This window comes from Scleropages formosus, unplaced genomic scaffold, assembly GCF_900964775.1.
Source record: "Scleropages formosus unplaced genomic scaffold, fSclFor1.1, whole genome shotgun sequence".
Classification (NCBI taxonomy): domain Eukaryota; kingdom Metazoa; phylum Chordata; class Actinopteri; order Osteoglossiformes; family Osteoglossidae; genus Scleropages; species Scleropages formosus.
Window position 1 is genome coordinate 120,180 of NW_021641049.1, and position 72,089 is coordinate 192,268.

Genomic DNA, 72,089 nt, shown 5'->3' on the forward strand with positions numbered 1-72,089 from the left:
TCACATTTTTCTGCAGACTTGTGCCACGATGCCCAATCCGTGTATGAGCATTTACCTTTAAATAGCAGTGAGCAAGCAGCTGATGGCTGTGGCTGGCAAATGCACCACCGACAGACTGCTACTTGTAAGACAATTGTTCTTACATACCTCACACACACTTTCTGAACCGCTTGTCCCATACGGGGTCGCGGGGAGCCAGAGCCTAACCCGACAACAGAGGGCGCAAGGCAATTTATATCCAGTGTATGTCCTCTAAGGAGGTACAGTAGTGCAGCAGGTTTGGCTGGGGCCTGCTCTCTGGTGGATCTGGGGTTTGAGTCCTGCTTGGGGTGCCTTGTGATGGACTGGTGTCCTGTCTGGGGTGTGCCCCCTCCCCCTCCAGCCTTGCATACTCAGTTGCTGGGATTGGCTCCCGCTCATCACGACCCTGCTGGCGACAAGTGGTTTCACACAGTGTGTGTGTATATATTGTCTACAGTTATCTGATGCTTTTCAGTGTTAGGTACAGTTATTTACCCATTCACACAGCAAGGTAGTTTGTACTGTATCAGTTCAGGAAGTACTTTGATCAAAGGTCTTTCAGAAGGAGGTGGGATGTTAACCTGCAACTATAGTGCGTCATTACTGACTTGCAGCACCTAATGGTAATATGGACTTTGTGGGCATTGTTACAGACTTTGTTCAGTACAGAAGCCAAAGAAAAAATTCCTTAGAAAATTGCTAAAAATTCTGGAATTATGTTGTTGCAATGCAATTTAGAAGTTTTATTTGCATTCACTTTCAGTTAAATTATTTTTATTTTTATAGATCCTTCTTATCACCAGAGTGGTGTAGGTAACTGTCACAACTTCTGGAGAAAAATACTTCGGGTGACCACAGGGGATGCCACACGAGACTAGCTGCAGTTATATTCCACAGACCTGTACCTCATCAAACACAACACTCTTTTAAAAGAGCAGCATTCCACTAAAATAGTCGCTGGAACTCATTTTAGACAAAATGCCTTTCCTTGTGATCTTTCTAGTCACGCTTTCAGTGTTCTTTACCTCTTGAATTACAACCTCCCGCTATTTGAACCTTAACTACGTCATTTTGAATCTCAGCTCTTGCCAAGATCCTTTTTGATGGCGACCTTCCTCACTTTGAATCTCTCCCCTGAACTTCAACTCCTGATCTTGACCAGCACTTTGGATCAAGAACTCTGTTCCTTGAACCTCAGACCCACTCCCGCAACGACCACTCCTACATCTTGTGCTCCATTCACCATGCTGGACTCCCAAAACCCCTGTCCTGTGTGTTTCCTTCTCTGTGCTCTCCTGTATGGCTTCAGCATTTGTGTGTACAGTATATATAGTCAAGCCCTTCTATATGTATATAACCTATATACAACCTTCTATGTGCAGACAACCTATGTTTATATAATATACACATTGTATATATGAAGGTCAGTGTAGGACAGGTGTCACATCCTCTCCTTATAGGCAAAGCAGGACTTTGGTGAAGGAACAGAAACCCAACTTCTGAAAAGGGAACATGTTCATTTTGAATGCGTATGGAGGGTAAGGTGGAAATCTGAGTGTGTCTTGAATGAATGCACATGTGAACACAACAGCTGCGTACTTATGCATGTTAATTTAACGGAAAATCCCAACATTTTCATTCAGATACCAGTTTAGGCACATGAACAGATCACACGAATACACGGACGTTGAGACATATGAAACGCAATGTAAGATTTTAATGTTACACATACAGTGACATCTTGAGTTCAGTAATCATGGAAGGACGTGCCTTTTTATAGATAGGTATTGCTCATAACAGCTGGGGGTGTGGTGGCACAGTGGGTTGGACCACAGTCCTGCTCTCGGGTGGGTCTGGGGTTCGAGTCCTGCTTGGGGTACCTTGCGACGGACTGGTGTCCCGTCCTGGGTGTGTCCCTTCTCCCCTCTGGCCTTATGCCCTGTGTTACCGGGTAAGCTCCGGTTCCCCTCGACCCCATCTGGGACAAGCGGTTCTGAAAATGTGTGTGTGTTTGTGTTCATAGCAGCATGAACAGATTATATGGCACAGCAACATGTGGAACTGGTCAAATTCCAAAAGAAGGCAGACATGATAGCAGTATGATGACAGGAACTTTGGAACACGGTTCATATGCGTATTGCTCAGTGTATTGTTTAGTGAGTGTTTGGACAGTGCCTATGTTCATACAAAATTCAGAAAACAGTGCAGAAGAACCCCCACAAAATACATATTTCTGCCACAGGCACAGTTCTGCATCTTAAATAATTCACATTTCTTCTTCATATTAAAACTTTGATTCTTCCATTTTTACATATTTAAGATGCTGTGCACCATTAGTTTAGCCTACTCTTTAGAAGCACACATTACCTCTAAGGTAAAATGTCTTGACCAGATACTTTATTAAGATAATAAAATGCATAATTTAATCTATAAAATTTTAAATACTAACTTTGAACAATGAACTTACATAGTAAAGATTTAAGATTAAAATTAAGATGTGGTTAGGGTACCAACTGTGCGTTTGTGTGTGGAGGTGTAGTGGAGGGGAGGGAGTTAATACATCTACTGACTTCCCAACCTTTACTTTAGCAAAAAACAAAGTAGCTTTATATCAATTTCATAAATTTAATCTGGTTACACAGTCAACAAACTAATGCTGAACGGTAAATTCACTTCATTTATGATTCATGCCATGGAACACTTTTCATGTTTCTTTTTGCAGTTGCAACCATTTGGTCTTTTTTGCATCATCAACTTTGGTTTTGTTAGTGATTGTAAAGCAATCATTTTATATGTTTTATTTTTGATAATAAAAACAATTTCTTCATATTTGTTCTGTAAATATGTTTGTTTCCTGTCTGTCATGCATGTTAGAATAGACTCTAGAATGTATTTTTCCTTAAAGTTAAGGATAAATATGTATCACATTTACTAAACGTGTGCAACATTTGATAATTTTTCTAAACAATATCAGTTTGTCTTAGGAAATACAATGACCTCTATGTGTAACAGGGGGTGTGGTGCTGCAGTGGCATAGCGGGTTCGATCGGGTCCTGCTCTCCGGTGGGTCTGGGGTTTGAGTCCCACTTGGGGTGCCTTGTGATGGACTGGCGTCCTGTCCTGGGTGCGTCCCCTTCCCTTCCAGCCTTATGCCCTGTGTTGCTGGGTTAGGCTCCAGTTTGCCGTGACCCCGCTTGAGACAAGCAGTTGCAGACTGTGCATATATGTGTAACTATATGTGCTGTAAATCATAAAATACTCTCCCTTTATGAAGTAAGTTCTGGATCTGAGAAATGAGGAAAAGAAGAAAAAAAATGCATGTTATATTCAGCATAAGGAATGCTATGTTGAGCACTGGCAGCCTGTGGGAGCTCTGCAACATTCACATCAACGTACCATATTCGCCAATACCACATATAAGTGCACACCTTTTCATTCAGTTTCCTCATCCTTGTCATAAAGAAGGAAAGGAATCTAACTCCAATCTCAGTTGCCAACTAGTGTCGTTAACGTTTTTAGAATGACAAGTAGCTATAAATGTCTACAAACACATATGGCTGCAGCTTAGCAGTTCTTGTTTCTTTACATATTCATCAACTCTTAAAACCAGAACATACTATCAAAATGAATAATCTTATAAGCGCACACACACACACACACACACTTTCAGAACCGCTTGTCCCATACGGGGTCGCGGGGAGCCGGAGCCTACCTGGGAACACAGGGGGAGGGAACACACCCAGGACGGGACGCCAGTCCGTCGCAAGGCACCCCACGCGGGACTCGAACCCCAGACCCACTGGACAGCAGGACTGTGGTCCAACCCACTGCGCCACCGCACCCCCATCTTATAAGCATCTCATGTCTATACCTTTCCCACGGTAAGAGTTTGCATTTAGGATTGGAGTGTAATATTGCAGAAAATATGTCCCTTCGGTCTCCACCTGATATGCAACCATGTCAGCAATGGTAACCAGAAAAATTGTACACCTATAAAAATAAAAGAAATTGCATTAGATTTCATTATATTATCACACACACAATGTCCATGACTGCTTGTCCGAAGGGAGTTTGGGCAATCCGGAGCCTAGCCTGGCAACGGAGGGCGCAGGACTTGGGGGGGGGGGGGGGACACTCCCCGGATGGAATGTCAGTCCGCCCCAGGGTACTCCAAGCAGGACTCAAACCCCAGACCCACCATAGAGCAGGCCCCGGCCAAACCCGCTACGCCACTGCCCCCTCTCCACCCTTTACATTACCATGAGCTACTATTTTACTTAATTATATGTGGCATTTGATTGTTGTGGTTGTAGTAAAAATGAAAAGAGGCAATATCAACATCAACACATTTTTTTCATCAAGATTATCACTTCTACTCTTTTACATAATCTATGTATTTATTAAACAATAAATATGTATGTAATGTGGAAATGCTTTGAAATGGATCTTTACAGCCTGAAAATATTTTTTATTTAACTTTGGCATCTTTTGTGCTCATACAATTAATTCAGGGCCCTCAAAGACGTGGATATCTGACTAAATCCCTATTTCTCTAAGAGACACAATAAAGAACTGTTCTTCTCTTCTCATGCATGAGTACATTAGTGACATAGATTTTTGTGAGAAATAATAGCTTTTTTCTGTATCCTAGCAACCAAACAAAGGTAAAAATGACTCTTCTGAAAGGTTATCTGTGTAATACAGTGTGGGCCTGAGTGCAGTCAGTGAATCAGTCACTACTGATATTGCCATCATAAACCAGAGGATGAAAAGAAGCAAGCAGCAGTTTTTAGTGGTCCCGTCACTTTTCAGTGATGCACTTTGAAGAGAGTCTCTCAAAATGGGAAATTAATGCCATAACAACGTCATAAAATTCATTTGATGTATTGAATGTTGGAATATACAGTAGTGTCAGTCTTAGCATCTTGTGAGGGTTCAGTAATTTATTTGTAAATCAAACCATATTTGTTGACTCATTCATTTTGTAGAGGCAGTATTTCATGGTTTCCAATCAAACGTGAGATGTTTTTCATTAGTATTATTTTTATTAAATAGGTTTCATAGCTCCTTAAAGCTGCCCTCCAAAAAACAGCAGAAATTTTAAAAAAAATCCTTCATGTTGCTGCATTTGTAGTGATTTGTTCTATTTAAAAACATTCCTTTCTCTTTTAGTTTCTGAGATACTCAGATTGTTCAGATTACTCTAATCGACAGCACAAAGGTGCACAAATGTGACGCAAAGGTGAAAAGGAAACATTTTACTTGTGCTCCTTATAGGGGAGCAGCTTTACTGAACATCACTGAGCTAAGCTTTGTAAGTTTAAGTGCATGTTTGTAAGTCTGCAAGTATATACAGTATTGCGGCCTGGAAATATTTTTCATATTTCATTACAGGGTTGTGGAATCTCATCTTGTAATCTACAGGAACGTATGATGCAATGTGCTTGAAAGACCATAGACCCAAAATTGCATTGAGCCGTAAGCAATTGGCACTGAGCTGTTGAATATGCAATGAAGCACGCACATAGTGGCGCTGATGTTAACTCTCCTGCTAAATGCATCTTAACATTACAAACCCGTCATTCTGCTATCCTGTCAGACAGCTCTGGTGCACCATGTTTCTAGAAGAGCAACAGGAAAGAGGAAAAGCACAAGAACTTATTTAAACTCATTGAAATTTGTATCAACCTCCTTTGTATCAAAGTCCAGCTTTGGAGAAAAAGCTCCCTTTTGTTGGCAGTGAGTCACATTGTTCAGGTGACAACAATAAAAATAATAAAAATAATAATAATAATAATAATAATAATAATATAGAAAATAAAATACTAGAGAGTGTGCTAAAATCCCAGAATGTGCTGTATATTCTTTCCAGACATTCCTATTGTAAACTGCAAGGGATATACGTACTAACTATGTCTATACCCCCCCCACACACACACACACATTTTCAGAACCGCTTGTCCCATACAGGGTCACGGGGGAACTGGAGCCCACCCAGCAACACAGGTCGTAAGGCCGGAGGGGGAGGGGACACACCCAGGACGGGACGTCAGTCCATCGCAAGGTACCCCAAGCAGGACTCGAACCACAGACCCACTGGAGAGCAGGACTGTGGTCCAACCCACTGCGCCACCGCACCCCCCATGTCTATACCCTTTCTCAAAATTTTATTCCAGTGCATATAACTTAAACAGGGGAGGAGTCACCACAGGTCAGTAACCTTAATGGAACATGGCAGTCTGTAGCACTAAGAAGAGTGCCAGTAATAATAAAAAGGTGTATTCAAAGGATTTGATAGACATGTTGGAACAGCAGTGGTTCTGACCCAGCAAACGCTTTGTCCAAACTGGAGGAGGCTCTTCAGACACTTGCAAGAGGAATTTCAGACGACTGAGAATAGGGTCACAGCAGGAACAGTTGCACTTTCACGGGTCCATCCTTACGTCCTCTGACTATCTCAGCCATATAGGGCACAACAACCTTTTCAGGCTGAAATTGTTCTTAGAATTTCTCTTCATGGCTCCCTTTTATACTGAGCTAGCACAATTCATAATGCAACCTCCTGCATACAGCTAAAACACCTCCTAATTGTGCTTCGCTCTCTCAAGGCTCTCAAGACCCATTTTATTTGTGTATTTACTTTATTCAAACAGCTACTCAGTGGTGCTCTAAGGTCTAGAAACCTTGGAAACAGCTCTTCAAAACAGGTACCACAATCTTTCTTTTTAATATTGTCTATTATTGAGCACCTTCCATATGCCTCCATTTTGTGTAAAATAATTATAGTAAGAGTGATAAAGTAGGGCATGTTGTCACATGTACATTTACTCATCAAGACTAAGCCTAACTGGCCAAACCCGCCATGCATACATCCATCTATTATTCATGGGTTAGGCTCTATTAAAAAAAAAAAAAAGCTAAAATGAATTGAATTTTTCAAAAAATTGCTGGAAGATTATTACTGACTTCTAGTATTATTGTCACAAACTTCTAATATTTGCTGTTATTATTTGACATATCTACAGGTGATCTCCGATTTACGATAGAGAAGTCGAAAATGCATTTAATACACCTAACCTCCCGAACATCTTAGCCTAGCATACGTGCAATGTCCGTTACGGCCTCAAGAGTAATTGCCCTCCTATTCTTATTCCCACCAGTAGTAGGAGACAGAAATGGGTATTTCTGCAACATTATGGATGCACAAAACACAAGTGGGTGGCAGACTGGGAGATGTGGATCGCTGCCGCTGCCCAGCATCGTGAGAGAGTATTGTACCGCATATTGCTTGCCTGGGGAAAAAATCAAGATTCAAAGTACAGTTTCTACTGAATGTCTATCGCCAGCTCACCATCACAAAGTAGAAAAAATCTTAAGTCGAACCATCGTAAATTGGGGACCACCTCTATTTCCTATTTATTTACTTTTTCCATAAACAGCTCATACAATTCAGGGTGCCAGTGTTCTATTCTGGAGCACAGGGTGTGAGGTGTGGTACAGTATGAATGCGATACCAGTTTATTATCTTTATTAACGTCAAGCAATATTAAAGTGAAGGCTATGACGTCTATTCAGTGTGCTCTGTTTGTATTTTAAAAACTCATTACTTTGAAGCCTGTAAGATGAGATAGTTTGTTCTCTTTTTTGTTTTGTTCTTTTTCTCCCCACTTTCTTTGCCATACTGTTTATGATTTCTGGTGTGTAAATTGTGAGCATCATTCTGAATTTGATTAAAATACGCAAGAAGCAGTGTATCCTGGGGACAAGCTGCATGTTAAAAACTGTTGGGTGCCCGACTTGTATGTGGGAGACACATCAGGGTGCCGTAAAAAGGGGTGGGTGGGGGAGGCAAATTATTTTTCTGAAAGAGGGAGAAGAAGCAATGTGAATGGCAATGCTGAACCTACATATGAAATATAAGGCACACTCAGAAAAGGTGTGAAATTATAGTCTCCGCCATGGAGCTGTGGGCATCACAGTGACATGTATGAAATTGATTTTCAAGTACTATTGACCATCATCATCAGTGCCACTGTCACTGTCATCATAAGATATGAGATTTGTTTTGTATTCTTCATATAAAAAAAATTGTTGCTTTCGCTTATTTGGTTGTTCAACATCAGCAGCAGCTTTGTTGTCACAAAGCAAGATGGGCCCAATCATTGCCTCCACTGTTTTCTCTTTCTCTGCTATAGGAATATGAGCAGGCACTTGTTAGACCACTAGTCATGGTACACAGTGATTCATAAATCAACATATCCCTCATTTTGAAAGCCTTTTCGTAATTTACCCTGCAATAATATGGACCAATACAAATATCTGTAGAGGATTTGGCTGTTGCAGCTGGTGTGGGCCAATGCGAGGGAGGAAGCAACACAAAACATGGCTGCAATGAAGAGCTCTGGTCACATCATGCCACAGATGTTCATTTCTCTCTAACAGGACAGTTGTGTAACTGGGAAAGAAATCAGGGCAGTAGGCGGCGCAGTGCTTCAATTCGCTGACTTTGGATTCACATTTAGATCTGATTCACACTTGATTCCCAGTGCCTGCTGTAGTACCTTTGATCAAGAATCTTACAATGAACCAATACAGTAACATTATCATGCTCTAATATACATATAATGTATTATTAAATAATGTAACAATGTCGCTACGGCATGATGCCTGGAAATACGGTGGAATCAGGATACTGCGTTCAGGTCTGAAGCTTGGAATTCTCCTTTTGTTTCCCAAAGGGTATTTTCCTAATGCCCAGTTGTCACGATGAAGGAAGAAGAGAAGCAGCTGAGGCAATGTCGGACAGCTTCTTGGGCTGATCTGAATTCTGGAATTGTCCCTGGTGCTGGAGAATGGCACTCCCCATTATACTGTTTACTGATACAAAAATAATTATAATTTCACAGGGTATATTGGTTTATTTGACCCATGAACCTTCAGCTACTAACTTTCTGAAGGCACAACTTATCTCACTTCTTCATTCAAGAAGATATTTTGCAATTTATTTAGTTGCCTGTGAGAGAAGTGTGTTGCTTCCCAGGAGACAGGACCATCAGCCAAGGGGTTTTATTAAACTTGGGATTTTTCTACTGCTTGGACATATGAGTATCATCAGGAATTTGGAATCACAGTGAAGATGTCCATCAGCAGATATACAAATACTGTATATCGATTCCTTGGTTTACCAATCCAGTTAGTTCTTGGAAATCTATTTAATAGATACCTTTTTAAATTAAGATGTCAAATACCATTATTTCTAAAGGGGAAAACAGGAACTGATTCCAGGTAGGATCTTAATATTAATTGTAAAATCACCCAAAAATCCAAATATAAAAGAAATGTCTTACTCTAACCACAGAATTTATTTTTCACAATTCAGTGCAATTGTGTTACAGTTACAAAACTGTAATTAAATACTCGACAGTACATTTATACATATAAACCTTGTGTAATGTACTGTATGTATTTATGAATGTATGCATATCTGCTGAAAAGGAAGGAGGAAATAGACCAAAAATGTTACAAATGAGAAAGATATTCCTATTTTATCATAAATCATCCTAAATATAATACACAAGTTAGGAATAAACTATTTGCCTGGTCACCTAATTAAAGAAAACAGAGGCAAGAAAGTGACTAGCCTTGTGAACAATTCAGGATAGTCTGATTTTTTCAAACTGCAAATAACTGCAAAGCACAAAAGCAACTACCTGGAGGGTTTGCAAAAGTGAATATTTGTCATTTGAACATTTACACATCACGGAAGTGTGCTCATTTAGTTCATTCTGAATTATATAAGCGTATGGTGACTTCATGGCACTCATTTCATCTTCGTACCAGATTGCCCACCCAACCATTCCAATAGCATCACACTACACTGATTTACAAAAAGACTGAAGGCTCATTGCTTTCTCCTGAAACTCATTTGTTATAATGGTAAAATTTCCCCTTAATTGTCACCATACACTCCAATAAGTATAATTCATATCAGCCCCAGCTTCGATGTTGAATTATCAGTTCAATTTAATTCCTTAGTGTGCAGTTACACTAACATCGTTATAGCCAAAGAGGGCTGGGCAATGTGTTGGTCCAACTGTACAGAGTATACGGTATGGTGGTAAAGTCTAGTAATACTTTACTGATTTGGATAAAACCAGAAAAGGTACATGCAGTACCCAGAATTACCAGTGTCTAGCATAGGACATAAATCAAATTTCCTAATTAAAGCACACATCTCATTGTGTGTGTGTGAGTGTCTGTGTGTGTGTGTGTGTGTGTGTGGTGTGTGTGGGGGGGGGGGGTGTGTTATATTATAATACTGAAACAAGTATTGGAAACATATGTAGACTGTTGTACAATTCATTTTGAACTTTTTTTTTACATACTGTTCACCCTGCTAATACTGAAGACTTTAAATAATGATTTATTTCAAAACGTTGCAGATCATTTATGAGTAAGATATCTCATGTCCTGGTTTATTTATTCCTTAATACTCATCCTTAACTGAATTGTGTACATAACTCTGTAGAAAAAAAGAAGAAAAACGTGTATTCCACTATCTTCGGCAAATGTAATTTCTCATATGGAGACACATCTCGACTTGAAGTACTGAGAATTCAGTCTTGCTGAGAAAACAAGAAATGTTGAGTAAGAAAAAAAATTAACTGAACCACATGAAGATACTAGAACTGCATCAAAAATGCAAACCCTTTCTGCCTTACAGAATATGCTGATAGAAATGTTCCTTAAAAGAGGAAAAGTTTAATGAAATAAGGGGCCTACATTTCGCTTATCCATGGTAAGTAATTAACAGCTAGACCTGACTTTGCAAGAGTCCTAATTTAATTCTACAACATGATCTAATACAGCTGTTTGTAGTTACTTTGAAAGTTTATATATACTGCTGTTGAAACCTCAAACCTAACTGTGCCCAGGGAAAACCTTGTTAACGGGGCAATGAGCACCATGTATAACCAAGGAATCAATAGAGAATGTTAGGGAAGTGTGGACTATTAGCCAAAAAAACAGGTGGTGATTTTGCAGCACACACTGGTTTTCTAACTAAAGACATTGAAATTGGGCTGCTTTTTTAATCTAATAATAATGTTTACTATATGGCACAGTTGAAACCCTCCCACCACTGCTACCTTCCTGGTGACTCCCTTGTCTTGATTTGCCATAAAAATTAAATTAAGTTAAATTAAATATTTCAGCAAATATAAACCTAAAATATCAGAATGGCACGTGAAAATTACAATTTCAGAATTTGAAAAAAGTTAAATATGGAACTAAACAGAAGTTATAGTGAGACTTTGCATATTGTAAGTAAATGTTATTTAAAGGCAATTAAGGATATATGTCAACTGCTCCAGGTACAATGTATGAAACTTATTTCTTAATCCTAGGAGTTCTTCTCTAATGCTGCTGTGTCAAGTGCATTGAAACGAGAGTGATGTATTTACTGATCTCGGCATACAAATTCGTTTGATCTCTAAACACCAGCCAAAAAATGCATGTCTTTCTAATAAGAACCGCACCGGAGGAATGATCTTATTTGGTGTTTATGGAGAAGTCGCTGGCGTGTGGGAGGGAAATGAAAACGCCTCCAACCTTGCTGCTGAATGTTTGCCATTATGTGAGTGAGCGGAGCAGCAGGAGCTCAGCCCCCGTGACAGTTAAAATCGCTTCGCTTTGAGCAAACCCACATTAAATAAGTTTCGCTGATGGGAGACGGAGCCAAGTGTCAACTTGCAGATCAGCCCTCGTCACTCAGCTGTCTCACACGTTCTGCCCTCAAAATCATCAGTTTGCTTTTTGATAGTGGTAAAATTTTACACATTAACCATCCAAATACTGTTTTTGTGGTTTATAACAAAATAATTGACATTCGGTGTTGCTTTTGTATCGGAGATCATTTAGTTTGAGAATACCTGAAATTACAGCTTTCAACATACAAACAAAGAGCCTGGTCAACCAGAAAAGAGGACACCGATTCAAGTTTTCTGATTTCAATGGCCTTTATTCTGAGGGGAGAATGAAATCAGAACAGCCTTGGTCTCTGATCCTTCTCCAAATCTTCCTTCAGGGCAAGTCTTTTTTTTCACTGCAAGGATGAGCTTAAATAGGGGAGTCATGGCAACAAGGTGTTTGTTAATGGTACTTATGTGTATGTGTCACAGCGGCATGGCTAGTAGCAGGGTAAGCAGATGTAGGTTTTGGTATGGTTGATGTTCCATATGTGTTTATGGTAATGTGTTATGCTTCATAGTGAAATGTTAATGTGTTCTGTATATATGTGCATGCTCTGTCTTCCTGTATGCTACAGCCTGTTTTCTGAATTGCATGTCATATTCATGATAATTGTCCTTGTTAGTGTTAGGTAAGGCTATATGAGCTATTACTAAGATTTATCCCCTGGTTGCTTCGATATTCTGTGTTTGTTTCTGGAAAATTTGCTGGAGCACACAAGATGAACTTAGTCTCATGCTGTTGTGCAAATCAAACTGATATTTTATGCTATAGGGCATTTAAAAGGCATGTATTCTGGAGACAAAATAAGACTGATCTGTTGATTATCAGCGGTGGTTCAGAGATTATTCCAGAATCATGGAGTACAAGGCTGGGCTGTACACCTTGGATGGGACACCAGTCCATTGCAGGGTAATCCTGTGCGCACACACTCACTCATCCATTTACACACTACAGGCAATTGACCCTCACTAATTCACCTAAACTGCATGTCCTTAGACTGTGGGGGCAAACCAGAGCACTTGGAGGAAACCCAAGTGGAACATGTAAGCTCCACACAGACTGAGCCAAATTCGAACCTATGTCTGAATAGCTCAGGCACTGTGAGGCAGCCACACTGCATCGCCATGCCACCCTTATTATGTAATTTAACTTAACTTATTTTTTACTGCTAATGTACCTTCTTGAAATATGAATATATAATTACTCACATGCTCACTGTTGATAACCGCTGTTCTAGAGCAAGGTGGGAATGGGGGGGGGAGGGGGTATACAGTGCATCCTGGAAGCACAGGGCATGAGATGGTAGGGTATTCCCTGAATGGGGTGTCAGTCCATCACAGTGCAGAATATATTATCAGATGCCAAATTATTTCATAACTGAATGAATTCAAGAAATCAAAAGAATAGTAAAACAATGGATCTGTAAATGAAAAGAAGTCCCAAAAGGCCCACCAGTAGTCAGATGAAGTTGGAATGAATGAGATTATACTGTAATATGAAAGCCCTAGAAAGCAGGATTTCTTTTATGTCTTTTGTAAAATGTAATATATTTCTCTGCTATTGTCTAACTTTTGGTATGTGTATATTTATCTATTAATTAAACCTAGAACTGTTGAAAAAAATAAAGTAATAAATAAATAATGTAATTATCATTCAGCAGAAGGGCTTTGGTTTTCATTCATCTAATTATTACTGCTGTACTAAACATAACTGAATGTAATGTGCCTTTTCAATTACGTTCTCTTGAGATACATCCTTGAACTATGTTTTTGTGTTAAATAAAATTACTTAAAACCAGTACTATTATTTGAAGATACTATTGTATTCTCTTTGTACCACGTTTTTTATCCCTAGTTGATTTTGTCCGAAAGAGGGAAATACATTAAATACTTTCAATTGTATCCAGCTTTTTAAGCTTGTTAAAACCACTGAAGGTCCAAATAATTTTGAAAATTTTTTCCTCCCAGAAAACTCTCTGAATAGGAGGATAAAACTGTAGTACAGTTGGTGCACACTGCAGAATCGCACACATAAAGATTATGCAGTGGGCAAATCTTACACATTACTAAATTGTCTTGACCGCTCAATGGACCCCTGGTTTCAATCTGGATTCCTCCAAGGCTGAGGGGGCAGAGAGATGCCACAGCTCCGTGTCTTTTGCTATCCTTCTCCATTTTGTGACCCTCATTGTCCAGTTGTTGTTCTTTGTTTGTACCATGCGACCTGCCCATCGCTTCTTACTGTCATATAATGTTTACGCGCCATATCTGATTCCTCTTTTTACCCTTATTTCTCAGTGTCTAATGCGGTTCACGCTATCTTCCTAATTCTTATTTCTGTTGCTCTCTTGGTGGCGATGATACGTTTTTCTGTGTTATTCCATGTTTCACAGCTAGGTCAGTACAGAGAGGATCTGGATGTAATTTTAATGCCTAATTTGTGGTTTTTGTTTTGTTTTTAACCCTACTGAAGGCCTTCCAAGCTACTCTTTTTTCAACATATACTGTATATCCCATACTAGATGCTGTTCCTGCCTGTTGGTTAGATTGGATCCTATTTTTTTTTTTTTTTTAATTCTACGATGTCTAAAGGATTGCAATCTTTTTAACTTCTCCAGTATGTGTCCTACACCTTTTCCAGTACATTATTGTGTTTCAGCACTTTGCATTTTGTCATTTGACTGATAAGTTTGCACAACCAGAAAATGAGTTTTCACACTTATAATTGATGATCCATGCAGACGGTGATTTGCAGTGTTTTGCAACATGGCCCAAGTGACATCATTAATTCAGCTGTAGCAAATAACTGTTGGCTTCAACAGCAGTGGTATGGTCTTTGGATATGAGCATATATGTGATTATCCTGTATGAATTTCAGTTTAGAAATAACTGTATCTGCCAGACACATTACCTCCACCATATACTCTCTCTCTCTCTCTCTCTCTCTCTCTCTCTCTCTCTCTCTCTCTCTCTCTCTCTCTCTCTCTCTCTCTCTCTCTCTCTCTCTCTATATATATATATAAATATATATATACATAGGGGGTGCGGTGGCGCAGTGGGTTGGACCGCAGTCCTGCTCTCCGGTGGGTCTGGGGTTCAAGTCCCGCTTGGGGTGCCTTGTGACGGACTGGCGTCCCGTCCTGGGTGTGTCCCCTTCCCCCTCCGGCCTTACGCCCTGTGTTGCCGGGTAGGCTCCGGTTCCCCGTGACCCCATAAGGGACAAGCGGTTCTGAAAATGTGTGTGTGTGTGTGTGTGTGTGTGTGTGTGTGTGTGTGTGTGTGTGTGTGTGTGTATATATATATATATATATTATATATACATATACACATGCGGCGGACTGGCGTCCCGTCCTGGGTGTGTCCCCTCCCCTTACGCCCTGAGTTGCTGGGTAGGCTCCGGTTCCCCGCGACCCCATAAGGGACAAGCGGTTCTGAAAATGTGTGTAACTGCTAAAACTTAATAACTGACAACCAGAAATACTTTGGTGCGCTGCGTTCTAGGTTTGGGTGAAGCGAAGAAGGACAAACAGGCAATGATCATTACAAACGTTAATTGTAACAGCGGCACGCAGGGAACCAATGCTCTTGGTACAAAGGCCCTGTTTCTTCAAAGACCCCCACCTCAAGCCAGCCTGCTTAGCACCCCCCAGGCTTTCTCTCCCTTCTTGCTGGAAAAAAAGCAGTCACCCCATTACATTCCCCTAAAGTCCCCCCCAGTGGCTGAACACTTACATTTTTCCCATAATTCAACTATTTACAATAAACACAGTTCCTGCTCAAACTCACAGTAATGCAGGCTGTTTCAATACTTTATACACACACACACACACACACACACATTTTCAGAACCGCTTGTCCCTTACGGGGTCACGGGGAACCAGAGCCTACCCGGCAACACAGGGCGTAAGGCCGGAGGGGGAAGGGGACGCACCCAGGACGGGACGCCAGTCCGTCACAAGGCACCCCAAGCGGGACTCGAACCCCAGACCCACCGGAGAGCAGGACTGCGGTCCAACCCACTGCGCCACCGCACCCCCAAGTTCAATACTTTATAGCTAGGGCAAATTGAAAATAACATAATAAGACTCTAGTAAGACTGTAAATTACTAAAAACCAATTAACAACGACACATTTTGTCTTGATTTTTAGAATTGTGATATTTGATACTATGATACATTTTACTGGCATCCCCAGCTTACATTTTAGTGCAACACATTTTTTTATCATTTTCCTGGCTGTATTCATAATCAACGTGGATCCCTATTGAAAAGGACAGTGGAGAGAATTTCATGTGTGGCGTGAATCGATGTTCTGTGCTGTGCTGGGTAGGGGGTCTAAAGCCTAAATTATGCACCATCTTTCACTAACAAGGACATGAGAACACCCCGGAGCATCCCTAACACTACCCACTGTGATTAGAGCTTGCTCTCGTACCCTCGGCAGGCATGTGGCAAACAATTCCAAGAAATTACAAAATGCACCAATTGCAGCTTGTCTCATTACTGTAAGACAAGAATGTCACCCACATGCCACTGTTTTCAGGCAGATGCAGGGAAAATGAGAGGAGAAAAAACAACCGCCAACACAAAGCAAAAACAGAAGCAAAGCTCAGTGAATTAGTCATATTTTTGTTAACCCCCAAACCCCCGGCTGTCTCCAGCCTTCCTCCTGCCATGTGAGCATCACATCTGCATGGCTACTTTTGGACATTAGCATCAGAAAGGGCTACAGGACTATGGAAGTCCAAGGTGGAACTTCCAGGGAGATCTCTGGGAACTGGTGTACATATGATATGGAACCTTTGACTTGTTACATCCACAGGGGGCTGTCCATTTTATTTTCTTTTTTTGGTTCTCCCCTCCCACTCACTTGGATTTGGAGTCACACCTGCACATCAGTGTCAATCAAGGAGTGATGCCCAGGAGTTGCTGGAGCGGAAAGGTGGGACTTCCCAGGATGTATAAAAAAATCAACACCTTATGAGATGGTCTTTCATAGCCTAGAACAACGTGGGATACAGACTTTTGAAATGATGGCCCTAGAAAAGTTGTATGAAGCACAGATTTTTCAAAAATGCATGAGAACCTCTTCTTAATTTACCATGGTTTTTCACATTGTTTAATTACAGTTTTTAAATGTTTTTTTGTTCACATACCTCTCTACAATAGAGGTCTCAAAACTTGCCTCTTACTGACTCATTTCTCCACTGTTCTTATCAGTACTCGATAAACATGTACGTTATGCTGAATAATTTTTAATAATACACACACATTTTCTGAACCGCTTGTCCCATATGGGGTCACGGGGAACCGGAGCCTACCCGGCAACTCAGGGCATAAGGCCGGAGGGGGAGGGGACACACCTAGGATGGGACGCCAGCCCGCCGCAAGGCACCCCAAGCGGGACTCAAACCCCAGACCCACTAGAGAGGAGGACCCGGTCCAACCCACTGCACCACCGCACCCCCAGTATTTTGAATAATATTTTGTTTAATAATGAAAAGCCTAAATACACTTGTACGATGTACACTGGTTTGTATGTTGGTACGTGACAAAAAACTGTACTGTAGCATCACGTATCTGCCTCCAAATGTCTCATTCTCTTGTTTGTATTTTTCTTTGAGATGTACATCACTTTGGAGAAAAGCTTTGCTTAATGAATAAATTTAAACATACTGTATATCATTTCAGGGGGTGCAGTGGCGCAGTGGGTTGGACTACAGTCCTGCTCTCCGGTGGGTCTGGGGTTCGAGTCCCATTTGGGGTGCCTTGCGACGGAGTGGCGTCCCATCCTGGGTGTGTCCCCTTCCCCTCTGGCCTTACGCCCTGTGTTACCGGGTTGGCTCCGGTTCCCTGCGACCCCGTATGGGACAAGCGGTTCTGAAAATATGTGTGTGTGTGTGTGTGTGTGTGTGTGTGTGTGTGTGTGTGTGTGTGTGTGTGTGTGTGTGTGTGTGTGTGTGTGTGTGTGTACGTACACTGTATATATTTGTAGCAGGCATTATGGTGCAGTGGGTTTGGCCATGTTCTGCTCTCTGGTGGGTCTAAGGTTCAAGTCCCACTTGGGGTGCTTGTGATGAACTGGCATCCTGTCCTGGGTGTGTCCCCTCTCCCTCCAGCCTTACGCCCTGTGTTACCGGGTTGGCTCCGGTTCCCTGCGACCCCGTATGGGACAAGCGGTTCTGAAAGTAAGTGTGTGTGTGTGTGTGTGTGTATAGCATTTCTGTATGGGACAGCTGGTAGTGTAGTGGTTGCAGTTGCTGTCTTGGGATCCAATGATTGCAGGTTCAATCTCCAGCTGTAGTAACCTTGAGCAAACTGCTTATCCTAAATTGCTCCAGTAAAATGAAGTGGCTTTCTAAATGGGTAAAGCATCAGCTAAATAAATAAGTACAATGTATGTTTACTTTTGCACTTACTATATAGCGTCATGACTGCACCTGGCTACAAAAACCATCACTCCACCACTGTCCAATTGCAGAATCTCACTTGAGACAACCGTCTCCTCTGCGCTCTCAAAGCTGCCTTGCTTTGCTTATCCCAAGTCCCATTACTCATCGTCCCCTAGTCCTGCTCCACATCTCCTTGCTTATGACCGCTTGCCTTGTCCCGCATCCATGACGTCAGATCCTTGCCTCTTTCCAGTTCGCCGATCAACTAACCATTTGCCCATCCCTGATAACAAGAACAAGCCTAGTCCTTTTATTTTGAAGAAACAATCCTACGCTTGGGTCCAGCCTCCTCTGTGTCATCTGCTCACCATGACATATAGTAGTTTAATAAATAAAATTTCTGCCCTAATTTAAACCATGCTAATTTCCTTCTTGATTATATAAATATCTTATATTAATGTTTTGATTACTATATCTTGAGATTTTTTTTTAAGTGTTTGGAGGGTATTTGTGAAAATATTTGGGGATGTCTGTAAAGTAAAGGAATGCATCTTTTTTTTTTCCCCTTTTTTTTCCGATTCTTATTCCTAGTTCCTATTTCCTATCCTACCAAAGGACCTTCTGGTTTACTGACTCTTGGTATACGGACTGTTTTTAGGAATGAATTAGTCCATATAATGGGGGATATCTGTACATTTTCAGTGTTAACCCAATTACTTGCTCCTAAAATAACCTTAATTTTGACAATTCCATATCTAGGGAAAATTCAGTCAATTCTTCTTCTGTTGAGATCTGCATTTGTTTGTTCTGTTGTAATATTGTTCTCTTTTTACTGCATGCAGAGATCAAATGGTCCGTTCACTTTGCCTCCCACTGTTTGACAGGACACGGCGTAAAACCACGCATAGTCTGTCTAAACCCTTGAGGTGTAAAAATGACAAGGCCCTTTCTTGGAGTAATATGCATTAAATGAATTTCAGGTAGCAAAAACACTGTGCATGTCACAAATGCAAAAATTGTATTTCATTGAGATATGGCCCTTTTTTAAAAGTCTTTGTATTTTTACACACTGAATGTTATTTAAATGAAGCATTATAGTTTTGTAGAACTGTATATGTGAAAGAAAAACAATTTGAGACAAGCCTGGGAAAAGATCATTGATGACATGACACATTGAAGTGCAAAAAAGCAGCAAGAAACACCATAAAACATTCAGTTTTGGGCCCTCTTCCAGGCCTGTATCTTCCCCTTGCCCAGCTTTGTAAAATTCACCTTCTTTGCTTGTGTTACACAGACACACTACTGATACTATGATGTACTCTAAGACCAACAGATATAAAAAGACAACCCTTAAAATTATAATTATTGCTTTACATTTGTCAGCATTGACTGGTATGCTACACATTTAAAAAAGGCAAAGTTAAACACTGCACAGTTCTCAAGGGTACAGAAGCAGTACCCTGTACCTTTCTGTCTGTCCTCAATTATTTAAGGGCAGAGGATTTAAACATTGTAAATAGGACATATCCTAATTATGACTACACAGAGTACAGATACAGTGGGACCTACATAACTGGATCCTTCAGGGAGTGGGAGTCCCGCATGTGGTATAAATAAAATGCCATTCAATAACTGGAAATGTAAAAAAAAAAAAAAAAAAAAAAAAAGTGTCCTTTTGCTTCTTTCTGAATGTTTACTATGTCATTCAGCAGTTTCTTTGTCCTCTTTATTTTTGTCCATTTTTATGGTCATTTTTAAAATATATTGTATGTGTTAACCTTGCACCGGAAAGAACACCTTGAAAAGCAAAAAAAAAAGTTTGGTTGCATTGGGAAGGAGATGGGAAGTGTGTTAGTGTTTCTGTGCATTGTGTACCCTTCCTGACTCTTATTCTCTGTTCTGACAAAGAAAATCAATCCATTAATCATTCATTTCTTAATTTCTTAAATAAATAACATACTTATGTAATCTATAGATGTAATAGAATAATATATTAATGCCATCAATCATTTTATAAAAAGGTTTTATTTAAAAGGTTTTTTTTTGCTTCTTTGACTGAAGCATGTAATAAAGCAACAGTACAATGTTTCTAAAATATAAGAGGATGTAGTAATGCTTTACACACAGAAATACTGGTATCTGTATATAGTAAAATAAGACATTTCTAAATTGTACAAATAGGTACCATAAAATTGACATTGAAATTAGATCTTTTGCTTTGACTGGATATATTGTTGTTTTCTTGCCATACTGACAACATACCACAAACCTGGCTTCATGCCGTTTTATGGTGTTACATTTTACTCAGGTACTGGTTTAATTTAAGTGTTTCCTTATTTCATAAATTACCACGAAATGATGATCTTGTACCCTAATTATTACAGCTCTATACTGCAAGTAAAGGCCATTTTCCATTTTCACTTTCCAAAGTTTTATAGCTGAACATCATTAATCGTTGCATAAATTAGGTAAAATTTCTTAGTAAGGAACATATGAACCAGTTGTTATGAAGTAGTTTCCTAGTAGGTACTAGGTACATAAGGTAAAATAGTGCTACCATAAAACCCAAATGAACAATAACCATGAAGTAATAAAATATAACTTCTACATTAATCCATAAATTTACTCCCCAAATGACAAATATGCACATTGTACTGTACATACATAAGGAATTTAGCTTGCTTCAGGATACCTTCAAGTTACAAAAACTCACTGTGTACCAAATGTCTTTTTTTAAGGCGATTTTTGAGCTCATGTCCTGTGTTTTTTGACTTCGTTTGACAAAGTGAAGACCATACTATTTTTCTTAAATTTCATATTCACTTTCTCTTGATTTAAAAAAATTAATACTTTGTCAAAAAGGATAGTTTTGTAAGATGGACACAGAAACTATTGATTGTTGTTTCATGTACTTCTCTCAAGATTTTACTTCTAATGTAAGGCAATCTGTTACAAATTGTGAGCTCCTTCACAGTATCAACAACTCATAGACTCTCTGTGATTCCAGAACAGTTTTCTAGAAATTTCTATGCGAACGGTGTTGCAGTAACCAACAAGGCAAAACTTTGTGGTGTACACAGCTTTTTATGGTAACTTTCAGATGTCCCATTGCACTTTTTGCTGTCCTCATCACTACAACTGTGTATAAAATCAACCCCGTTATAAGGATTTAGTATACTATAAGCATACTTAAAACCAAAAAAAGTTTACTATAAATAAATTAACATACGGCAAACTTATAGTAAACTTCATACACTAATTGTTGTTGGCCAGATACTGACAGGAATCTTCTAGGCGTTATGAGCTGTCGTTGACAGAGTCTTTGGTGCCGTAGAGATCAGCCAGCTTTTTGAACCGCGGTCCCCAATTTTGGAGGTAGTGGTAGTTCAGGTCCGAGTCAGTGGTGACTGTTTCCAGGGAACTAAGGGAGCCAGCAACTGACCCACGACCCTCGTAACCGTACACCTGGATGGAGTCATATGGGGGCGCTGCCGGGTCGTTGTCCGCCTCCAGGACACGGCTTGCAATGAAACGGTCTACATCAGCGCTGGTGGCCCCTGGCTGCAGCCTCTGTTGAAGAGGTTGCTGCATGTCTGGTTTGATGTCCTTCCTCGGTAGGATCCCACTTGCCCTGTCAGGGTTCTTCAGCGTGGCAATGTCAAAGGCCTCCGTATCCTCCTCACCACCTCCCTCATCATCATAGGTAATGATGTTTTCTCTGACATCCTCTTCCTTAAATACAATAAGGGGCTCTTTCTTCTGTCTGCGCAGAGCCACAAAGAGCACGACAATGGCTGCAACAGCAAGGACAGTCAGTGCTTTCTGAAATTAACATCTAATTATAATTCAATAAGTATCAACATGTTCTCAGGTGGTAAGAGTAATTAGATACTTAGATAACTATGAGCAGATGTATAACTGGCCTGTAAGAAATTAAAATGAAAAAAAAAAGTTGAAAAGTGATTTATTAGAAGACAAAAAGTAATTACTTTAAAAAAGAAAATTAATTGATGTGCCCCTAAGCCACAAAATGTTCACACATTTTTATCCAAATATGCCAATTCCTTAAACACTGAGAAAATTTAGTTTAAAAGAAGTCCAGAATATCACAGCTACCCTGGACACCATTAAATCCAGGCTTAAGACCCACATGTTGAAAATTGTATTTACATAACACATTTACTAGCTATTTTCCCTTCCTTTCCTGCTCACCATTTATCTTTATCATTGTTTAATAATAGAGATAATTTTATTTACTGTTTTTATTTTGCTGTTTTCTTCTGTTGTAGGTTACAACCAAGTTCAGTATAGCTGCAACAACTGTGTTACTTATCAGACTGTTCAATCTACAGCGACTTCAAAGCATCACAAAGGGGACTCACCCAGGAGGATGACAATGCAGGCGAGGATGGCAATGAGGGCACCTGTGCTGAGCCCAGCCGGCAAAATGTAGGGCTCCACGTTACAGGAGAGGACGGCATCCCTGCTGTCACAGCCACACACACGCACCAACAGGGTGTTAGTGCTGCTCAAAGGGGGGCTCCCATTGTCACTAATCACGATAGGCAGGAGGTAGACATCTTGGGTGATTCTACTGAAGCCCTTCCGTGTCACATAAATGCTGGCGGTACCGTCTATAAGAAAAAGGAGTGAAAACATCAGAAAACTGACTTTGTCCTCTAACATTCATAGCAAGGGAGGTATGGTGGCACAGCAGGTTTGGCTGGGGCCTGCTCTCTGGCGGGTATGGGGTTTGAATCCTGCTTGGGGTGCCTTGTGACGGACTGGCGTCCCATCTGGGGTGTGTCCTCTAACCCCTCCAGTTCACTGCAACCCCGTTTAGGAGAAGAGGTTTCGGACACTATGTGTGTGTATGTGTATGTGCGTGTATGTGTGTGTGTGTGTGTGTGTGTGGAAGATGACAAGGGTTTTAAATAATAAAAGTAAGTTGATTCATGTCCCAGTACATGGTCATTGTAGGGACAGAGATGAGAAAGCTCAATTAAATGCCTGTGGTTAAAAGCTTGTTTCTTCAACTTTTACTCCGCCTTATAGAAAGTGTCCTGAAATGCCCATATTACATTATTTCTTGATTGAGTAAACAAGGTTCTGAGCATCACACTGTAGTATCAGCTTAAATTAGAATTTTACCTTTATAACCCAGTGAACACATTATTAAAATTAGTTTAGTTTTCTTTAACAAGCGAACTTTCTGAACATGTACCATACAAAATATAAATTATTTTGCTTTATACGCACTGAAAGACAACTCTTCCTGCACTCCACTGCATTTGTAGACTGAGACTTTCTAAACAAAACAACAGACCAATAAAGGAAGACTTACATGTATATTTTTGAACAGACTGACAGAAACAGCTGTTTAGTTTGAGGTAATCAGAAAAAAATTTTAAGAAAATTAAAAATTGTGCCAGGATTACTGTAACAGTTTTGCTTGGCAGAAAATGTTTCACTGATCAAACAAAATGAACATGTTCTTGCTACTGAATTGTACCTTGTTGTTAGACTACAGTCACAAACCCACCTTGGTTATCCTTGAGGGAGAAATTCTGGTTGCCAATGGCCCCTGGGGCAATGCTGAAGTGGAATTGCTGCTGGGGGCCCATTTCGTCTTTGTCTACTGCACTCAGTGTATCAACAACCTAACAAAATGTTTGGGACACAAAAAATGAGTGTCTTCCTGTAACATTTTGCTTGTAGAAGTTCATATAAACTGAAGGCATTGCATTGAACTAAAGCCTTGTTTAGGCAGTTTTTTCCTCCATTAATTTCTACCTTCCTACTTTTTTAATGCAATATCAGACTTACTTTTCCAGGTGTAACACTCTCACACATAAGAACTTCATTTTGTGATGTCAGTTCAGGAGCATTGTCATTAATGTCCTTGACTCTTATGTTGACCCGGACTTTAGCGTCTTGGTGATGGCCCCCTAAAGAGAACAGCAATAGACTATTTTCACCCAAGTCTTTTTGGGATTACACCATTTAGTGCAATGTCATATCAACTCATTCAGAAACTTGTAACATTTTAGTTTCATGGGAGGATATTAGATCACATAAAAATGTTTAATATACACCCATCTGTCACCTAATTCAGTTAGTCTGTTCCATGATAAAGGCACCTCTACAGGGGAAGGCAGGTAGTGTAGTGGTTAGAGCTGCTACTATTGGACCCCAAAGTTACCTGTTTAGTCCCCACCTATGGCTGTACTACCCTTGAGCAAGGTACTTACCCTGAATTGCGCCATTAAAATTACCCAGCTGTGTAAATAGGCTAATTGTGATCTTAACACTATTAGTTGCTTTGGAGAAATGCATGATTCCTATGAAATGATGCTGGGATTTATCATTGTGAGGGTATCAGAATGCTTGTTCTTTGTTCCCAGACAAAAAATATGTCACCTTAAATTAATTCAGTACTTTTGCTAATCAGACTTCAAGCATTGAATGGTAGATTAATGATATACAGAACAGAATGAAAGAAAACTTGTCTGTACCTGTGACAAGAAATATTAATGGATTCCAAGTGGCAATGTAAGGTTCAGTTCCTTCAAACTCTCAAAGTTTTCATTCTCACTTAAAATTCAGTCTCAGCACGGTAGCCTGCCTGTAGTCACACAATACAGATGGCCACTAACAACTTCCCTACCCATACTACAGACCCACCAATTTCCACAGCACTGACAGAGATGTTGTGCCAGGGCAGGGACTCTCGGTCTAGTGGCCGTGTGGTTCTGATAATGCCATCCTCTGGGTCAATGCTGAAGAATTCCTCCAAATCTGTGTACCGCCGAATCATGTATCTATAGTAATAACACCAGGGACTAGGTTGTCATAACAATTATAGACAGTGAGACAGCAATGATGACTATAATTTTTTGCTGTATTTAAGCAAAAGCAAAAATCTTGATTTGGAGTTTGCACCTAGTTGGGTTATTGGCGATGTCCGTGTCTTTGGCATGAACTCGTCCTACCACGATGCCCGGGGGGGCATTCTCTTCCACCTCAAAGCTGTACATGGGTGACGTGAAAGCAGGTGGCTCATCTACGTCCTCCACCATGACCTTTATGGTGGCCGAGTCCTTGAAAGGTCCCAAAGTAATGAAGCGTGGGTCCACGTACTCATTGAATGCCTCCACACGCAAGGTGTATGCCCGCTTTGCCTCAAAATCTAAGGACTGCAATCAAAAGAAAGTCACATGTCATCAATGCAAAGTTCCTTAATTCCCATTACATATTTTTAATATCTGAAAGAGACGTTACAGGAAAGAAGAAAGAAATATTAAGATTTAGTCTACAAACCTTGTACCCATGAGCTTTAACTGAGGTACCATGTATACTATCATTTATATAAATATGTTTTTAATTAAATTGTAATTCTGATGGGGGTGCGGTGGCACGGTGGGTTTGACAAGGTCTGCTCTCGGGTGGGTCTAGGGTTTGAGTCCTGCTTGGGGTGCCTTGCAATGGACTGATGTCCCCTCCCCCTCTAGCCTTATGCCCTGTGTTACCAGGTTAGGCTCTGGCTCCCCGCGACCCTGCTCGGGACAAGCAGTTTCAGATGGTGTGTGGGTGTCTGTGTCTGTAATTCTAATAATTACTTAGAAAGCAAAAATACATTTGTAGATTAATACAATTTCCAAACTGCCTTAATGATGCCTGCAGATTTTCACCTTTAACACACACACTTTCAGAACCACTTGTCCCATACGGGGTTGCGGGGAACCGGAGCCTACCCGGTAACACAGTGCGTAAGGCCAGAGGGGGAGGGGACACACCCAGGACGGGATGCCAGTCCGTCACAAGGCACCCCAAGCGGGACTCGAACCCCAGACCCACCGGAGAGCAAGACTGTGGTCCAACCCACTGCGCCACCACACCCCCTACCTTTAACACAGAAAATCATAAATGAATAAGAACCTGCAGGGCATACTATATACTGTTTATTTGCTTCATAATTAGTAATCAGTTCCAGCTATGCTTCCAACACACATTACCAATTTAAAAAGCCAGTTGGTCCTGTTGCCAAAGAATGAAAGCATGAAATAAACATGTGGCCTCCTCTGTAAACTAACAAATGCATTATATAAAGTTTCATGGTTAAATGGTCATACTGTCACCGTACTTGTCTGCATATTGTGAGACAGTACCAGAGTTTGAGGTCAGAGTACAACAAGTCTTATTTATTCATTTACTATTTTTACACTAACACATTAAGCACTTAATAAATGTTATTAATATTATTATTATTATTATTTGAACAATGTAACTGACTGCCGAGAAAAGAAAGCTCTTTCTCCCCTAAATGTAATTACTTTAATGCAAAGGTGAAAACAATTTACACAATCCATAACATAACCATTACATAATCCAATATTTGCATGATCATATTACTATTATTATTTCTTTCTCCATATGTTCTTTCTGCAGTACTTCATTCTTGTATTTGTCATGTGTTTTTCCATTTAATAATTTCATAGCTAGAACCAGTCATCAGCCACAGATAGCATTGCCAATAATGTTGGGGTACTGCTTAAGAATCCAGCCACGACACCTGCCTATGGATGAGACTGAATACTTGATTAAAACCCTAGCAAATCTGTCAGTAATTTCAACTTTAATTTTCACCTCGCTTTCAGGCACATGGGATGATTATGTGCTGAGAGGGGTCTAAGGATGCCATCGGCATGGTGCTGAGCATAACTACTGTCACAACAACGGTTTGCCAGCTTGACTATGCCTGTTTGCCTCTTTTCCGCGAGTCAGGGATCAGCAGAGGCAGCCGCATATTCTCCAATGACATGTTAAGCCCCAGCCCTTTGAAAAAGCTCTTGTGCATTGATCTCTGGCCCTGTGCTCAGCACTGTATCATTTCTTGCTTGAAATTCATTTCTTAAAGTTCCCTCTGTATGCAGGCTCCATTATTCCACATTTATAACACTTCAGGTAATTGTTGAATTTCTTTGTTGTAAAAAGTACCACAGACCTGTGTGCAGCACACAGATGTTGGGCAACAATGACCCCTAGAATGCCTCCAGATGAAAATGAATGTCACCTGGCACACATTTCAGCGAATTCGAGAATTATTAATAACAACCTATCTATCTTGACATCTAAGTCTTGAGTGCTGTGGATTAAAAAAATTAATAATAATTCTTTTTAAACTCCATATTTCTACTTTTAGATGTGCACCAAAAAAAATCAACAGGTTGGTCTTGCCTTCAATCTATTCAGAGGCAGGTGTAAAACAATCCATCCCTCCTCTTTTCTCACCTTCTTCAGCCTTACGATGCCCTCTTGTCTCTCCAAGTCTGTGACGATCTCGAAGATTCCCATCCCATCGCCCTCAGTCAGGCGGTAGGTGATGAGGCCGTTCTCCCCAATGTCTGGGTCCCTGGCCTTCAGCTTGCCCACTTCCTCCCCTGGAGCTTTGTCCTCCGACACAGACATGACATACACACCTGCCAGAACAAGCCAGCCACCCACATGAGAAACCCAACTCATGCACAGGTTTGCATCTAAAACCCTTAGAATAAAAATGGATGATAAAATACACTTCCCCTCACACACAGACAACTTCTAGACTTTGTAAAACTGATTTTTTTTTTTCTATAGTAGCTTTGAATACCAGAAATCCCTGTTGCACCAAGAATTAAAATGAAAAGTAAAATCCCAGACCAAATTTCCTCAAATTTTTCTTATAAATTTATAAACACACATGATTTCTCTCCTATAGTCACATTAAATTCCCAAGACATTTTTGGGAATTCATAGTTCTACCCCAGAACCAAAACTTTGCACTGATTTAATCAAGTACAAACAGTGGAGGCAAAAAACGGTGCATAATCCGCTCTGTCTGGGAAAGTTCCCCCCTGCTCTGTATACTGAAATCCACATTCTTTCTGCTGACTCTATGAGCAAGAGAGAAAACCTCCCAGGAACACAGACCTAATATCAGCATTCTCACCTCAGCAAAAGGAAAGAAACGTTTCTTTGTTTGTGTGCTGCCAAACGTGGTCAAAAAAGTGAGATGGTATATATTATGCATATATGATGTAGCATCTGAAAAATTATGCAGTTCAGTCACATTCGCAAGGGCAGGCAAACGCTCACTGAGCTCATATTTTGTAGGTATTTTTTCTCTGATGTTATTTTATGTGTGACATGCAGTGTTTCGACGTTTTCTCTAACAGCAAACAAATCGCAAATGGCCTTGTCATGAAAAAGGCATTCTCAAAATATAAGGTTTTGTTGGAAATGTCAGCAAAGGTGTCCACTTAGGCCTCAGCACCCAGCCTGAACAGCAGTAGTCCCACATTGTTTATCTGGTAAATGCCTGTGAACTTCAGGTGGAATGTGGGTAGCATAGTGGTTAAGGGTCTTGTCCTTCAGTCTGTAGCCATCACACTGAAGCCACAACCCAGTCTTGCAAATATATTTTGCATAACATCTGGAGGATCTGCCCTTATCTCATAACACACTCTGTGGAGCTTCCTGTCCAAGACTTGGTGCTCTCCCCTCCTCTTGTCATTTCCCTGGCTTCCTGTAGCTACTCATTTCAAGTTCAAGACTGGTTATGGCCCACAAGATCATCAAGGAGGTCTCTCCCCTGATACCTGCTCACTTAAGGACCTGTTCACTTGATACACCCTAGCATGAGTGCTGTGCTCCTTTACTTGTGGCCACTTGATGGTCTGACTTATGAGAGGTCAAACATCAAAACCAAAAGTCTTCAGGTCCTTGGTTTGGGCTTTGATTTGGTGGGATGATCTCCCAGTTCCCCCCAGAGCTGGGGAAAAACACTAAAACATTCACAAAGGGTCTAAAAACACATCTCTTTCAGATCCTGATCTAAGAATTACTCCATAAACTTGCATCACAGCATCTGTCACAACCATCTTGTATTTCCTGTCATTTCTCTAGGCAACTACTTCTGTAGGCAGGACAATGGTGATACTGGTTAAACTGTCTCCGCTTCAACAATTGTCTGCATGTAAAGCTTCTCATCTTTTGGCAAAGTTCCATCTTGGTTTCCCTGAGCTGTATATCAGGAGTTATAAAGCATCTACTAAATGATTAAATTTAATCGTAGGTTTCCTGTACCTGTTGCAATCCCCCTGATCAAGGTATTCAGGTATCATAAATTACTGCACTAAGATGACCCAGCTATATAAATGGGTAAATGTATGCAACATTGTAATTTAACTCAGACAAAGGCGTCAGCTACATAAAGAATTATGATGTTGGTTAGTGTTCCACCTTGTTTATTTATCAGGTTTCACATGGTAAATAGAAAGTAACAGGTAACATCCAGCATAAGATATTACAGGCATGTTTGTGTCATTTCTTAAAATCTATAACCTTAAGTTGAATTTGTTCATTTATAAACAAACAATTGAAGTGATTAGCCTAATTAAGCTTAAAATTTCTCAGGTGTTCTCTGCAATTAATCATTCAGTAATTTAGATTCTTAAACTAGGAATTTAATTTGGCACCATTCCTTTATGTTAAATGTCAAAATATGACAGTTGTACTAGCTCTTTTTTTAGCAGAAATCTTAAAATAAATCAAAATCCGGCCCAGAATTCAATCGACAGTTCAAAGTATAATTCATTACAATTCAGCTGAAGCAAACTGGTATAAACAAGGGACCCTAAAGACAAGGCTGGAAAACCACTACTCTATAAACTCATGAGAATTTTAAAAAATTAGGTGAACATTCAATAGGGCAGTTGGTAGTGTAGTGGTTGGAGTTGCTCCCTTTGAACCCGTAGGTTTAGTTCCCACCTTCAGATGTAGTACTGTTCAGCAAGGTATGTGTCCTAAATTGCTCCAGCAAAAATGCAGTACCTAACTGAATAAATTTTGTTTTTTCTTAAAATAAAAGAAAAAAGCTGTGTCTGAAGAGAAAAAAGACTGGCACAGTTCCTAGTAGGTATACAATATAAGTGCCCACAAACACACTGCTTACGATCTGACCAATGCTCCTTTGTACTCACTCTGGAGGAACTTTGGCGGGTTGTCATTTACGTCCGTCAGGATAATTTTCACCTCTGTTGTCCCTGACAGTCCTCCCATGTGGCCCCCCATGTCCTTGGCCTGAATGACCACGTCATACTCCTGTCGTGCCTCTCTGTCCATGTTGGGCAGGGCTGTCCTGATGATTCCTATGGAATTATATGCATGACATATATCTAAGTCACATAAACAGAAAGATCATAATTCCTAGCAGACCTGTATAGCAGTTGGGTCTAATTGACCATGGAGTATATTTTTTATACCTTTAGGTAGCACATGAGAGCCAAAGCATTCACTTTGTTTCAAAGGAAAATAATTGTTCACACAGAGCCTTTGTCTGTTCATTTGCTTAATTATAATTCTATTCTCATAAGGGCTGTCATCCAACCCTAGTCACTTTTCCTGTTAGCAAACTGGCACTCCTTGTTACACAAGAGAACATTGCAAGGATGGCACATCACCAGTGATATTTAGCAGAGCTTGTACTTGAAAGGATGGTAATCCCAGCATAAATCAGACGTGAATATTGGGTGGGTTCCAGGGGAATGCAAAGTCTGTGTTTTTTTTTTTTTTTTCATTTTTTATTGTTTTTTTTTTTTTTTTTCTATCTGTGGTTTCCCCATTTGGCAGTCTCAGCTTTGGCACAGAGAATGTTTCTTGCTCATGTGGAATTCTGCTACAGTCATCTGGTCAAATCCAATAACAAACAACATTAGAATGGTACATGTGCATACCAAAGGCACATATAACAAACAGGACAAAGTATTCAGAATACATAATGCATTATTTAAAATAATATTTAAAAAGGCAGCATTACTTTTGTGCAGTTAATTGTTATATCACTATAACCTTAACCACTTAAGGAGTCATGTTTCTGATGCAATAATCTGACAATGTTGAACGCTATAATCGTGTTATGAGGAAAATCACATTAAACCATCTCATGATTAAGATTACCCAGTTGTAATGGTAAATGGGTAAATAGTTCCAGGTAGCTTAACGTAAATTGCTTTGGAAAAAAAAGTGACAGCTAAATGACTATTGGATAAATGATGATTATTTTGGAACACTAAGGCAGCTGGTAGCGTAATAGTTAGCGCTGCTGCCTTTGGACCAAGAAGGTTGCAGGCTCAATTCCAGCCTCAAGCTCTAGTACCCTTGAGCAACGTACTTACCCTAAAAAAATAGCTCCAGTGAAACTACCCAGCAGTATAAATGGGTAAACAATTGTAAATTGCTTTGGAGAAAAGTGTCAGCTAAATTAACAAATGCAAAGAACCGAAGGTTGTTTTATATACCTGTCTGTGGCTCCACTGAAAAGTAAGGCTGGCCCTGGAGAATGCTGTACACCAGCATAGCACTGTTCCCATATGTTGGATCATCTGCATCAGTGGCTGTCACCTGCATCACCGAAGTGCCTGGAGTCCACATTAGTGCCAAAATGGAAAACGCATGATATGTGGCACACCAAAAAAGAAAACACCTGGTTATACACAGACCCACTGCATCCACATTATAACACACTGGCACTCTGAGCAACATGCTATAAGAGAAAAGAGCTGTCCTGGCTGAGGGAATGTACTTTTCTCCATTGATAACTGCTCCTTGATTTTAAGCAGATTTCCCAGATTTAAAGTAGATTAGATAGATAGATAGATAGATGTGAACATTTAGTGCTTGCAACTGTGTGAACGCAGTACATAAATTATGTTAGGAAACAATCTTCAGGAAAATTCACACTCTGTTATACTTCAGTGCAATTTATGTATTTGGACCTCATACTCTTTTGTATAGAGTGAGTAATAGTGGTGCACTCACCAACATTGGACATCTCGGGCACGCGGCCATGATAGGGGCCGTGCAGGAACTCGGGCGGGTTGTCATTGATGTCCTGCACCTTGACAACAAACTGCGAGGGTGGCTCCAGAGGTCGGCCAGTGTCGCGAGCAACCGCCTGCGCAATCAACGTGTACTGGGCCTGCTCCTCCCGGTCCAATGTCTTAGTGGCGTGGATGTTGCCCGTCTTGTCGTCGATAACAAAAATGGTTCCAGCACCTTCCCCCGAAAGAATGTACTTGATGTTTCCGTCACCTGAGTCGACATCTGAGTGCAACTACAAATATTTTGCAGTCAGTATAACCCACATGCAAAACTTTGACAATACAGTACAGGCTGCATTAAGAGAATTGCTTTCTAGTACTTTTCTAATTTCTGTGAAATCACACAGACATATTTAATAATCAAACTGGTTCTGAATGTGGTTTACTTTCAGGATATCTTTGTCCAGTGCTGAAGGCTTAACTCAGTCCAATAACTGTTTAGACCAAATAATCTCAGTCAAAAACCATAAGAGTGGAATTGACTTAGCATCAAAATGTATCCACACACTATAGATATGATTGCAACTCTATTCGGCACTGTGGAAATGGCTGCTTTAAGTACTAAATGTTGCCACTAGCAACAGATTAAATGTATGTGTTAAAATAAGAAAATAAAAGACAACATCTAGGAGCACCTGCCAGTAGAAAGAAGCAACAGATGAACTGGCGACTGCTGCTACTTTTGTGATGTGTAATGTCTCGCAACAAACAGGAAAACCAAATTTAATCATGGATTTTACATTGAAATCTAAGGACGATGGAAATTTACAAGGCCTACATTTATGGAATACAAACAAAAAGATGAAAGTTAAAGAAATTGGGTGATTTCTTTTTTCTTTTTTTTTTGAAGCTCAGGGTCACGACAGTATAGACAGTACATCGAGAAAATGCGAATCTGTCCATATACATAGAGCGAGGGCTTAAGGTCAAAAGGTTTGATCATGCAGCACTTTCTTATAACTTCCAGAAGGGTGTTGAAATATTCCAGAATTCATTGGAATTGTCATTTCTTCAGTTTTAAACAGTTCAGTCATACACATTTACACAGGAAATTTTGGTGTAAACCACAACGTTACTTGGCCAAGTGTGTAAGAGTAGTTAGCCTACATACCATAACACAAGGATGGATTTCTGAAACTAATAGTTGTTTAGTGAACTGATACAAAGTTTTAACTTCAATTATTTAAAATAAATTAGATAAAATAATTACATTATTTTCACAACATATTTTTTTTTTAACCTAAATTTAACATTCACTGTTCAACCACTCCTCCAAAATGCCACCATGCTTATGAGTGAGAAAGCAAATACAAGTCAGCACTGAGCAGTTAGCTACCAGTAGGAGATCTGCTAAAACCATTAAGCATTTTTATAAAAACTGTAGAAAACTCAGCATATTCCCAGGACTCAAACTGTTTGCACTGTTTAACTGTTTACTGGTTGAGGACCAGAATTGCCTCTGAACCTTTAAAATGTAATGAAACAGCAAGACCATTTAACACTAAATATTTCTGTATGGTACCTAGTGACTTTTAATCTTTTTTTTTCGAGTCATAAAGATTTTTTCAGCATCAATGCTGCAAAGACTACACATTTTACAGCTTTTAATCTGTACCTGTGCACCGAATGCGGCGTATTCCAAGAATTTTAAGTATTCTAGTGAGAAGCCCACAGATTTTTGCCAAGCATCATAGAACGAAAAAGTACCAAAAATAAAGTAGAAACTGTGTTTACCCGGCCCACGAGCACAGGTTCCGGTCCAGTGTACTCCTCGATGACGAAGAATTGATTCCAAACCCAGCCTCTCTTGGAGCGGTGAAGAACCTGGCCCACTTTTCCTCTCTCCCTGTGTCTGTGCAATGAGAGCTGCCACCTGTGGGCATGGTTGTGGACGTTGCCTTGGGCATGTTCCAGGGCAGTGAGGGCGTGACTACAAAGCCCTATCCCCAGCCATATCAGCACCACCTGGAGGCCCAGTCCTTCCCACATGCTGCCACCGTCACCGCCGCCACCACTGCTCTCCGCTTGAGCTTTCCCGAGAGCTAGAAATACAAGGACCTGCTTAATTAAACATCCTGATATTCTAAAACAATCTGTTTTTTGTGGTAAATTCGAAGGACATCACAATCATCTTAACGGACACATAAAGCAATATAATTCAAAGTAATCTTACAATATTTCAATGCATTTCTCTTCTAAATACAAAGTGCTCCCTGTGAATTAAATGAATTTTTTGCATTCAGTTAAATGCAGTTAAACATTATTAGCGGGACAATGACTTCCTTTTCTGTTAAATAAATAAAAATGCAAATTCAGCAGTGAACAGCAACATCTGTATTTGCACAAAAATGTCTTAATTTTTAAGGAAATCCTGAAAAAGTAATAAATAAATAAAGCTACCAAAACTTTCAGATAATTTTCATCAGTGTTCTGTATCTTTTCCAGTCTTACCACAAAACAATTTGAATACATATCAATCACACAACACAAAATGGTGAGAACCTTACCCTGTAGCACCTGTAACATGTATTGGAGTAAATATCTCTAATCACATGACTCAAAAATGAGGTATTAATGCTGCTCTCTTGATGGCTTTCTGAATTTTTGCATGGCTGATCAATGATGGACAGTGTGACAGCAAGGGATTTTCTTGCCAAGAAAATCACTAATTACTTTCAGCTCCAACTGACTACTGTTAAAAATCCATTGGCTCTGCTGGCATATTTTCTGGGCTGTATAATTACTGCGCTTCCTCAAAGTTTATTCAAGAAGGATTTTAGATCCCAGATTTCATGTCACACGCCTACATGAAGTACAAAGCAAATATACGCGTCATCTGATGTCATATTTCATCACCAATTATTGAAAAGATTTTATGTGTTGAGTGGCAAAGCTGGGAACACGTGTACCTTACAGGGCCTGAGCTGTGAAAATAAAAGTAGGTTCGGCACCTGCTCAGTCTCTGTGTGGAGTTTGCAAGTTCTTCCCGTGATTTCGTGGGTTTCTTCTCACATATCGAGAATTTGTGTTTCTGATGAACTGGTGACTGTCAATGACCCTTAGTGTGCGTGTCAGCGAATGCGTATGGCCATCCACAAATCGAGACTATGACATATTCAATGGATTCTTTAAGCCACTCTATCTCTAGTGCTGAACAAAAAGGCTCAGTTGGTTAGGGAGCTGATTACTTTTATCGCATCCAGACTTTAAGGGCTTCAGTAGACAGAAAACATTCACACACCGCAGCTCCTTGGCATCACAGCTAAGGACTTCTGTTTTTCCTCTATTCATTGGATTTTGTGTCATCTGTTTCGGCCTTTAACCGACCTCTTCTTCTGCATCCGCTCTTCATGTCTGTTCCAAGGACTAGAGATTTCTGAAGCTTCGGGTGCCCACATACACAGCAATATTGATGTTACGGAATGAAAGTCTAGCCCATGGCTTAATTTGATGGTTGGTTGCATCAACACAAACAGAGCTAAGAGGTCTCTAATAAATAGTTTAGCCCAAGGTCAATCCCCCCTTGCGTATGACTTCACCGAGACAAATACATTACACACACTCTATAGTGAATTCATTTGGGGGTAGTAAATGATTCACCAGCAGTGTTAGATTTCTCATCCATTACAGTAATACAATGAGTCGCCCATTAGACATTTCCCCTGAGAGGAACTGAGCTTAAGTGAATGTGCAAAATATATCAACATCCGCATTTTGAAATCCTGTCGTGAAGATCATTACAGAAACTGTATAGCAGGCCAGGCTGACATAATCAAGAAGAGATGAATCTGTGTAATTTATGCCATGCTAATGTACATGAGCATTTTATTCTTAATATAGTTGCATCGTGTTCGACACTTCATTTAACATACAGGTAGCCTGAGTAATATGTGAAAATTATTCATTTTCAATACAAAATTTCCTATAAAAGATAAAATGCAGAACCATTAAATGAAACTTTGCAGTAACTGTTCAAAAGTTGGTTTTGGTAATTATGACAGCCTTGTTTAATAAATGTGAAAACAAGCTACTAAACACTGCTAGCTACTAAATGCAATACAATACAGCAAACACCTAAGCACAGTGTAAGGACCAAAAAACAAAGTCTAATGAGGAAAGATAACATGAAGAAAAGTGTAATTTCAGGTTGGACTAAATGTCTGTGGTTATAGAAGGGACAGGGTTTGGTCTTCCTGTTGAAGACACTGTGTTTCAGACACCATGCCATTCAAATGGGAGAGGAATCAAACACCATGACACATTCTTGCAGAGCTTATCAGCTGAGACTCAAAGGACAGGGTGTGTCTAAATATGTTACTGGTGTCATCCCAGTTCTCCTGGAGGAGTTTCAGTAAAAGAACGCCATTTCCAGTGTTGTCACCGGTGTTTTTGTCAGTGTCATCGCCCAATGAGAGAGTCGGTAATTGGCTTCTAGGCAAAGCTGTGATACATGCTGCTGGGAGTGGAGCCAAGCGACGTTTTCTGAGAGACGCCGACAAGATGGAAAAGGCGGAGGTCACTGCTAAAGCCATGCCCTTTATAAGATACTATTTCAAAATGTGTCCTGGCTCAGCCCATCTGTGTTTGAGAAGGGAAAATATGTCCTTGGAGTTTAAAGCCAGTATATTTAACTAGGTGCAGCAATCAACACTGACAATTATCTGACTGTTCAGGACAGGTAATTTGCTTAGAATGGACAATAAAGGACATGTGCAGTCAACAAATGATAGTGAGTACATAAAGAAAAAACATGCAAAACAACTGCCATTATACTAAAGAAACCATGTTATGTCACTATTTATGTCATCTGCATTTTTGTTTCTAAACTCTGGCTAGAACCTGCCGAAATCCACTAAAGATTGAGCTAAACAGCCAATATCTTCATATTTTTTGTTAGTTTCTTTATGATGAAGCCTCTTTTGTTAGTATAGTGAGTGATACTGTGATTGCTTTAATTTAATTACACTTAAAAACTTGTGAACAGTAAGTGTGATCAGTTCCTGCCCATTAAAGGATATTGTAAACTGATATATTTACTTAATTTTTTGTTCTTCCGATATGTTCCAGAATAGGACATAGGGCAATATTTGGTACAACAGGTGAAACGTACCTTTCCTGTGGACAATCAAACACAAAAAATTAATGTTGAGCCCTGCTGTGTTCTAAAAACTTACAAAAGAAAGGTTGGTTTCACATCTTTGTTAAGCCAGAACTTAAAATCATACAATGCAACATCTCATTCAACATCCAGCTATCCTAAAAATGAGGTTCAATTAGCCAAAACACTATGGTTAGCAACATTATGGAATGAAATTACTTTTTTCTTGACAGCTGCTTGAGAAAGTAATTTATATTCAGTAGTGGTGTTAGTCAATTTTACTAGTAATTAGGACAGCAATTAAGGATCTGAATATGAATATGCATGTTCAGTGTAATGTGTCTCATTATTTATCCCTGTTTACAACGTGTTATCCTATTGTTTATTTATGCAGGATTTATGTACAAGAATATGAGCTGTGTTTTTTCATACCACTGTAACCACATGATATCTTATCTACCAAGCACAAATCATTGTTAAAGTTCCTTTTCTGCATTCCAGGGCATTTCTATCATTAACCATCCAGTTTAGTTTTATGGTTATAAATCTATGTGTATGCTTTTAATTTTAAACATTTAGGCAAACATTCTCAACTTTATGAACAAAAAGCATTTAATCAAATCTAATGCTTTCATTCATTTGATAAATGAGGTAGATAAATGATTAAAAATATCATTCATCTAACTTGTCGCACTGAAATTATTCAAATAAGATATTTAAAAAAAAAAAAAACCTCCTGATTGAGAGAGCTTGATTTGGGAAGACAGGAAATTACCTTGAGAGGACTCAGCACTCTTTTTGGCTTCTAACCTGTATTCTATTATTGAATTACCCCTCATTAATGTACTCACACTGAAATTAGCACTGAAATGCACTCTTACCTGAAATTAGCAAATTGAAAGGAAGGTGCTGATTCATAGGCTTAGTATGCTTAACGTGTGTATGTTTTTTTTTTTAGTTTTTATTTATTTTCTTTTATTTTATAGTTTTTGGTTTGGGTTTTTCTTTGTCTTTCTTAGGAAAAAAGCCCGTAAAAACTAGCTCTGGTTCATTCTCCTCTTTTACAATTTGCTGGGAATACCTGTAATTGTAAACCACACAGTACACCTCAGTTCAATGAGACTTACTTTAGATAAAACGGACTAGTTTAAACTATTAAAAAAACACTGAAATAAAATTAAGATAAAAGTATGAAATCTAGCAGCTTTGCACTTTCTTAACAGGATAAGTATGCACTTATAGCATACATGAAATATCAGATATGTATATACATTTATATGATTATAGCATACATATATATTTCAAGTGAATCCAGCTAAGAAAATATGTATAATAAAAAGTTAACTTTGAGCCTTTTCCAGTTGTTTCTTCCAGACTTTAACTATAAAGTACATTTCAAATTTCCAGTTAAGAATATGCAGCAGGAATTAATCCTTTCCACATTCAGTTTAATTTTTAAAGGGTATTTCAAGATTCTGTATTCCATTGACTCACAGGAACAGGTATACAGATGAACAGACCATAATAGTTTTGTAATATGGTTCACCAATAACAATAAACATGTAATAATGTCAAGAATTTGCTATATCTGAGCGACTGCTTTAAAAAGTGTCACGTTGCCCATTTTGTCTAAGAATCATGCATAGACTGAAAGAGTAACTGGATTTATTTTACACCTGCAAAAGGTCCTACACCAGAAGTCTTTTCATGTTGTTTAACTTGGGGTTAAGACAGCTTCACAAAATCATTTTCCATTTAAAAAGGAATTTACTGCTTCTGTGATTGATCTGGGGGGCGGCACGGCGGCGCGGTGGCGCAGTGGGTTGGACCAGGTCCTGTTCTCCAGTGGGTCGGGGTTCGAGTCCCGCTTAGGACGCCTTGCGACGGACTGGCGTCCCGTCCTGGGTGTGTCCCCCTCCCCCTCCGGCCTTATGCCCTGTATTGCCGGGTAGGCTCCGGTTCCCCACGACCCCGTATGGGACAAGCGGTTCTGAAAATGTGTGTGTGATTGATCTGAATAATGAAATGCTTGGAATGTTTACATTAGGCATTGGTATCTGGGAGAAATGGCCACCAGTTCTAGGCATAGGTTGTGGAGATATGCAGGGGGAACAGATGGAAAATTCCTGGGAAGGAAAAGAGTTTTTTAGCTAAATTTATCACTCTACAGCCATATGAGGAATTGTTCAAAACTGGCACAGATATAGACTACTGTGTAGAACATCTGCAGAAAATATGTTGCTCCTGAGGACAATTCGCCTTGGCTGGAGCCCAAAATTGAGATGGGTTCTTGTATGCTTTCCTTGCTTGTCTTTCTGAAATCTTTGTCTCTGAATTACATCTGAGAGTCTACAGAAGCCATCTTTCTTTCCTTCTTTCTTTTCTAGTTACTAATGTACTTGCATTTAGTTTAATGCAGTTCCCACTTTTTAATGTGGCAGTGGCAAACATCCCTTCAAAATTCTGTTTAGAAGGAATAAATGCAATTGCCTAAAATTAACTTTGTCAATAGTTGACACTATTAGCCACCTTGCATAAAACAATCAAATAAGCACTGTAATATAGCAAGAAGAGTTGCCAGAATTCCCAGATCACAGAGGTCATGGACATCAAAGAATGGACATTTCACTTTCTGTAACAGGATGTTTGCAATGAATGGAAGGGAGCAAAGTCAGCACCCAAAGACATCTCAGGGATCCATCTGGTAATGGTTCAAGGTTGGCACTGGATAGTTGATGGAGGATGGTAGATCAGGTTTTCAGTCATCATTATAGAGACACCTCCTAGATTAGGATTCATCCTGTTACTAGACGAGTACATGAAGGACACCAAAGAGGAACGGGCTAACTATGATGAACTGATGGAGCAGTGAAGGGCTGAAGAGCAAGATGTAAACAACTCAAGTAAACAACAGGAATCAGTGCAGAAATCCCTAAGTATAGTGGTAACTGGTTTGGTCACTAGGCAACAGTGTCCAATGTAGCTAAACTCAAAATACAGAATGACCTCAGTTTATGCTGCTACTCATGCACACAGGTATACTATTTTTGTGTCTCAGAAAGGTACATGGAAGCCCACCAGGTGGTACTAGTACTATACATCCACTCATGCACGTTCATAGTAATACAGGTAGTGACTCCTAGGAAATATAGTTTTCCAATAATCTGCTTTATAGTTTACAATCCATCAAAGAGCTCCATTACAGAAAGACAATATCTGGAACGCAGCTCCAGTGATGCAGAGTTTATTGGCTCCTGATGCACAGCTACTTAGACAATCTCAACAGTACAAAAAAAAAAAAAAAAAAAAAAAGATGACAAATTAGCATTTTTTCATTACTTGTTAGTCTATCGTAAGACAAAAAATACTTAACTGCAGCCTCTGGCTACATGCAAAGGACTAGACAAACACATAAACTTGACCAAATGAAATGTAATCCTTTTGTCACCCCTGGGTCTTGCGGTCCAGTGCAGGCATCCCTAATGAGCAATATATTGTGCATTTACGTCGATTTGTGAGTAATAACACTACAGAAAGTTTGCCATCAGTTCCACAGACACAAGTTAATGAGCCACATTACAAAGTCAATTAAGTCCACTTCATACCTTTTTGAGATTCTATGAAGGAAATTACCCATCACACTCTTTTCATAATTCATCAGTGCGGTCTAAGTGAATGCTATATTAAAGACAGCGTGTCGGCCACATGTCTCTTATGATATAGCATTTCGATTATACTTTGTGGTTATATTTCACAATATGTGATGAATAAAGAGAGTTGAAAGTGGCCAGAAGCTGACAAATGTCGCACATGTTTATGGACTAAACCGATCAGCGATTGGGGTTGATGAGGAAGTGGAAATGACTTTTCCCAATTATTAAAAACCGTGTTTGCATCAATGTTCATGTGTCAGTATCCACTTTGTTTGTCACAAAAACATCTCTCAAAACTCATCTGCAGTCTGAGAACTAGCAGACTTAATACCGTTTATGAAACAGGGCTGCAGTTGAACCTGCTGAGCATGAAACCATTCCTTGTAACTTCATCAAGAAACTGTAGCATGTTTTAAAAATTTGGTTCATAAGAACCATTAAAGAAACTTAAATGACCTTCTCAGAGGTGTGCAAAGCTAGTAGACACTTACAACAAAGCAGATATTTATGTTTAGCTGCTAAATATTAATGTATGGGGTATGAACTCACACACAATCATATTTTAGTTTTAAATGTCTGTACAGTATATTTCAGATATCTACTGACAACTAATGATTTGGCTTTAAGAATGTTTTGTCTGAATACTGGGAATTTGGAGAAAAAAAAAAATCATTTGTAACTGAAATATATCTGAAAACTTTCAAAGTGTCAGAGTATTTTCGGAATACATTGTGTAAACATGTATGTGGGTGCCTCTTCTCATGGAGGTCCCTAACTGTAGGTAACCTCAGCCTCGGGGTAAGGAAACAGATTGTATTTCTTTGGATATCTTTGATTTGCAGGACTCAGCACACTGTTCTTCATGGACGCCACAGTGTCTGAGAAACAAATGCCCTGAGGCACATTTGGCTGCTGGTTCCACTTTTGCCATTCCCTTAGTGCTTCTTATTGTTCTTGCAGAAAGTCAGATCAGAAGAATACTCATTCACTGCAGTGACCCACAGAGAGTAGATGAGTTTTGCTGACTTTCAGTATGACCAGAGATTGTAAACCAGTGGGACTTCTTGGGTCCTACCCTTTCTTTTTGTTTTACACAGTTTATTGTGAGCAGCAGAATCCAGCCAGAGACCAAGCAAAGTGTTAGGGCTCGGTCCTCACACGGAATAGGAGAGTAACTTACTTTTCAATGTAGATACAGTTATGGCGAATGAGAAATGAAATTCACTACATCATGTAAAACTTGAGAAATGAGGTTCCTCAGTTGAAAATAAAAAAGAAAAATAGTTTTTTGATAGCTAATATAGTTTTTGCAAAATTTGTACATTTTGACAACTACGTCAGAACTGCCTTAGATGCAAGCAAGGAAACTGTTCAAATTAGAAATGGAATAATTTAAAGCAAAATTTGACAGTTCTTTTTTGTCTGACAAGTTGCGGAAATGTTGGCTGAATATCTCGATGTGCCTCTCAGCTGTGCCTCTAAATTGACATCATCTATTCAAAATCTGTTTCAACTTGATGAATCGATTCACATACCAATGCAGATAAAAACATATATTACAATTCTGAAATGGATTTCAAAGAACCGAAATACTACAAACTCAAATCTGATTCACTACTTGTGGTGACTGGCAACAGTGTTGCCTGCTCATATCATGCAGGTTGAATAGGAGTAAACATTATGTCTTCAAATTTATGAAAACAGACTAGTGAACAAAATAAACAGAACATTTTTTGCCTTTTTAACTTGTAACATTATGGTTGTAACTCAAACATTCATAACACAAGAACACAGTGTACTTTGAAAAAAATACTAATGTTACAATAAACTAATTGGTAGATTCACATCAATGGAAGTGATCACATAATCACAAATCAAGACAGCTAAAAAATAATTAGCTTCAGGCTCAGAACAACAAATGAATTACAGAAGTGCAGATCCTTAAACAGAAAATGTGTATTTAATTACTCAGTGCCTTGACTCTATATGTATATCACACTGTGCATTATTTATTTATTTGTTTTTTCTGTTGCTTTTTCCAGGAAAATCTGCACAAATTAAGTAACTTTGCATAATATTGATTTATAACGTCACTGCCTCAGTCTCTCATTTACATACTTGAATCTGTACACCTCTCCTGGTGGAGTAAAAGCTCTTATCCAGCCGTGCAGGCAGAGCAAATGGCATAAAGGCTCTTTAAACTTGAATACATTCAAATTGCATCAGGATATGAAGCCTTGTCAAAGCATGTCAGCATTCTTTTAGTTTTAATCAGGATTTAAAACAGTGTTATGCAACCTCACTTGATTACCTTGGGTTATTCTGTGGTTTGAACTAAATTTATAGTCAAAACTTCATCGCAAATAAAATAAATCCACCCCAAAAAATATCTGAGTCACTCTTTTTAACTTTACATTTATTCATTTTGTGATGCTTTTCTCCAAAGGGGGGGTGAGTGCAGCAGGTTTGGATAGGTCCCGCTTTCTGGTAGGTCTGGGGTTCGAGTCCTGCTTGGGGTGACTTGTGATGGACTTGTGTCCCGTCCTGGGTGTGTCCCCTCCCCCTCCAGCCTTACGCCCTGTGCCTGTCTTTATATTATTATATTATTAAACCTAAGGTTCACACCTTATTTTGTTCAATGATTTTGATGGAAGCAATACAAGAAAGAATTTGTATGAGTACTGGTTTTCATCTAAACAAAATATGCCAATAATTACTTGCAAAACGAGGTTGACAAAATCCTCAGTGGCAAAAAAGTACACCTCCCTTGTCCTTCTTAATGCACTGTTTCTGCCCACAAAGTCCTTCACTCTGGTTTAATATGTTGCAGCATAAACTTTGCATTTTTTTTTTTATTTTATTTCATCTCCATATTGTTTGTAAAAAAGGAATTAATTTGTGCACACAGTCAGGGGCATGACAACCATAGCTTTTCTTTCACAAATATTTAAGAAACTTAAACTAATGTGATAACATTATTACTGAATACTTACTGCACCATCAGACTAACAACAGTTAAGAAAGTGTGCTTTATTTTTTATTTATAACCTAAGTAGCAGAACTTTCTAAATGTATCTTGTGTGATGATAAAAATAATCATAACCCATGAACTGGGTTCTGAGACTTCATCACAGTATTTATAAAAGCATACATGCTTTTATATGTGCCAAAAGCTTAAAGGCCCTAAGTGCCTGGTTCAGCAGGACCTGCTACTGGCATTTCTACAATGCTGAGACATGTATTTAGTGTGAACAGGTCCAGTGCCTGCATTAAAAGGCAGAATTAATGCAGTGCAATACACTGCCAACCTGAGCAATCATTGGCCTCCCATGACACAGTCAACAAATACACCCAAGGCTCCAGCATGCACGAGCCATACTAAATTAATATGAAGGCATGAGTGCCAGTTCAACAGTGCCACTAATATTTTATCAGAAGAACAATAATGTAAGAAAGCAAAATATTATCCATCTAACACAGATTGCATTAACTGCACAGTCCCTCATACATGTTTGCTTCAGAAACAAAGCACTAAATGACAATTGGGACATTGTATTATGTCCGCTCTTCTTGTAAATGCAGAGTTTGTGAGAATTATGTGTCTATAGACAAAACACATTGTCCCCCTCAGACCATGGGAATGAGGGTGGGGTGGTGCAGTCATTTAGGGAAAAGCTATCTAAATATCAGCAACAGTTTTCAGGATTCAGCCCTGTCCCTCTCTGAAGCAGCAGACTTGATATAAAATTATCCCTCTATTTTACAAATGAATAGTGGTGTTGATAAGAGGAAATTAGATTATTCAAGTTGGTTCATCTCATCTCTTTGCCATTCTTCTTTTCATTTTTTTTTTTCTTTATTCTATAAACATTTGAGGAAGCGGATGGAAATTAGAGCTTTGTCCCTTTCAGTGCCTAACCACCTTTCTTCAGATGAATCTGAAAAGAGGGTACACAGCAAGTAATGAGTTTCTTTCCACCGCCATTTTTTAAGCATTTGTCCTTTAGCTGGGAGGAATATTAGCAATCCAAGTATGGGCAAGTTTGACACTCTTACAATATTTAGGAGAGGCTGGTGGCGCATTCTGTGCATTTGCTAAGAAAGGAGCGAAAATTATAGATCACGTAGATCAGTTCTGACATTTTTTTTTTCTTTCATTCCGTGTCCTCACTTCCTTTCCCCACATATTGTCGGTGCAGGTATAGTTTCTTCAGTAAGAATTTTGAGAAATAAAGAACTGTATCAGTGATAGTCATAGATTTATTCAAAAAGCAGCTGTTTAAGAAAAAAAAAAAAAAAAAAAAAACAGCTTCTCACCTCATGCCATTTTGAATCCTTCCCCTACAGTCAATCCCAGTTATCCATTTTACTGCACTTTACTATGATTAGGTTTGAAAGCAGAGTGTTCTTTTACTTTTTGTACATTCCAGCATTGAATCTAATTGCAAATGCCACATGTGTCTAGTCATACTAAGAGTGCTTTGTGGAGAGGAATTCTCAAAAAAGAATTTCCACTCTCTAAAATACCAAAATATGTAGAGTACATGATATAGATTCTGTATCCTGCATTTTTAAGAATTCATTTGGGTATTTTATTGTCTGTTTGTAGAAATGGTTTCAGTTCACGCCATTGATTCTAATAGGATTTGTATTGCTGAACCTCAGTTCATTCAAAATCCACACAGCTCTCTAGGAGCAAGCACAAGGTTTAGAGATTATGCAGAGCTATTCAGAAGATTTATTAAAAGTACAATAAAACTGACTGTAAAGCGCAGCTTCGAAATGCAAAGCACAGTTACAGGCAGGCAGATAAACAGTGCATTTGAAAACCACGGGGTCTCTGTTTGAGGAAAGTATCTAATTTTAATGAGCTACACACCCTCTTAATCTGTCGTAGTTTAATGCATTAAATACATTAATACATTTTTATGTGCTCTTGACACTTATGAGTAGGCTTGAGCAAACTAAAAAAGTGGAAGAAGAAAGCTGTTGTCATTGCAAGTGACCTGCCATATTTCGTACCTTCTTTGAACAGTACAAAGAGCCCAACACGCCATCCAGATCTCGATAAGAAGAAGCCCTGAACCAGTGGTCAGACAGCCTCCAATGAATATCAAGTGACAGAGCCCGACTCAGAGCTTTTATGGCCACCTTCTGCATTTAAACAGCCATTACTCTACAGGGTGCTCGGGAGAGGCGATGCCTTGGGATGTGGATGTGCAGGAACTGACCCTCACAAAAGCAAAAGAAGGCCTAGGTTACTTCGTGAATGCTTAATGCAGCATTGCTTTGTTATCCCTTGCTTTTGTTTTATTTCAAACTATTCAGCTTTCATGGGGAAATGAGATTTGTCCACAACCAGAAGTGGTGACTAGAATCCATAACCATCTACTTCAGGGTTTTATTTGCAGTTATTACAAGCCCGCAGCACTGAAGCCAGGAACTGATCATATCGTCCAGTTGGCATCAGTATTGCTTTTGGCTGTAAAGTATTAAGTGGCACAGACATGATAACAAATTGGATGTTCAAGACTGACAAAACATTTGCCAAACACGCTCAGCCCAGACATCGCAAGACTGATTTCAGAAATAGCAAGCTTCTTTTGATGATTTTATTATGGATCTTAAGTCATGCAGTGGTAAATGAATACTTTGAAATTGCTGTAGAAGTTATAAATTATGCACAAAATACCGCATTTGTTTTAAAGGACAACCGAAAAGAAAATAAATCAATGTTAACACTTGCCTTAGAAAAAAAGGAAGACAGTGATCAATTTTTCAATTATGTCTTGCAAAAGAGTGTTGATGCACAGGCAGAATTTCTCACACTACCAATATTTCTCTAAACTTCCAAAGGCACCAAAGAATCGAGGGGGAAAGAAGGAAAAAAAAAAAAAAAAAAAAAAAACTTTCCACACATGGATTTACTGAGCTGTCATCTAGCCATAATCTGTTATTATGTCTTTGAAACTATGTGCGATTAATTTTTCTTTTAAATTAACTGTCTGGGCTGCTTTAGCAATGGAAGTTGTCATGGAGTCATAGTATAAATGGTTTATGTCATAACTTTTCTCAAGCCCCTATTCCCTGTAGCTCCAGTATGTAATTGAAAAGCCATCTCAGAATGAAATGAGAAAGCAAGTTGTTTTTGTTGTTTGTCAAAACGCAGGGCAATAGAAAAATCGTTTGCTGGAAATGTTAGCAGTTAGCTTGTTATCAGGTCAATGCACTGAAATTCTAGACATCTCCTGGTCTGAGAGAATGGCTTGATGGAGACTCTTCTGTAACGTGTGACATACGTCAGTGCTTGCCCTAGATGCAAGGTAAAGCTGAAAAGTGAGTGTCTCCATAGGTTTAAAACACGAAATGCAGGATTTTCAGTTAAAAATAAAATGATAATGCAACTAAACTGAAAGCCTATACGCAACTGCATAACGACAGCGTACACTGTAATTTCTTTAATGCTGTTACCAGGCACTCCGACTTCTGTGTTTCCTCGAACCTCCCTCTGTTCCCACCTCTCCACCACCACCCTCGGGTGCTGATTTGCTGTCGGGGTCGGGGCCCGTGATAAATGGTCCATCTGGCTGCCATTACTGCTGCATGCTGTTTAGATTCCGCCTGCAGCCGAGCGCAACACGCCACAGGAGCCCTAAAACCCATATCAGTCCCGAAGGGTATGCATCCCGTCCATTTACCGACTGGATTACAAGTACTGCAGAGGAGTTTTCACGATAAAAACACACAGTAATGCTCAAAGCGCCACTTCATTACTTTTATATCACACTACTGTTTATGAGAACGCTATTATTTAATGTATCCTCTCAATTGCTTTTTCCTGGTTTAGCAGTTTACTTAAAGAACTGAAAATTACCTGTTAAGCAACAGAACATTTCGCTGGAAACATATTTTTTTCCAAATAACTTTTTTTTTTATTGCTTAAAAAAACAATAAACACTGTTAAAAACCAATAACAGCCTCTGGTTGCTTGATGGTCCCACTCATAACAGGTCCAAAATTGAAAATCTATAGATTCATAGTTTTACCTCTGACATGATGATTTAACAATTGTGCCTGTATCCAGATATCTTAATCTGCTGCTGAAAGCATGTTTGCATATTTGCAGGAACAAGGGGTGGTGTTCTGGTTAGTACATCTGCCTTTGGAACCAGCCGTTACAAGTTCAAATCTTCTCTGTAGCAGTAATACTCTTCAATACAGTACCTATCTTACACTGCTCTAGTGAAACTACCTGGCTGTCTAAATGGGTAAATAATAGCAAAGCTGCTTCATAAAAAAAATTAGATGTGTAGTATATGTGGCTTTTAATTGTATGACACCTTAGAGAAAAGTGCCAGCTTTCAATCAATGGAAAATTTAGATATAAATTCATGTAATGTGTTACAGCATGACAGGCACAACAGCTGTAACTCCACATATGACCTGATGTTATTAGAAAGGAAGGTTTTTATGACAGCAGCTGCCAGATCTGCCCCTTATATACAGTAGTATACAGAATATACTTATATATACTGAGCCTTAATGTAAAGAAATAGAGGGGCAAATGGGAACAGATTTCTGGGGTAACAAACAAAACAAAAGCAGCTATTACATGACAAGGCTGTTTCTGTTTGCTCTCCAGGGGGTCTTAGAAGCTGACAAGGAGGGCCATGGGAGGCTAGTTTCTCTGAGATGGTTTGGGGTCTTGCTTTCAACACCCACCTACGTGGCAAGTTAATGAATGCTCTCAGGATCTACGAAGGGGGAGAATGGTCCTTGGGGAAGCTGCAGGCATCGCTGAGCCCTACGTCATCTCTTTTGCATTACTGCAGTGTATCTGTTCTGCCACATTACTTCCGCTTTAAACGCTAAACTGATTCAATTAATAAAGGAGACTGGCAATTCCATTTAATACTTACTACTGGCATCCTTAAAAACAAATTAGAAATTAAAAAAGACTTTTCTTCAATCCAATATCCTTGAAACACCCTTGCTCAACATGTTTATACTGCATTTATAATGATTGAGGGCTTGCAAAGCGATAAAATGTTTACAATGGGAAAGCATCATTTTGAACTGTATTCAAGCAAATAACTGCCATCTCACCAGAATTTATGCAGTAGAACAGTAAACACATATTATACACTTACCAAGAACTTTACTAGAAACACTATACTAATACTGGGTAGGGCTTCCCTTTGCTCTTTAAACAGTCTCAATTCTTCGTGCCATGGATTCTGCAAGATATGGGAAACATTCCTTTGATATTCTGGTCGATGTTGACATGATTGCATCACGCAATTTCTGCAAATCTGTCAGCTGCACATTCATGCTGCGAATGTCCCGTTCTACAACACCCCAAAGGTGTTATACTGGATTCAGATTTGACTGGAAGTCCACTGAAGAACACTGAACTCATTGTGACGTTCATGAAACCAGTCTGAGACGACATTTGCTTTGTGGCAAGGTGCATTATCATGCTGGAAGCAGCCACTAAATGATGGGTAAATTGTGGCCATAAAAGGATGCACATGGTCAGCAGGAATACTCTGATAGGCAGTGGCATTCAAGCAATAATTGATTAGTATTAACAGGCCTACATTGTGCCAAGAAAACATTCCCCACACCATTACGCCACCACCACCAGCCTGGACTGTTGACACAAGGCAGGTTGGGTGGATAGATTTCTGTTGTTGATGCCAAATTCTCACCCTAACATCTGTGTGCCTCAGGAGAAATTGAGATTCATCAGACTAGGCCATGTTTTACTGAGATCACGTTTTACTGAGTGCCCATTTTTTCCCCATTCTGGTGTTTGATGTGAACATTAACTAAAGTTCCTGACCTGTACCTGCATGATTTTTATTCATTGCGCTGCTGCCACGTAATTGGCTGATTAGATAATTGCATGAATAAGCAGGTGTACATGTCTTCCTAATAAAGTGCTCCATGAGTGTATATCTGCCAAAAAATCAAACAAGTCTACATCTCAAAAGCTGTAATTTGTATATATTGAAGAGATTTTTCATTCTGCTCTTCTTTCCGCTTGTTTACTTTACTTGGCCATGTTTAACCTTGTAGTTCTCTTCCACCATGCCTGCCAGTTCTCTGTCAGCAGAAGTGAAATAGAAATGGATAACTCAAGGATTCCCCTCCTGCTTTTGATCGAGGCCTAACCTTTAGTTACAGTGGTTGTGTATTCTTTTCTTTGAACTGGTAAAGGAAGGCACCTAGATACAGGGCTAGCCTGAATTCTTCATTTTTGCCTGATAAAGAGAATGAAATGAAAAAGGTGGTATGGAATTGCATAGCATCTTGTAATTCTTGGCTGAATAGCCTGCAACAGCACAATTACACTCCGTGGTTAGTCCTAGGACTTGATACCAAAAACCAGCGCACAACAGCATTTTTGACCTCTACAAAAGACACCTTGCATCTCCAGGGTTTATCTCCTACATACACAGATACATGCCTTTGGACAAAATTGGACAAGAAGTAAGTTTCTATGAGATGTATGTAGCTTTGGAGAAAAGCGTCAGCTAAATGAATAAATGTAATGTGCAGACTAACTTTTGTATGCATATTTCCAGGAAGTTTGATAGTCCTGTGGTGCACATCACTGAAACCCTACACAGAAAAGATGTTAACATGAAAGGTTATATGATACATAGCATAGTGCATTAGGGACACCATGGTATCATCCTTTAATTTGGTTGTTTCTAAATCCATTTTTTTCAAGGCCTACTGCATGGTTAGGTTTGGCTCTTTAGGAAGGGAATTAACAGGCATTTTGGTGCTGTTGCTTTTGAATATAGTGGGTTTTTTTTGTAATAAATATGATTCACTACTACACACCCACCTTGAGAACCGCTTGTCCCACACGGGGAATCAGAGCCTACCCCGTAACACAGGGCGTAAGGCCGGAGTGGGAGGGGACACACCCAGGACAGGATGCCAATCCACCGCAAGGCACCCCAAGCAGGACTTGAACCTCAGACCCCTAAGAGAGCAGGACCATGGTCCAACCCACTGCGCCACCGCACCCCCTTAAATGATTCACTACCATGAACTGAAATTATAAAATAAAAACAGTAATGGATAGACATTTAAACACAAACTAATTGGTTTCACCATGTTTTCTAAGCAAATCATGACATGTTTACAAAAGCTTGTACATCTGTGTATCACTTCATACTTGATGAAGCAATTGCAACATTTCCATCCGAGAAATCTTCTTTAGATTATCCTTCATTCCACCCTGACCAAAGGAAATATTCTAAGACTGTGTTTTTGGTTCATTTAAATTGTGTGTCTAACTGCAAGTGTTCTACAGTATTTACATTTAATCATTTAGTAGAAGCTTTCTCCAAAGTGACATCCATCTCAGCGAAAATACAATTTGTGCATTACATTAGGGGAAAGGGACATAGCTGCAGACATGTGATTCTTAAGTAAACCTAGTTTGTTTCTTTCCGCTTGATGCACCAATGTTCATCGCTCCAGTAGGTGCATAAAATGCAGGATAGATGAATCCTGATAACACACCACATTGGAATTGTACATATTTATTCCCAAGAAAATTCTTATTCTGACTGTAATTCTAAATCTCCTATTTAAAGGAGGCATTTCCATTGCTTCAAATCCTTCTGACCTTATGTTTATTAACCAGCTAACATGTCTGGCAAACTAAACTCAGGAAAGGCCTTTATTCAGACAAATATTTTTAGGAGTTGAGCTGACATCAGTAGATTCAGAAATATTATTTATAGGAACTTGGACTGCAACCAAAAGTCAAACAGTTTTGTATCTTTTAGATAGGTGCAAAGGAACCAGCTGTACACATCAAAAGGAAATACTGTACTATTAAACTGTAAGCAGTGGAAGTCAATTGGTGTGCAAGTCTCTCCGAAGAAATTAAGGAGAAAATAAAGAAAAATCTGGAAAAAGCTTCTGAAGCAACAACAATGCCACAGACACCCAAATGATATGGTCAGTAAAAAAACCAGGCAGCAGTGTGCTTCTGTTTTATCTGACACACTCTGTACCCCCTCCAGGGAATCACAAAGTGCCTGGGTGTCTCGTAACAATTCTGAATTCCAATATTACTACATACCTTTATTTTATTTTGTTTATACATAGAGCTCAAACTAAGCACCAGGTATGGAAGACCACCCACCCCTGCTGCCACTTAAAGAGCACTACTAGCAGAGAATGTGGTGGCAAGACAAAGCAGAAGGGCTTCCTTTGCTGGTAGACTGAGCTACGGGGATTGAAGGGACCAACAAAGAATTTCAACTGAAGAAGTGAGGGTAAAGGAGAAGGGAGGCCAGCACTGTAACCAGGAGGTTCAGAAACCCAGTGACATTTTGAGACACTGCCCACAAGGGCAGAGTTGGCTAAAGCTCTTGACCTGCCCATAATTACACATAACACTGGCCACCTGACACATTAAAAATTAAACCGTATTGAAGTTTCAGGTTTATAAATATACTGCGGGAAAAAAAAGAAAAGAAAAACCTATTGACCTGTGGGGGGTCCTTAACACTCTACCTTTTATTAAGTACATGTGCGTTTATAGCATTTTACATGGGTGCCATATAACCTTAAGTCCTCTTAAGACTTCAACTACTTGTATGAAACCTGACTTGGTTTTTAATCACATTAGTTTGTGTAATGGGGTTATTTCAATGGAAATGAATGAGTAAAATATGTGGGAAGAAGTGATAATTTTCTTTAAAATAATAATATGCTAACCAGTGTGTGTTGACACTCAAAAAATAAACATTCAGAAATCATCTTGCTGTAGCTGACCTTCTTGCTCCATAGTCTTTGCTATAGAATGTCACTTATGTCAAACATATTTTCATAAGTGTAGTAATTTGAAAAACAGAAAAATTTTTTAGTAGAAACATTTATCCTGTTGATTGATTTATCTTAAGCTGCACTTCCTTAAATAAAAGGAGTACGTAAAGGGAAGAATTATTGATCCTTTGTTGGCTGTGGTTCATGAGTAAAAGTTACTGTGGAATTATGAGCAAAATGAGTTACAAAGAGACTTCCGATCCAAAGAGTGTTTGTAAGATTAAGAGCCCATATACAAAAAATACTAAACAGATACAAAAGATGGAATGGAACTTTGTAATTCAGGCAGCATTAAGGTGCTATGAAAAATGAAAACAGCACATAACTGTCATTAATTTATTTTGCTCTTAGTTATTTCAGGGTTAGAACTGACAATGAGTACTTGTAAGCAATGACAATGACTACGGAAAATGTTAGACATGTTGGACTATCATGTATGTCTATGAAACTGCATCATCATTGCATAATAAAGAAACAAGCAAAACTACACTTTTAGTAAATGCAATTATGATCATCACCTTTCTTCTCCTCCGCAGTGCTTATTGATGTTCCTGTAAATTATCGGGTGAGATGATGTACACCCAGCTGTCTTAAGTAACTTCTGCAAGGACATATGTTACCTGAGTGGCACAAAGTAAATTGCTGAGACCACCTGTCATTTTGCATCTTTAAACACTGGAGAAATAAAAATGTGTCTGGATTATAACCAATTGACTGTACTAACAGAATCATGAATGTAATGCAGTAATATAAAAGGGAGTAAAAGAATTATAGTGCACTCATATGTTGAAATCCATTACAATCCTGTGAATGACAAATGCTTAAGTTACAAAAACATTTAAAAAGTTTTAATTTGCAGTATTTAACTAATATTCATAAACATCACTGGCAAGTAAACCATAGTCATTCAAATCTCCCATGAAAGTGTTCATTGTATTTTTTCTATCACTCATATTCTGAAGCTAAGGCACCACTCTTGTGTTTGTCTTCTTTAAAGCACTGTCAGGGAAGTGATGTTATTTATAATCATCTGAGGTTTATAAAGTAGGATCAATACAGTATCTGCTTATCAGATAAACTCAAAATTATAATCTCAGCTGCAAACTGTAAATAAGGAGTTCGCCACTTTAAGGTATACAACATGCATGCCTATCTTCTCCTAAAAAGTCAATATTTAGTACCCTGTATATTCTACAATTTTTAAAAATTTAAATGGATTTTGAAGAAAAAATGTCAATGAGAATGAATGAATGCACCTCGTAATTAATTAAATTTTAAATGTATTTACCATAATTACAGTGAAAGTGTAGGAAGAAGTACTCAGCTAATAATCTGCCTGCCTCACAGGCACATAAAAAGTGAAAGAAAGTAACCTTAACATTTTCTTATCTTATTTACTGTGATAATACATCAGATGCAGCATATTTAGGTTTACTAGTTGTCTGTGCTGCCTGTGAAATGGGTAAGACAGGGAAAAAGGTGCACTAATTATCCTTAGCATATGTTCAATTTTGACATTAGTCCATACATGTAATATGGTCATCTTCATTTTTAACAGTTAAAACATTCAGTTTACCATTTCTGTAATATTGTTTCTTTTTAGGGGGAGCGTGGTGGTGCAGTGGGTTAGACCACAGTCCTGCTCTCCGGTAGGCCTGGGGTTCAAGTCCTGCTTGGGGTGCCTTGCGGCGGACTGGTGTCCCGTCCTGGGTGTGTCCCCTCCCCCTCTGGCCATACGCCCTGTATTGCCGGGTAGGCTCCGGTTCCCTGCGACCCCGTATGGGACAAGCAGGTGTGTGTGTGTGTGTGTGTGTGTGTGTGTGTGTGTGTGTGTGTGTGTGTGTGTTTTTTTCTTTTTATTAAAAATCTATTGGGCCAAGGATACCTCCCTGAGTATAACTTTATTTCTTGTAACATAACTATCATTACTGATTTTCAACATTCAGTTCATTTCATATCTCTTTACAGGACAATAGAAAAACTGTGTACTCTGTATTTGAAACAACATCCAGAAGATGATAATAAAGCTCACTGGCACGACCTGTGCCTCCTTTGCACTTAACTACACAAGAGGACCAATATCAAAACCTACTGAGTTCTCAAAAAATAGGTATAGTTTAAAGTTGTATACTATAAATAACACAACCAACCCCCTGCTGTTTACCAGTATTTACCACTGTGACCCACTTCTGAAATTTGTGTGGTGCTATGAGGCAGTTTTACTTAAATTAAACCCCCCTAATTTGATCAATCTTCACCTCAGAGTGAAGCAGTCTATTAATAACCCTTCTAATTGCTTCTTTCATCTCCTACCGCAATCCAGCAATGGCAATGAGATTCTGTACACAGGAATGCTAAAAGGAACATGAAAACCTTGAATAACACATCAAATATTTGAGAAAAATTTTTACGACATGAAATCTGCTTTTCTTTATTTGAAGGTCGTCTGCCTAATTGACAAGATTCAAATTTGAAATAATCCCATTGTGCACAAAATTCTTCGTTTTATAATGTTGTCCTTAGCATTCCACCAATGACCTTGCCAGAGCTTTTTTTTTTCTTGAGACAAAAACATTGACAAGTATTGCATGATATCTGTGTAGTCATCAGAAAGTTATCTGCACAAACAAAGATGCCATAATCTCTATTTAACCTTTATTTTGAAAGCAACATTTTATCAGTATAGTAATGGGGTGAAACATAAGCTTTTAAAACTTACTAAAATGCAGTTCAATGAGAACGTCGATGGTGCATTAACACTGTCTTGCCTTGAAAGGCACAATTACGCAACTGTGAATACCATTACACAAACTGTCATTATGACTGTTCCATGAAATTATGCAGAGGAACACTATCAGTAGAAATACAACCTACAATCTAGAACACACACACAGACGCACACTGTATTTAGTACCTACAGTATATACCTACCCTTACATGTCACAGACATGAAACTGTTAAACCTAAATGAGCATAGATCCCTCAGCATGTGCCTCTTTTCAAGCAACTGATTTATGGTCTGAGCATGTCTGTTCAATTTGCATCCAGTGTACAAGTGCAGCATCACTGAACAGTGAAGGACATTCTGAGCAGTCTTCATTTACTTTGTCTCATAGTCCAGGAAAAACAAAAAAAAAAAAAAAACCCAAAAACGACTCAGACAGTTCAGGGGCTTGGGGGGTCGAAGGTTCCAAATTATCCAAAATGAAAATTACACTGAATTGTAGTCACTAGACCCAAGTGTAGCAGATGATGTGTACAGATGTGCGCAACACACTTGTTCATGGAAGAGCAACAGCACCCCCTATTGGAACTGAGCATCCCTGGGCAAGGGGGTGTATCTTTGACTCAAGTGTATGGTTATGCATATGGATCGTATGTGTCAAGGAAGGACAAACCTTATATTTTTCCATGCAGACGCAGAACTGGGTACAGCTATGTGTGCAGGCGCAGATGCAGTGGGGACTGTGTGTCAGAGTGTGCAGCTGCATCACTTTATGGTACAAGCGTGTAGTCATTTAAAAACAGCAGAATAACTGGGTACTCGACGAAGAAAACCCGTCAGGCGTCGTTTCCTCGGTGAATCACGTATGGAATTACACAACATTATCCTAAATTTAGCAACTATCGAATACCTGGCAGTCCAACGTCAAAAGTACATGTTTAGCGTCGAAAATTTGAGCTTAACATAACGCGCACTGCTGGCCTGCTGCGGCTTCACAAGAACTGCAGTGCACTGCCAGTCAGTGGCCTCAGTGGTATTTCAAAACAAACCACTAAATAAAAACTTATCGCTTTTTTTTAGCCCTGATTCCGAGTTTCGGTGGGTTCTGCTGTTTCAACACATACATCATATCTGCTTTTAATGTACGACGTGACTAAAAGCGGTTACGCGGTGACCGATAATTAGTGTGAAACTGTCGCCTCAACCTGTTGTCGCGAGCACAGCCACAAGCGGCAGCTCGAGCGTTTCGCTTGTGCGCGCGCGCGCGCGCGGGCTCGTGCCGCCACTTCTCGAGCTCCGGTGAAAAAAAAACGCACAGCAAGAATCGGGCGGCTGTTTTTTGCCATGTTCTGTGGTTCACGAATCGAATGTCTGACATTGAAACCCACTTTGCCACTCATATGAAGCTTTTTTGAAAGAAATTTCATACAGTGCTGCAATATTCCTTATTTCAGCCGTATTACGTGCCGTTGCGGATATAAAGAAGTGCGGGTGTTGGACAGCCTACAGACACAGAAGTACAGAGGTACGTTCTTAGCATTCGAAAGATCCAAGTGATTCGGGGGGGGGGACATATTAATCGAACAGAATTAATCAGGTTTTAATTATACCACCGGGTTTATTCTGCGTCACATATTATACAACTACATCTTGGATCTTCTCCGCTTACCGTAATTTACCAAGATTAGGTTTGAGTAATTAAAATAGCCACATTCAACATCTCTATCTGTTACAGCATCCATTCGTGGTAAAATAATAAAACATTTCTTTTTGTCAAATATTCACATCCGAAAATGCGAGATGACAGACACTTTGCAAATGTGAGATCAAGTCAACTGCCCTGCAATAAATGATAAACACCCTTGGATGTCCGTATGCATTGAAACGACATGGTCCTAACGGAATAATAATGAAATGACTGGATAAAGTGTCAGATCAGTAAACTGATATCAGGATGTTTTGTAGTTAAAATAAATTAAAAAAAAACAGCGAAACATAGATCATGTGAATCAAATATTAATTTTCCCTGAAAACAGAAACAAGAAGTGCCAGTTTCAGATCACACGGTTGCTCGCGACCCCCCCCTCCCCATCTCCTATGAAACACATATTCTTGCAAACACATGTTATACATAAGCCTTGATAAGGTGTTTTCAGAAAGCACTTACCTTGACAGAGGCGCGTTCACCTAAGGGCTCCGGTGGGGTCCCATGCGCCTGCACCAGCTGGCCCCACTTGTCCACACGCGGAGACGCGCATCACTCACAGTCCGCGCACGGGCTGCTCTGCGCGCTCACAGTCACACGCAGCCGCACGCGCGGAGAGATGCGAACCGGGGGAGGAGGAAGGCAGAGTAAGTGTTGACTAGAACTGTATCCCACCCGAAAAGGTCCGAGCCGCTGTCCCTCCTCAGTGGAGCGGCGCGACGCCCGTTCGCGATGCAGCCCAGCCTTGTGCGGGAGCGCGTCTCCCCTGCCCGTTAGACTGCCATGTGGAGGCGCAAAGCCACTTTGCGCGTCCCCGGCTGCCGCTCAGACGAGAGCCCGCACAGATCGAACAGGGTTCGAGACCTCTCAACCAATGAGACTGGCACCCCACAGATCCCACTGTCCCGCAGATCCTTGGGAAACACCTTGAAGGGGCTGTGCAGCATCTTCTTCTTGTATGCAAAACAATGAATGGATTTGCATGGTAATTAGACGTTAATTATATTAGTGATGTTGAACTTTGAACATAAGTACAAACAGCTTTGGGGGGGGGGGGGGGGGGGGGGGGGTGGGGGGGGGGGGGGGGGGTGTGCGTGTAAACACGTGTGTGCGCGCGCGCCCGAGTGTTGCGTGTAGGTGCGTGCGCGTGTACTTTTCTGTAGGGGGAATCAGTTACACATGTCTTTACACGAATATTAGTAAACACTGAAATTACGTCTTCTTGGATGCCGCAACCCGAGAGAGAGAAAAAAATAGTTAAACAATAAGTAAAACAACGAGTAAACATATTTTAGTACAATTTCAGTGAATTTTGAAATGTATTTCGGCCAATGGACAGAATGTGCATTTCTACTCCATACTGCCGTGTATATTATTGTTTGTTGTATGTTTGTTTGTTTGTTTTTTCGCTATGCCCAGTCATTTTTGATATCATTTCTGTAACAGAAACCAGAACAAACAAAATAAAAGGAAGATAATTAAATAAAAATAAATTAATTATTCAGCTAAATTAAAAAAAAACTATCATGACCTACTTAGTCATTCTGTGTGTGTGTGGTGTGTGTGTGTGTGTTGTAGAAAAATTTTAATTTTGCTGACACCTTTCTCCATATCTTTTAGCATTAATGAAAACTAAGGGATGCAAATACACATAAGTGTTCTAACCATACTTACATACAGGGGCAACATTTTAGGCAGAGGCCTACAGGTTTTAAGACAATGGGTCTCTGATTGCTGTCCCCAAAGTAAGTATATCACAAATGGTGGAAACCTGCATCTTCATAGCTATTACATATACTGATTATTCTTTACCTTAGCTCTACCATGTATTATTATGTAACTATTTGGTATTAAGTCAACTTACACAGTATTGCAAGTATAGACAGATATTAACGAAAATGTGCCTTACGCCCTGTGTTACCGGGTTGGCTCCGGTTCCCCGCGACCCTGTATGGGACAAGCGGTTCTGAAACTGTGTGTATTGTGTCCCTCTACGTTTGTGGTAAGTATAGAAATACAAAGAAAATAACCTATTCTTTACTTTGACCATTCACCAAGAAAGGGAAATATTTTCATCTCACAAGTTTTGGCATAAATTACATGAAATATGTATTCTGTTCTTAGACATTATCATGGGACCATTAAACAAAGATGATGTTTGTACAGTATTTACTTTTGGATGAAGCCTCCAGGGAACTGACTGACCCTTAAATGCAATCCACCAAAATGCATCTCAGTACATCTGCTGCTCATTGTCAGAGTATGCAAAGTTGGCAATTGCTTTGGCCTATTTATCTGATCTCTTCAATTAAGCTGACGAGTTCAAATATCACATGGATCTCTAAAATAAATATATAATACTTTGAACTGTTACAGCATTTGCCTTGAAAGGAGAAGCTTTAGATAAATTTCCCAGAATATCAAGGGTCACATGACAATAATTTAACTTTAATGCATTTGATTCAGCAGTACCTTAGTTAATCCTCGGCAGATGACAGAAACACTGTGAAGACCATCACCTGACATATGAATACATTTATTCAATAAAGAAGTGCATGTTTACTAATGAATCAGAGGCAGTCATCAAAAAACATGAAACAATAAATAAATAAATAAATAAATAAAGCTCTGCTCACTCTGTTATGAGACTAAAAACAAACTAGTCACAAATTAGGGTAGCACTAGTCACAGTGGGTAGCACTGGTGCCTCACAGTGCCTGAGCCTCCTCATCATAGTACCAAGTGTGTACGTTATGCATTATAATCCAAAGATATCCATGGCAGAAGGCAATTTTAAGCCACGTCAAGAACGTGGAAAACACCAGTGGTTGCTTCGACTCCACGATATTAGTCATATCTACCTTTAGCACAGCATGTGTTGTTTAGGTATAGCATATACAGTACCGTATTTAGTCTGTCACTGCAAAGCACGTTTTGCATAAACACAGCTAAAGAACCCGTTTAAAATGTTATTGAGCTGATGCAAAATGCATACGTAAAACATCAATGTCCCATTAAAAATAACAGCAGGCACGGAGTTAGTTTGTAGGATGTTTGATCGGGGTGTCCAACAGTTTAGCCAAGAGCTACAATCATTACTGTGAACTGGCCTGAGAGCCGCACAATTTACAGTCACAACATACGGAAGGTTAAATGTCTAAACTAAGAAATGATTTGTTGTATTCTGTTTAAGTGACGTTCAGGTGTCTGTGTTTAAGCATAACTATTACCATGTGATTCAAAGACACAGTGTACATTAATAATTTACAAATGTTCTTGCAGGCTACATTCAGTGAAACGGCAGGCCACACGTTGGACGTCCCTGTACTAAATAATAATAAGCGAGGAAGTGACCCTGATGAACATGACGGCAAACTGGCTAAGAGCAGCCAAGGGACCTGCCCGGCAACTGGCTGGTGCGGCAGATATAATCAAATGAATGTGACTCTGCACACCACTGGCAAATGGAAAGGGGGACAGGCTGGCTCGCTAAAATGTGCATCTCGCAGCCCATATGGAACTGCCTGCTGTGCTGCTGACATCCAGTAAATGGGATTTGGCTCTGCGTGGGTCTGTCAATGTTGAGGGCAGGGCCAGGTGGAGCCCAAAAATGATCCTGTTAAAAGGAGAGCAGGCTAATGGTGCCCAGTCCCTCCTGTTGGCGGCATTGGGCCATGTAATCTGATCTGAGATGGCCCGGCTGTCTCGAAGCAAGGGATGCTGGGAAAGCTTGGAAAGAACTAAATGACATATTTATTTGTGTGGATTATGATGCTTAAACTCCTTAATATTTGATTTTTACATAAAAAAGAAATGTTTTGTTTTGAAATCATTTCCATCTGAATCAGTTATAAGTACCTTTACAAAAAGTGTGTGTGGAAACATGGAATTTAGAAGAAAATGTGAACATTCTTTGTAGGTGTGTTTGTGGCTTGTTCCTTTTCTTTAAAAAAATGTATGTTTTTAAGTGTCACAACAGTGCACATGGTAGCTCTGGTGCACCACAGCTCCTAGGCTATGGTTTCAGACATAGGTTTGATCTGGTTCAGTCAGTTTGGAATTTGCATGTGCTCCTCCACATGCTCTGCTTTCCTCTCCTCAGCGGTATGTGTTTCAGGTGGATTAGTGACTTAATTCCTTGTAGTGTGTGTGACAGAGAGAATCATCGTGTGTGATTGCCCTGTGATGGACTGGTGTCCTGTTCAGGATATCCCCACCTCAGATATGTTTTCAGTAAAGGTTCTGGACCACCACAAACGTGCATTGGTCAAGCAGTTATGGATGGATGGATGGGTGGATGGATGGATGGATGGATGGATGGATGATGTTTACATTTTGAGGCTTTGGATTGCACTTCTTTTACCATAAAGAAGCATGGACGTACTTATAGTATCCTACATATGATGCTGTGCTTTGACTTTCTACACAGCCAATGTCTTCGATACACTTTATTCAGTTTACGTATAAGCGTGTGTATGTAAGCTGGGTAAGTGACTTTTTGTTATCTTCTCATGGGAAAGCAGCAGACTTTTCAACTTTTTTCCCCTGTTGGAGGCTTTTGTCATCCATGTGGAATATGGAAAAGTCTGCACTGAGGACAAACCTGTCCATCAGTGTGTCGACAGTGTGAGGCAGGGTCTCTTGTGCTGGGTTAAACTAACCTCAGAAGGGAAGGCCGTGACCTTTTCAGACAGTCTCATACATCAAGCTGAATAACAGCATGGGCATCCACTCTGTGAACGTATAGCTGAAAAAAAAAGTTTCCGGTTTACTACATCGTTATATATTCATTATGTTTGGTAATATACTTGAAGTAGAGGTTTGGGCTACTTCAGCATAATTAATTGCAAAGTGATTCTCCTTTGCACATATCTAAAAAATTACTCAAAATTATGCATACAGTATTTTTCTGTCTTAAGCAGTAAGAAACCCTGCAGTCGACTCTCATGGACATCCAGTACCACCTAGTATTAGTATTACCTATGCAATTTACCATGGAAAAGAATAAAGTCTGGGAATACCAGGCCACTTAGATTATTAGTTATGAGAATAAATTTCAGAGACATTCGATCTCTGATTCTTACAGAAACAGTGGCATTTTATTGGATAATACTTACAAGAGCTGGGTGGGGTGGGTTCAGCGGGTGTCTGCTGTGTGACGGGTCTGGAGTTCGAGCCCTGCTTGGGGTGCTCTTCGACAGACTGGCGTCCCATCCTTGGTGTGTCCCCTCCCCCCCCTCGGCCTTGCGCCCTGTGTTGCCGGGTAAGACTCTGGCTCACCGCGACTCCGCTCGGGACAAGCAGTTCTTGGCAATGGATGAACTTACAAGAGTTGCCTAACTTAGGTATTTGGATATGATAACTGATAAAAAACAAGGGTTGCAAAAAAAGTCATAATGTAATGGTGACATAAATTCAGACTAACAGAAGCCTGCAGAGCTCATGTCATTTCTCAGGTGTAGGTAGATGTGCATATTCATCCTTTAAGATATAGTACAAAGCTAAAATTGTAACTTTTAGAAAAAAAATATATTTTCAGCATATGAGTATGTCCAGATGGACTAGAAAATAAAAACGGCAACTGATAAAACATATTTCATACTGTATTGATATTTCAGCAGTGAGTAGATCATCATTGTGTAAAGTGGTATTTCAATCAGTGAGTAAAATAAAGTTGTGTTATCATTCCTGTATGTTTTGCATCTACATTTTTCTTTTTAAACTAAGCATCAACAAATTACACACACAGTCTACAACTGCTTGTCCGAAGCAGGGTCACGGCGAACCGGAGACTAACCCAGCAACACAGGGCACAAGGTTGGAGGGGGAGGGCACACACCAAGGATGGGATGCCAGTCTGTTACAAGGCACCCCAAGCAGGACTCGAACCCCAGACTCACCAGAGAGTAGGATCCAGCCAAACCTGCTGTGCTACTGCACCCCCTTGAAAAGTTACCTTTAATTTTATTCTGATTCTCTGTTTTTTTTTTTTTTTGGTGCTGTTTTCTTTTTTATGAGGATGGTCTTCTTTTAGTAAGCGCACCAAGGGAAAGGACAAAGATGCAATATGCTATCATATTTTACAAAGCACAAGCTAAAAGCAGAAAGGTGTAGTGATGCAAAATATTGTGCGACACAAAGCTCAACTTGGCTTTAATTTGCTATATTTCTGAGAATAGCATTAGATTACTTTGTGTGCAGTACAGCTGATAGTGTTTAGTCTCATCTTTCTGTTTTTTTTTGTCATATTATGTATATTAATAATTTTATTTAAACCTTTAAAAACTAATAATAGTTATTGATGGACAGACCTGGAATCTTGTTTGCTATTATCAGAGGCAAAAGCAGTGGGCTTTTTTTTACTGTGGTTGAACCGGTGCCACTTCCATCAGCTACTCATGCCGCAGGCCAAGGAACCCACCGAGAATCTGTTTCACAAATGAACAAATCAAACTTTACGCCACGTTTCTGACAGCACATGTGGTGTTACATAGTACCAAAGTGACTTAGCTGAGCCACATCCAAAGTCTACAATCTGTAGCCACCTTTAATTGGAGACTTCTCGCTATACAATAAAAAAATCACACTTTGGTGTCCATTGGAGTGGGCAGTGCTGGTGAAAAGTGATTTCAGTGAAATATGCAGTTGGGAAAATATACTCAGGACTTATTGCTAAGTGGAAAAATGGAAATAAATTGCAAAAACATTTTGGAATGTCTGTTGTTCTGTAAGACTTTGTTTAGCAACTCTTGTGTTTTTTGTTACTGTATAATTTTAGAATTAGACAATACAGACAACTGATTCTGCATATTGCTGTGATCCTTACTGTATACGGTACTGCAGAACAAAATTTATTGTGGACTGGTCCAAGGGTCACACACATAAAAATCATGGCAAGTGGCATACTGACTCTTTAATTGGTACAGTTTATAATAATAATTTTACAAACATTCTTGTACACTGCATTACATGAAATGTTGAGCCACAAACCCACAGTTTATGGTTCTTTCTTGTTGATAATGCAGATGGTACAAAATATAAAGGCAAAAATACTATGGAAGTGTCTCAGTCATGGCTGCTGAGGCTATCAGCAGCAGATGTCGGTTGATTTCTTGGCATTTCATCTCTTAACAGTAGTAGAACATCTTCTGTCCATCTGAAAACTCTCAAATAGGACAATTTTAGTTGTTGTATGTACAAATCTTGGAGTTGTTCTATTGGTTCAAATCTAAGACAACTCTCATTTACATTACAGTGGTAGTGGTACAGTGGAGAGTCAAGTAGTATGCCTGAAGTCCTTCATGAGTTCAGATAAGAAAGCCTTCCCAAAGGCTGCACATTTCAACTGTATCCGAACAATTTGCAAACAGTAATAACAGGCAAATTGCCCACAACACACACGTCGCCTGAAACCGCTTGTCCCAAGCAGGGTTATGATGAGCCAGAGCCTAACCCAGCAACACAGGGCGCACGGCTAGAGGGAGAGGGGACATACCCAAGACAGGACGCCAGTCTGCCACAAGGCACCCCCAGCAGGACTTGAACCCCAGACCCAGCAGAAAGCAGGGACAGGCCAAACCTGCTGCGCCACTGCACCCCCCTTTACGCACAACAATAATAAGCAAAAAGTTTTAACCTAATGTGTTTAAGCCAGTACTATGTATGTTTTTATAATAATTTTTCAAATTCTGGTAAAGTACCATTGCCCAGTATGTCCACTATCCAGAAAGATATGAAAAAAATTCTGTGAATTATCATATAGATCCATTGTTCATTTTGGGGGTGCAGTGGGTTGGACTGGGTCCTGCTCTCCGGTGGGTCTGGGGTTCAAGTCCCGCTTGGGGTGCCTTGCGACAGACTGGCGTCCTGTCCTGGGTGTGTCCCCTCCCCCTCTAGCCTTACACCCTGTGTTGCTGGGTTAATCCTCGGCTCCCTGCGACCCCGAATGGGACAAGTGGTTCAGAAAGTGTGTGTGTGTGTGTGTGTGTGTGTGTGTGTGTGTGTTCGTTCATTTTTGAAACTAAAGAAAATGAATCTCCTGAGCCATCCAAATACAGACGCTCCTGCGTGACAGACTGGTTTGACTTATGATTTTTCAATGTTACGATGGTGAGCTGCCGATAGACATTCAGTAGAAACCGTACTTTGAATTTTGATTTTTTTTTTTTTTTCCAGGCAAGCAATATGTGGTGTAATACTCTATCGCGATGCTGGGCAGTGGCAGCAATCCCCATCTCCCAGTCTGCAGAGGTATGTGTTAGGTGTATTAAATGCATTTTCAACTTGCGATTTTTGACTTACTATGGGTTTCATGGAACATAACCCCATCGTAATTTGGGGACCACCTGTATTGTATTGATAGAGGGATCTTTAGATATAAAATGCAACAGGAAAAGATTAATATCACTGAACATTTTTAAAAACAGGCTAGATGCTGATGTTCTTTAAATTGTGGTCCGTTTCTCATAAAAATGCTTCCTACATTGGCTGTTGTTGCTGCTTTACTTGCCTCAAGTAAAGTATAGAGAAGGTCATAAAAGCTCCATTCAGTAAATACCTAACAGTCATACAAAGGGCCACCAAAGGTGCATGTGATCGCGAATTCTGCTGGTTCACTTTATATTTTAAAACAAAAGTATGAAGATTAGTAGTCAATAATAAAACAAACTGCTGAGCAGTGGTCATAGGAAAAAAAAATATATAAAATAAAAAGTGTAAAGAGAAAAGTAAACAGTGACACAATTATGTCACTGGGGAGAAGGAAAAAAATGCGCACAAAATAAGAAATTCAAGGCTTTTCTTCTAGAAAGAACTGTTCACATGTCCAGATTCAAAATGGTCAGGACAATAAAAAAGGACTTAACTGTGAGACATGAACATACAGACAGCAATGTATTGGACTGAGAAATTTTGCAGCTCATTAGTAATTTCCTGCTTAGAGATGAAAAAGGGAAAGAAAAGGAGAAAACCTCACCGTCTCTACAGCAGAACACAATCTGATCAAAAGTTAGCGCTGCGATGTAGCCGTAGGAACTTGCTGGAGTCAGGACTCAATATCGTGGCTGAGTAACCAGGCGTGACTGTCAGAATCTGTTTGTTGTGACAGTTAAAAGCAGGATGAAAGCAGCTTCTCCAAGAGTGTTGCTTGTTTGTCAGGTGCAAGACAAATAGTCCTTTTAGGCTGAAAAATCCCTTGAAGTAGTGCAGTTTTTACTGAGGGAACATGTCTAATGTGTCCTGTTTATCACCTTTGCATTCAGTAGGCAGACAGACAGACAAAGAGATAGATAGATAGATAGATAGATAGATAGATAGATAGATAGATAGATAGATAGATAGATAGAATGTCATTGTGCTTTTTTGTAATTATTTCTGTCTTTGTGTTTCCTTTCACTTTTTCACTCCACGAAAGGATTATGATACATTATATAATTACATTATACAATGTAAATATTTCCATTTTACAACTGTACAGTTATCGCAATGATTCATGGAACATGTAGCAATGACGATACACAATTTGATACAATAGTCCAGAAAAAGGACAAAAGCCGAGGGAAAAGTGCTCATAAAGTTACAACTAAAGGAAATGAGAAATAAATAAAATCGCAGGGGGTCAAAGGTCAGCTGTCCACCTGCCTTCGCGATCCGGCCAGCACGTGTCGGTACTCAGTAAGCACATGCTGGAGTGGTCATTGAAATACCCCCTGTGTTGCGAGCAGTGATCTTCAGTGGGCCAGAACATACAAACAGAGAAGGCTCTCAGGTCTCCACTGGGCAGAGTTCACCCTGAGTGTGCCAACACCCACGGGAGTCAGAGCGGGAAAGAACAGATGCGCATGGTTATTGAAAGCACATAAACAGGAAGGTGAGAGCAGCACCATCAGCTTTAGTCAGAAAGTCTAATGGGATGTAGTGGGGTTCAGTTCTCGATTTGAATGTGACGGTTGAAGCAGCATCCCTCACACTGGGTGGTAGACAGTTGTATAGTTTAATGGTCCTATATTAGAGGACTTCACCTCTGTTTTTTTTTTTTTTCTTTTCTTTAAAGAAGTACAAAGATTCTTGTATTCTGTGGACTAATAGTGTGCTCTGGTTTATACATATTAATAAGTTCTTTTAAATAAGTAGGGACCTAATCTTTACATTGACATTACATTTATTTGTTTAGCAGATGCTTTTCTCCAAAGTGATGCACATCTCTTACAATCCTGTAAGTTAGAAAATAATAACATTTAAAAAATTATGTTCTAAATAATAATAATAATAAGAAGAAGAAGAAGAAGAAGAATTTGAGAAAATACCCATTGTTTGTTAGTCAAGACAAAGTTTTCACTCAACTTGGAAAACTGTCAAACTTTTGAGCACAAGACTGAAAATGTCTTGTAGGACAAATGTAGGATTACACAGGATTGAGGCCTATAGCCTTACATACATACATACTGTATATACACACAGTGTTTCCCAGTAGGGGCGCGGTGGCGCAGTGGGTTGGACCACAGTCCTACTCTCTAGTGAGTCTGGGGTTCGAGTCCCGCTTGGGGTGCCTTGCGACGGACTGGCGTCCCGTCCTGGGTGTGTCCCCTCCCCCTCTGGCCTTCCGCCCTGTGTTGTCGGGTAGGCTCCGGTTCCCCTGTGACCCGTATGGGACAAGCGGTTCTGAAAATGTGTGTGTGTTTCCCAGTAGCCAGGATCCTCACTTTTTTCCTCACTCACGGTGCTGTAAACTATTTGAAATGTTCTGTGGCAACACAACAGCACAGTTCCTAGGGTGTGACCTTGCATTAAGACATGTGATTAGTGATAATGGATGGATACATGTTCACATTAACATATTAATTATTCAATAAAAGCCTCTGTGGTGTGTTTGTGTGTGTGTGTGTGTGTGTGTGTGGCAAAGGGATTCTGACTTTACCAGCTTACCTCGGAGGGCTTGGGGTGTTTGCAGTGAGGCGCTAATGACAAATGAGATGGTGCTCATGCAGAAAGTGTGTGATGGTCTGTGACAACTCTCTAAAGACACTGAAAATCAAACACTCTATGAAATAAAGCCTGTGTGAGCAACCTGTGGTTTATAGCATTGCATTAAATACTGATGTTTTAAAGTAAATACCGACTATACTTATACATCATCAGCATATTTAATTTCTTTCAGAAAGCTTCCTTTGTGACTGATGTGCACTGATCCTGTGGATAACTTGCCTGCTCTAATTTTCTCTCTTTTTTTTTTTGACAATTCTGAACTATTTCTGATGAAAATGGTTTCTGACAGCAGGTACACAGTCCGTGCTCTGCAAGCACGAGCTATTTGTTATATGAGGACATTTCTCAGTGAATTTTGGCAAAAGGCTTGGTAAAAAATTAGGGCTACATTTGTATAATGTGTTATATCACTGGCATAAAAACAAACCCTGGTTTAGTGAGCTCAAATTTCATTTTATAATTTCAATTGATCTAGTATGAGCCAAGAACCATGAAAGCCGGTAATGTATTGCCACTTCATACAGTGCATGATATAAAGTACTGAGCAACAGAAACTAGAAGAATATCTCATCTCATGGGCAAATGGCAGCTTGGAGGTATCATCATCATCATCATCATCATCACTATTATTATATTATTATTATTATTATTATTATTATTATTACTATTATCTTTTGTGACTGTGGGCCTAAACAATTGTTTTCTCAGTCTAAGACATTTCATAAAACTTAAAGTGCTGTATGTTTGTTGAGTTGTGCACTATAGATTCTTCACTAAAACACTGCCTAGGGCATTGCTGCCTTGGTCCATTTCTTTTAAACATTAAAATTAAATAAAATATGCGTAATCTGCAGCAGAGAAAAAAAGAAAAAAAAATCCTCTTAGGGCCACTTGTTAAACAATTTTGAAACAGTGTGACTGAAATGCAAAGACTTTTAACTGAAGAGCTACTTTCAGCTCGTTACAGCTCAACTGTTTTGTTGCAGTTTCAGAAAAATCTCAAGAGGCAGAAAGCAAACACCAGCACAAATTTGAGTTTGCACTAAATATTCAGTCTGTTTTGCTTGATACATTTTGTCTTACTGGTTCTTGTGCTCCAATTGTCATTTATTTTTCCACATTTTGTATTATAAAATTACTTTATAGCAGCATTGCTTTCTTCATTTCATCCAGCCCTGACATTCAAAATGTATTGAAATTTAATATTATTAAATGAGATATAAAGCATGAAATGTAGAGAATTATTGATATTATTTGCTTTATTACTTGTCTATCAGTCAGCAGGCTTTAAAACTGGGCACAAATGACAAATTATTTCTTATCTTCCTCTTTCCACTGGTTTATGCAAAAAAAAACTTGGGACAACGTCAATGTTCCCAGAATGAGAAAAGCAAACTATTCCTTTTCCATTGAAGATATTAACAAATATAATATATATTCTAATCTCTAACTGAAACTGGACTCAGATTTTGTTCAATATGTCTAGTGTCAGCACGTAATATCTATAAGGTTAGGATAGGATAGGATAGAATAGGATGGAATGGGACAGGATAGGATGGTATGGAATGGAAAGGGACAGGATATAATAGGATAGGTACTTTATTTTCTCTGCAGGAAGAAACAGTGTAATATTTCATTTTCCCTTCATCCCAGCAGAGTTAACCTAACAGCTGAACAATACTTTGGGAGTTGGCCATGAAGATGCTCTGGGGATGATGAATACTCATCATTAATGCAGTGTCAGAGCATTTCCCCTGCAAATGCAATACTGTACAGCTTTGGAAAGATAGCAGTTTTGATGGATGTGTATTTGATACTGACACAACTTTTTTGATATCTAGATCACAAATTGTTGGTAGTGAGAAAAACATGAGTGAACTGACATTTCTTGTCTTTGAATATTGTACTCCACAATCTACTCTCACTGAGTTGAAAGTGGGTAAGACAGAGTTAATTTTAATACCATTTTTTGTTGATGCCATTAATACAAGGTGTGTAATTAGTTCAGAAGTACATGACAATTTTACAAGACAATACTTTTTAAAATCAGAATCTACTGTATTTTATAATATAATATCAGTACATCTCATGCAAGTTGTTGGTGTCAATGAGTCTCACTGCAACTTTTATCTTGGAATCTGATTTTTTTTGCTTAATATTTTAAGCCCATTCAGTGCTGATTTGAAAATGTGAATGGTAATAATTCAGATTCCATTCAATGCAAAAAATTCGAGAATATACCCCATATTTATACCAGAACTATTAAGAGACACAAGTAGGTTCAAAATACAAAATATCTACAACATGTATTTTACAGGAGTATAACAAGTTAGATCTCAGCGACCACTTATAATATCTGCAGTCCTATCAGACGTGTTTCGTTCATGAAATTCACTTCACTGTGTTTGGAAAACCTTACGTTTATAAAATATTTACAAAGTCACAGGAGCTCTCTCAGTTTTAGATGAAAAATTAATCCAAAAAAGGGGTACTATCTAAAAAGGATATCCTAATATGCAACTAGGAGGCTGCAGGGCACATTAGTGGTATTAATAAATCAACGAAGGAAACAGAATTCTCTTCTGGGAAGCAGGTGTTTCACCATTTTCTATTGCACCATCCACAATAATTTATTTTCAGTGTGTATGGTTTCCTTTGCTGATGCATTTTGAGCTATTTGCTTTTAATTATGTATTGTAGGCTTCAAAGTGGGGGTGTGGTGGCGCAGCGGGTTTGGCTGGGTCCTGCTCTCTGGTGGGTCTGGGGTTTTAGTCCCGCCTGGGGTGCCTTTTAATGGACTGGCATTCCACCCTGGGTGTATCCCCTTACGCCCTGTGTTGCCGGGTTAGGTTCCAGCTCGCCGTGACCCTGTTTGGGACAAGCGGCTTCAGTCGGTGTGTGTGTTGTAGGCTTTATTTTTATATATCACTTTGTATTTCTATGTTTTATGGAGGAGACACAAAATGAAAAGTAGGCATGCAGTGTAACTTTTGGTGGATGATCGACTTGCAGTGTCTAGCTTGTGGGGTTTACAATAAATGAGCCAATCTGTTTCATCGCAAACAAAATGTTTTTGATTTCTGATGTGAAGCAAAATGTCTTGCGTTGCCTCTGCTAATAGCGAGGGATGAGAGATGTTGCTGGAATGTTTTTGTGGAGCCATCTTACAAGTTTGAGTTGCTTTAATTTTGCTTGCTACATAATTGCACACATAGGAAAGGCTGTAATTAAACAACTAATTTATCCTACAGTTTCCCATTACATGCTGGAATGACACAGTGCTGAAGAGTTTGAGACTTTGTGTTAGAAAAACAAACATAATTTTCTCAGAATGCAGAGTAATGAAGTGAGCTGCATATTTTTAAATTAAAGGTATTTGTTACATTTTCCTTTTAGTCCTTATGAGTTTTCTTTTTTTTTCTTTTTAGGTATAAAGGTAAAGGTATAAAGATAGAGTATTTAGAAGTACCTCAAAACAAATTATACTTATATTATGGTTTAACCAGTACTACACACACAGAAATCCTATAGGAATGAAGTCATAACATATTTTGTAAATTATTTGTACATTTGCTAAAACAGTAGCATTTTGAAGGTTTCTGCAGCATTTATATTCAGCCAGTCGCAGAATACTGAACATAACATGATTCATGCCTGAATATATTGAGTTTCTTTGGAATAAAAGTTTACTTTCCATCCTTTACTATAATCATAATGCAGTTTAAACTGTGTTTATCTCTGTGAGTGTGTTATTTGAAGATAGGAGCCCCTGCTGCAGAATGCTGAGAGATCCAAAGGCATGGATGGGGACCCTTAACTTGGAGGGTTGATTGAAGTTAGACTCATCCAAGAAAGGACTTTTCATTGAATTATGTTTCATTTAACAACCTAGTAATATTGGACCAGTTGTCTCTTGGCACCAAGCATATGACAGAAATTCAGTTTCAGTTATTTTCCTGTGCCTCAACTAAAAACTTTAAACCTT

The 72,089-nt window shown here is 39.4% G+C and overlaps 1 protein-coding gene across 1 annotated transcript; it reads right to left on the reverse strand.

Annotated features, from left to right (window-relative positions):
• Window positions 1-20,826: 20,826 nt before the first annotated feature.
• On the reverse strand, window positions 20,827-57,743 carry LOC114909794 (cadherin-11-like). Its single transcript, XM_029249597.1, has 12 exons — window positions 57,584-57,743; window positions 33,813-34,120; window positions 32,017-32,311; window positions 31,497-31,616; window positions 30,180-30,347; window positions 27,454-27,641; window positions 25,105-25,358; window positions 24,847-24,983; window positions 23,989-24,110; window positions 23,705-23,822; window positions 22,545-22,796; window positions 20,827-21,956 (listed from the first exon to the last, which is right to left on the reverse strand). The coding sequence occupies exons 2-12, from the start codon at window positions 34,065-34,067 to the stop codon at window positions 21,460-21,462; spliced, it is 2,406 nt and encodes an 801-aa protein (XP_029105430.1). The 5' UTR covers window positions 34,068-34,120; window positions 57,584-57,743; the 3' UTR covers window positions 20,827-21,459.
• Between the last annotated feature and the right edge of the window lie 14,346 nt (window positions 57,744-72,089).

What these genes read in the sequence shown, in the direction of transcription:
- LOC114909794 (XM_029249597.1), bottom strand. Translation starts at nt 34,067, where the DNA reads ATGTGGGAAGGACTGGGCCTCCAGGTGGTGCTGATATGGCTGGGGATA. An exon ending in CTCCCTCAAGGATAACCAAG is followed by an intron (nt 22,797 to 23,704) that starts GTGGGTTTGTGA and finishes TTTTTCTTATAG; the next exon opens with ACGGTACCGCCAGCATTTAT. An exon ending in CTGCATTGTCATCCTCCTGG is followed by an intron (nt 21,957 to 22,544) that starts GTGAGTCCCCTT and finishes TTGCTGTTGCAG; the next exon opens with CCATTGTCGTGCTCTTTGTG.